Raw genomic sequence first — 72,089 nt, forward strand, 5'->3', positions numbered from 1 at the left:
AGTAAGTTTAAGAGAAGTGAAGCTTGTCTCAGTCTTCCACACTTATCTCCAAGTTTGTGACAAGTTTTGTAATTTCTCTCATATTCTAGCTCCGAATAATCTAATCAGCCATTCAATGAAGAAGAGAGTTGAATAATGCAGTAGGTAAATAAGATATTATAAAGGCAATGAGAGTTATGGTTCATGGACCTAACTCTGCTTGTTGTTCATGTGGAAACAATGGGATTTCAATAGGTAAAGGGAGATGTGAGTTGGGCTTCTCTCTCTCATAAAATAAAAATTAAAGGAAAAGTGTGCAATTAAAGCAAGTGATGTAAATTAATTGTGTCACAGTTTTAGGGTTTCCAAATGCAAATTACACTGCACCCTTTTAACTATTGTTTTTTTTTTTTATGATGAATAACAATTCTTGCTGGTGGTATGTAAATTAGAATTATTCTTTTGGAAAGTAACTTTGTAATATGTAGTAAAAGTCTTTTAAAATTTAATGTTTTCTGACTTCAATTTCCATATAATCTCACCTATAAAGAAAATGGGGAGTAGAGGTTTGCACAGAGATGCTCACTGTAGTCTTGTACATAAAACCAGAAAAAATGGTAATAGACTAAGGAGCTAAAAATGAAGAGTGTCTTAGGCTGGGTTCTCTAGAGAAGCAAAACCAGTAAGGTGTATAAATATATATAGAAAGGGAGATTTATAGCAAGGGAATGGCTCTTGCAGTTGTAGAGGCTGGAATGTCCCAAGTCTGTGAGTCACGATAGAGGTTTCTCTAATTCATGTAGCCACAGGGGCTGGAAAACCCAAGATCAGCAGGTCAGGGAGCAGGGCTCTTCCTCATAGGCTGTGAAGGTTGAGGAATCCCAAGATGGGCAGGCAAGATTGCAGGTAAGCTGCTAGCTCAAGTCCCAAGAACTGGAGGTCAAATGAACAGGAGACAGCTGCAGAGTCCAGCCATGAGCAAAAAGCCCCCAAGCCTTGCCAGGCTATCCACTTATATTCAATGCAGACCCCACTCCCAAGGAAGCTCCCTTTTAACTGGTTGACTACTCACAGCAGATCCCATCATAGGGTTGATCACATATCAAATCTCAACAGGAAAGTGATCATAATAGTATATGACTGCCAAAACCCTGAGAATCATGACCCAGCCAAGTTGACACACAATCTGAACCATCGCAAAAGGTAAATACAGTCTGTTACATATATTAAATGGGAGATTATATAATATTAAAACTAAAATAATTGTATTTATACCACTGAAGATAGTTATAAAACAACTGATAAATTTTACTAAACAACAAACACATTTAAAATGATCAAGATTAAAATGAGAGATCAGCAACAATATTTGGGGCATATATGAAAATAAAAAATTGCACCCATAAAAAACATATCTAGTTTGATATCTGAACATCAATCAATAAAATTCACTGTATTATAAGCAGACTAATGAAGAAAAACCATAGAATCTTTTCAATAATTGCACAAAAATAATTTCATGAAATAATTTGAACATTCATTCATGAAAAACAAAACTCTCAGAAAAGTAAGCACAGAAAGAAACTTCCCAAATTGACAAAAGCCATCTGTACAAAAACCTACAGCTAATATCGTACTTAATTGTAAAAAAGACTAAGCATCTTCCTACTAATATTAAGGGTAGGGCAAGGATGTCTGATTTCATCACCTCTGTTCAGCATAGTGCTGAAAGTACAACAGTTGAGAAAAGAAAATAAAAGGATTGGGATTGGGAGAAAAGAATTGACAATGTTCTTATTAGCAGGTACAATATAGAGAATATCATGGAATCTACTAAAAATACTACCAGAATTATTGAGTAATAATACAGTTCCATGATACAAGATCAATATACAAAAATATATTGCATTTTTATATACTAGCAATTAGCAATTTGAAATTAATCATAAAATGGCACCATCAACCATAGCAATAAACACACGAGTAGGTTAAATATCAGTCAGTAGGAAAGTGCAAGTTAAAGCCAAAATAATGTATCATTACTAACTTACTAGGATAGGAAAAAGAACAAACAATAACAAAAATAAACCTGAAAATGCCAAGTGCTAAAGTAGAAAGACTATATATACATGGAGCCTTAATGGTGCAGTGGTAAATAGCTTGGCTGCTAACCAAAAGTTCAGCAGTTCAAATCAACCAGCTGCTTCTTGGAAACCGTATAGGGCAGTTCTACTCTGTCCTATAGGGTCACTATGAGTTGTAATCAACTCCTCCATGGCAACATTTTATATATTATATATAGATATGCATACATATACATATTGTCATGGATTGAATAGTGTGTACCAAAAATATGTGTATCAATTTGGCTAGGCAATAATTCCCAGTATTGTGTGATTGTCCACCATTTTGTCATCTGATGTGATTTTCCTATGTGTTGTATATCCTATCTCTATGATGTTAATGAGGCAGAATTAGTGGCAGTTATGTTAATGAGGCAGAACTCAATCTACAAGATTAGATTGTGTTTTACACCAATCTCTTTTGAGATATAAGAGAGAGAAGCAAGCAGAGAGACATGGGGATCTCATACCACCAAGAAAACAGTGCTGGGAGCAGAGCGCATCCTTTAGACCTGAGGTTCCTTCAAGGAGAAGCTCCTGGTCCAGGGGAAAACTGATGAGAAGGCCCTTGCTCCAGAGCCAACAGAGACAGAAAGCCTTCCCTTAGAGCTGGCACTCTGAATTTGGACTTCTAGCTTCCCAGACTGTGAAAGAATAAATTTCTCTTTGTTAAAGCCATTCACTTGTGGTATTTCTGTTATAGCAGCACTAGATAACTAAGACACATATACATATACTTCATATACATATACATATACTACATATACATATACATCTACTAATATACATCTACTGCATATACATCTACATATACGTGTTGTGTGTTTATATTGCTATATGCAAATATATAAACATATATTAATTCATATATTCATATTTTATGTATCCCTTTATATTCCAAAGAAACCCTGGTGGCACAGTGGTTAAGAGCTATGGCTGCTAAACAAAAGGTCAGCAGTTTTAATCCACGAGATGCTCCTTGGAAACCCTGTGAGGCAGTTCTACTCAGTCCTATAAGGACGCTAAGAGTTGGAATCGACTCAACGGCAACAGGTGGTGTATTATATTCCAAAACCTCAATAATGAAATATGTGACCAATTTCCTTAGCAGATGATGATAATCATTTTCTTATTTGAGCTAGAGGATATATTAGAAACATAAAATTTAATTTATAAATCATAGCTCTGAAGGTGATAAAGAAGGTAGTGATGCTTAGTGATGGTAGTAGCAGTGATCTTTTTAGTAATAGTGGTGTTTCAGTTGTAGTATCTATTATACGATGGAGAAGGAAGAGAAGGCACAAGTATCCTTTGTTGATGAAGGGGAGAGGGAGCATTGGGAATCAACTGTGACCTGCTAAAAGAATAGATCGTTAGGGTTTCTGATTCAACGGCTTGGAAAAATATTAGACTTTTTTTTTTAATGTTTGTAGGTGTGAAAAAAAATTATACAGTGCGATTTTGCACTTGCAAGTATATGTGAGATTCCTTTGTGCTGCTAAGTAAAAATAGCATTTAGTTCTTAGGAAAAAAAGAAAAAGAAAGAAAAATATTTAATACAGTAATACAATATCATCATTCTCATTCAGAACTAGTCAATTTTAAGAACAAATCTTTCTCAAGAGTTGAATAGTTCTATACTTTGTTCTTGTTCTGCCAAATCAAAATCCAGAATTCTGAATATTTTTAAAAGCTCCCCAAGTTGTTTTTAAGGAGTAAAGTTTTAAAACCATGGAAAGCGTAGAGATAGACATAGAATGTGTAAGTCAAGTATTTTAAGGTGGGATTGGTGAAAGAACAAGGTGTTCAACATGTTGAGTGAAGTGTTGTGATAGAGATACGATCAGAGTGACCCTGGCTCACCTAGAAAAAATTGGGTTCATAGAGGCCCTGGGCACCACAAAGAGTTAAGCGCTCAGCTATTAACCTAGAGATAGGAGGTTTGAATCAACCCAGATGTACCTCAGAGGAATGGCCTGGAGATGTACTTTTGAAAGATAACAGACATTGGAAACCCTATGGAGTGCAGTTCCATTTTGAAACACATGGGACAGCCATGAGTCAGAATCAGCTTGACAGCAACTTTTTTTTTTTTTTTTTTAATGGTCCTCCTCTTCCTGAGGAGGAAGAGAAGATGGTATCTGCATTGACATCTGATGGATAAGTAGCAGTTAGCTTGATGGAGAAATGTCAAGAGACTTCCAGGGATGCAAAAAGGCTCTTTCAGAGGCACAGAAACTAAAAAAGAACTTGGAGTATTGGTGATAAAATAAAAAAAAAAAAAATTGGTGATAAGGGAGCATTAATTAACTGGAACACAGGATGGGAACTGAGATTTTCGAAAGATGACCCTAGAGAGAGAGGTAATAATGAGATCCTAAAGTGCCTCATGGAGCTGTGGGGTTGAGGATATAACAAAGGAATTGAGGCATTGTCTTTATTCATTCAAAACATAGGCATCACAAGCTTACTATGTGGTCAGATTAGATCATGTCACGGGGCAAGATATCACCCCTGTCCTCATGGAAAGACAGTCTTGTTAAGGGAAACAAAACACAAATAAGACACAAATATTTACAATTCTATGAATGAAACAAACACAGTTAAGGATAGAAAATATAAAGAATCATACATATGCCAGGCTGAGAGAAAAAGTCAGTTCAAAGGGCTATGTATGGAATGATAACCTCTGATATGTTCAGGCCCACATGAAGGAGGCCAAGCATGGAGCATGTGAGAGAGGGCAGGAGAGGCACACAGCAGCATCTAAGAGATAGAAGGAAATAGACCATACAAGTCCTTGTTGTTTTAGGTTATATTCTGGCCAAATCTCATCATGCAACATAATTCAAAAAAAAAAAAAAAGCACTTTATAAAATCAGAAAATCATCTGCATGAGCAAAGGCACCCTAAGGAAGCATTTGTTCCCTTTCTGTATGGTGTCAGGGTTGTTGGGAAGATACTCTTGAGAAATGTCAAACCTCAATTTTCCATATGGGAAAAAGCTTCATAAAAATAAATTGCTGTTTGTTTTAAGAGACTTCTCCCACATTTTTCTCTTTGTATCTCTGATGCACAATATGTACCATGTCTTGCAGGGTTTGCTATGGCAAATACACATTTTTCATTGAATACAAGTGAAAAGTGATGCTTCTAGCAATGTTATATTATTGGGGTGGGTGGGTTGTTGTTTTGTCTTTTTTTTTTTTTTACCTTGGTTCTTACAAAGCCAGTTATTGTTGTCCCCAGGCTTGTGCTTCCTTTTTTTTTTTTTTTCTCTTTCCACCTGTACACATCAGCCTTTAGAACTGGTTCCTTTTCCTCTGTATTTGAAATAAGAAGTTCTTTAGGTGAAATCTTTGTAATTAAGTAATATCTAAGAGTAATCAAGATTTGATGGTTAGGTAGGGGGGCTTTGTTAGAAAAAACTTACTAAATGTAAACAGAAGGTTTTTGTTTGTTTGTTTATTCATTATCAGTAATAAGCATGTCCAGCCATGAAATGTAAGTACAAAATTTTTAGTAATATCTCATTGTGCATATTTTGGAAAGTTGGAAATAAACAAAAAAAAAGTTGTACGGTCAGAGGCTCCCCATCTGATTGAGATATACCATATTTGGTTACTTAGTTTTCCATTTAATGGTATGCTGCAAAAGACTTTCGGGAGCTCTGGGGTGGTGCAGATGGTTAACGCTTGACTACTAACCAAAAGGTTGATGGTTTGAACCCACCAGAGGGGCCTCAGAAGAAAGGCCTGGTCATCTGCTTCCAAAGGTTACAGCACTAAAAACCCTATGAAGCAGTTCTACTCTGCACACATGAGATTGCCATGAGCTGGAATTGACTCAATGACAACTTTTTTTTAAATGACTTCCAAGCCAATTGCTGTGTACAGAAGAGTCTACATTCATACCACTGTGTAGGCACTTAGGGTGATACGAGCATGAATTAGTTTCTGTCCTTGAAATTGTCCCTTTCTTTCCTCCCTCCTTTTTTCTCTCCTTCCTTCCTTCTCTTTCTTCCTCCCTTCCTCCCTCTCTCCTTCTCTCCTTTTTTCCCTCCCTTCTTTTCCTTTCTTCCTTCCCTTCTTTTTTTCTTTCTTTCTAATAGTGGAGGAAATACCTGAATATAATTTTTAAAAAATGAAAAGGGGCTAAGGACAAATTTACTATAAGATACGTATGATAATACAAACTACGAAGAAGAGCTTGGAGCTTTGCGGAAAGAGTCAGGGCTTTGCTAATTGTGACATTTGTGATAAGCCTTTAATAAAAATAAAGAAAAAGCATTCCAAGTACAGGAAGAGATAGGGCGTGGTGTAGTGGCTAGGAGCACAGGCTTTGGAGTCACAGACTTTTTGGAAGTCTCAGTTCTGCCAGTATCTTAGTAAACTTATGTAAAGTCTGTGTTTCTTTCATATGAAAGTAACAGTAAAAATACAACGATATGTACTACACAGGTATTGTTATACTACTATTACCTGATTAAAACTTATTTACCATGAGCCCTCAGCTTAAAAGCTTGCAAGCGGCCATTTGAGGTACACTTGGACTCTACTCACCTGGAGCAATAGAGGAAGAAGGAGAGTCAGGAATAGAAGGAAGAAATGAAATGTGTGGCTAATTGCCTCCATGACAACCTCCATGACAACTGCCTCCTTTGCCTTAAGGCCACAAGAATTGGATGATGCCTGGCTACCATTGCTGAACATTTTGATCAAAGATTCTATAGCAGAATCCTGATCAAAGGGGAGAGGGGATGCAGAGCAGGATTTCAAATTCTTATGAAATCCAGAATTTCTAGAGCCATTGAGGCTGCCGTGAAATAATTTTTAAACCTTAAACCAAAAAATATCTCCTGAAGCCTTAAGACCCAAATAGTAGCTTATAATTAAGAATGTAGGAAAAGTTGGCTTTGAGCATTGTGCCCTTTTAAAGAACTATTTGTATGGGATCAAATAGACAACAGCAACTTGAAAGGCTAGGTAGGAATCTTAGGGGGCAGTTAGTTTGTGTTCTCTATAAACACCTCAGTCATGAAATTCTGCAGGTCAGCAAATATGTATTTATTGTCTCTTTTCCTGTTTAGACCATGAAGCGCTATCAGGAAAGGTTTGTGTATGCCTTCAACATAGGATGCCCTAGCACAGTGGCTGACACTTGGATCATTTGTTGCTGACTCGTTTCTCTCAGAGAGCATTTGATAGGTACGCCACGTTGTCAGAAGGAAATGATGACGTTCTTTTAGGCAGCGCTGGCCTGACGTGCATGATAAATCAGTCTAAAATATGGCTCTGACTCCTCTAGTAGAAGAGCAATAAAGCAGCATCATATGGAAATTTCCAAGTGACACCAAATGGTAGCAAAAGAGCCAAGTAAAGGATTGCGCAGGAAGGGGGCGGGGGGAAGATCCTCAGCTGCTTCTCTAACAGCTTCCTAGAATTAAAAATAACAAATCAACAGGCAATACTACTTGAAAGAAAACATGTGTCCCCAGATAGATAAATAAATATCTTGCAAATCGTTCTGTCTATTAACTGAATTCCAGCCTACAAGGAACATGGCTAACATACCTCAAAGCAGTAGAGGAAAAAAAAAAAAAAAAAAGGAGAAATATGACTTATATCTTCTTGAGGTACATTCTATGATGTATAACAGACAGGCAGTCATATCGGTCTAAATAAGTCGGAGACTGGAGCCAGGTGACATTTTTCACTTGGAGGTAATTCATCACCACTTCCCTGCAATAGGAAAGTGTTGCGAGGTTGGCATTGGTGGTGTTTTAAAGATTTACGAGATTGATTTATGAGAAGATATTACAGCAATTAAACATGTGCTAAGAAAAAAGCCTAAAAGGAATACCTGTCTAATGACCAAAGTTTACGAATACTAATAAAAGAAATTTTTGAGGCAATGAAGAGGTAGTGATGAAGAGTACTGAGATTAAATTGAGAGATTGGAGATGCTTTTGCCTGTGAATGCTTTTTTTCCCAGCAGCTGTCTTCTTGCCTGTTGAAGGGAAGAGAAGGGAACTGGAATTTACTGAGTATCTACTCAGACCCAAGTCATCTTGCTCGATACAATCTTTACAAAAAATCTGTGACAGTACACAAATAGGAAAACTAGAGCTTTCAGTGAATAACTCAAATCAGCCGCTTTAAGAAATGGAGGAACTGGAATTCAAACCCGGTTTAACCCTGTTCCTGGCATTTTTTCCTGCACTCTGGCATAGTTGTTTTCTCAAATCCCATTGAATACTGTGCAATTTTCCAACTAGATTTCCTATTTTGTTGAAACAAGTTAATAAGAAAATTTTTTTTATTGTTATTAGCCATTGGAAAACATATCTGAGAAGTAGTCATGCTGAAATGTTTTTACTATTTTATTTGGAAATGGATCGCTGGTCCTATTGCAAAGTTTGGAGAGGCTCAAGAAGCCCATGGCATGTGGGTGTTCATCCTGGCCCCAGGGCCCATAACCAAGGTGATGGCCACACTGTCCGCTTCCTTTCTGCTCCAAAGGAGTGAGTGCTGAGTCTCTTATAAGGGTTGCTACCTCAAGCTACATTATTTAATTTGCCTACTCATAAATTCATTGCATGAGTACTGACTGAGTTGTATCTAGGCACTGGTGGTAAAAAAATTAAGAAAAGGAACCATCCCTTTCAAGTGTACATTCTAGTTGGAAATTGAACAATAAGCAATAATAAAATAAAAACATGATGCCTCAGTGATGCCATAGTTCTAGGAAGAATAAATCAGGGAAATACAATAGAAAATGCCTGTGTTCTGATATAATTAGAGCAGTCAGGTAAGGTTACTCTGAAGAAGAGACATTTAACTCAATATGAGAATGATGACAAGGAGTCAGCAATGAAAGGGAAATGTTTCTCAAGAAAAGAAAAACAAGTGCAAAAGCTAGGGGCTGTACGTGTGCAGAGTGGTGGAAGATGAGCCAAAAACAACCCTCACCATGTTTCTTTTGATTATTTTTCTTTGTGTTTGTATTCTAGATACTTGGCTCTGGTAGTATTGTAAAAGGGAGACCGGTGGCACCATCTTTAATAAGAATAGGAGTGAGTTAGGTGCCACTGAAATAGTCGTGGTAGGATGTATGAACGTAGAGGGAGTAGGACCAGATATTTGGGTTGAAAGAAGCAAACCGCTATAACAAGAAAACTGGTCTTGGAGAAACAGGATCTATAGAGGAAGCCGGATTACTAAAGCTACTAAGGGTGGGTCGACATGAGTTACAGAAGGCCATCAATGCTAGACTAATGTTGCTTCTATCTGGAGACTTTCTACCTATTTGGGTCTATCAGCCAAGGCTTACGGTGAATTAGCATAGGACAATGGAAAAAGAGAAGTAAGAAACCTAAAAGAACTCTAGTGACGACTTTACCAACCATGGAAAATTGGGACATGTCATCTTGGATGGCAGAGGTCAAATTTTCTACCTTTCTTCTCAGAGATGATAATTATATGTCATAATGCATATTATAATTCTGGAAGTGCCAGGCCGGATGACCTAGTAGATATTTTCAATTCGTAATTTCTTTGCTGCAAAATTAAGTATTAATCAAACTAAAAGCCTGCTAGGCTGGTTAAAGGTTGACTCTGCACTGAATAGCCGGAGGTAATAGGGCTGCCTCTCTCTCCCATTTATTGATGTCCTCTGCCAAGTTACTCAAAGAGCTCCTGGGAGACCTCTGTCAGTTCAGCCAATCCACATTCTATTCCTCTTCTGTGGTGCTGGGTGGGGGTAGGGGGGAGGCTTCTAACAGGGATGTGGCATTTTGAGTGAGTACAATCAGAATTAATACAAGAGGACGCTTGAAGGTAAAGGTTTTTTATCAAAATAAAAAAACACAGAGAGAATATACAACTCTCAGTTTGGCAGACTCACTGCTCATTTTTATACCATGTGAAATGTAAAGAAAACATATCTCGAAACTCTTGAAAATGGCTGATGTAATAACTAAACCACATTACTATGAAATAACACAGTTATGCATATTATTCTCATTCTGTATATATTTTATTATTCCAGAATAGGCTATCACATATCCCCGCCATGTATAGAGAGACGAGGTATCTTTTTTCCTTAATGATATAAAATACTTTTCAATTTTTTTCATAGATAAGTATATAAGCTGGCTTTTTACAATCTCTAAAATGTATTGCTTGGTTTGTCATATCCAACAAGTTGAGATTGATTTGTTATATCAATTGATTTTGAAAGCCCAGTAATAAACTTACAATTAGGAAACAGGATGTCCATTTAAAAGCAGAACAACATCCATTTATTCATAAAATTCTCAGATATTAATTATATATGTTTGGAGGCTCACAGAGAAGCTAAACACCTATCTAAGTAAGAAAATTCTTTAAAATAACAGACACCATGTTTATACTATATTCTAGGGACTGTCACAAGTACCATGTCTATAAGATTTTATTAAAAATATTATTTTGCAAATGAAGAAACAGGTTTATGACTACTGGTGTTATTATCAACAACAATCACTGTTACTATTAATATTTTATTAATCATGGTAGATAATCTCAAAATGTTGTAGCTATCAGTCTTTCCCTCCCCATATGTACATTTGCTCCTCAGATCAGAATAGTCTAATTGCCCTTCCTTTGCATATGGGCTGGCTTTGGCTCTAAAGACTTGCTTGTCCAATAAACCAAAAACCAAATTTATGTTGCCATCGAGTCGATTCCAACTTATTGCAAATTTATAGAACAGAATAGAACTTCCCTATCATAAGGGTTCCCAGGCTGTAGTCTTTACTGAAGCAGACTGCTACATCTTTTTCCTACAGAGTGGCTGGTGGGTTCAAATCGCTGATCTCTCAGTTAGCAGCTGAGTTCTTAACCACTGAGCCACCAGGGCTCATTTGCTTAACCACTGCACCACAAGGGCTCATTCCAATAGAATGCAGCAAATGTGATGTTTTGGGAAATCTGAGACCAGGTATTAAAAGAAAAGTGTGCTTTCTGTTTGGGTCAATATTGGGTGCTCCCTTGTGGAACCCAGATGCCATACTCTGTGAAGCTCAAGTCACATAGAAAGGCCACACATAGACACTCTTTTTGATGCATGAGCTGATCTCCTAGCTGACTACCAGCATATGTTACCTAGCATATAGGAAAAGAACCCTCTTGCATGTAGAACTCAGTCAAGCCATTAGAAAATTCCATCCACAGCTGCCACCCAACAGCAGAAGAAACCCCTAAGAAGCATTCTTAACTGAGTTCAAAGATTCTTCTCAGCTGGTAGAAATAATAATAAATTGTTGCATTAAACCACTAAGTTTTGGGGTTGTCTGTTATGAGTAATAGATAACCATGTCAATAACCTGCATTTATTGTGGCATAGGGCTAAGACATTTACATGAATTATCTGATCTAATTCTTATAATAGTACTAGTCCACAGATATACAGATGAGACAAATTAGGCTTACAAAAATTAAGAATTGTCTAAAAGTCACAGGGAGAGTAAGTAAGTGATTCAAATCTTCACCGTCTGACTCTAAGCAATGCTCTTGGTGGCTATGAAAAAACCATTTTACTTATAAAGCTGAGATTCTCTTCACTCCCATATGTAGTTGTCACCCATCTGTCCTAGTTCTGACCTTGAGAAGAGCTTTTCTCCATTTTCAAGAATCATTGCAATTTTTCTTCACTGAGTGGTCTGTGACTCGCAACTTGTGAGGTTTTCTGGCATGAGGAATGTGGGGCTCAGGTGATCCAGGGAGCCAGCGTGGCTGAAAATGGAACGGGAAGCTAAACTCAGTGAGCTAGATAATATAATAAGGCTTATTTTACTGAATTGAGTGTCAAGATACAAAAATAATAATTTTTAAAGTCCAGCTATAGACCTAGAACACTTAAGCACTGGGATGTGAAAACAGAATACTTCCAAGTAAGTGAGTTACTGGTAAGTGGATTTGGGTCAACCTTCAAAAACAAGACTTTCTGTTTTGTCCCAACCTGAAAGGCTGGGAGTTTGAACCCACCCAGAGGCTCTGTGTGAAAAAGACCTAGTGATCTGCTCCTGTTGGAGCCAAGAAAACCCTATGGGGCAGTTCTACTCTGTCACATGGAGTCGCTATGAGTCAAAAATCAACTAGATGGCACCCCAAAACAGCAAAACAAGGTGCGAAGTTATATTTAAAGGATCAGAAAATATATCAATCCTTCACATATTTTTAACAGAGTATCATTTCCTCCTCCTCCAAGAAAAACCTTCCTCTTCTTAAATTTAAATAAATTCAGTTCACTCTCAAGAACGTATTTGCTCTCTTTCACTTTGCTTCTCTTATCTGTGCACACACAATGTAAAAACAAACTCTTATTTGCACAAAGATGATCAGTTTCTTTTAAACCAGAAGAAGCTCTGTTTTTGTTAATTTCCTGCAGCCTCCCAGGATAAACTTAGATAAGCTTTTACTTCCTCCTGGTATACTTCATCAAGAACTCCCTGTGGCCCTCTCAACTGGTCGCATAAACAGATTTCTAAGTATATCCTCCACCAAGAGGCTCAGCAAGAATCCCCTCCCAAACTCATTACACCATTCTAAGGGAAGAACAACATGTAATAAAAATAAACTGGCAAAAGTTAATTTGTTCAAAAACAGAAGAAGAGTATACAACTGACCCCCCATTTTTTTCTCCGCTTTGCCTGGGAGAACATATATTTATCTTTGTGTTTCATGAATCGGGTTAGGAGCTCACAAGTAGTCCCCAACTTGTGATGGGGTTCCATTCTGATGACTCCGTCACGAGTTGGTTCTGACATAAGTCAAATACCTTTTTTTTTTTTAGTTTTCATTATTATTGCCTTTTATTGTCAGTATCTTTATAAATACAGCCTTTATTTGTCTTTGAGGGTTGGCATGAGAATGATAACATCTGCAAATTATGCACCGAACCACTGTATGTAGTACATATTACTAACTATAGGATGCACAAAAATGAGAGAAAAAAAAAAGACAGTGGTAAGTGTGGTAACTCCAATAAATCGGAGACTACCTGTAATAGCTTGGTGCTCAATGCTCACAGTCATGGATACCAGTGATCACTTCTCCCCAGTCAGCATTAATCCCTCTCTCTCTTCAACAAGTATTAGTTAAGCTCTGCATGTAATCCCTCCCACCCCCCTACCCCACCAGCAATTGCTGTGGCTGCTGCCTATGAGTTTTTTCGAAAATAAAATTATTTTAAGTCAAATCGAGAAATATACTGGTGAGTTTTCTGTATGAGAAAGAGTCTGGTTCTGTTTTTGTGCTCAAGTACTAAGAGCATGGTAAAAGCAGATTTCCCTTAACCCCACATAAATCATGCCTATTCATCAAAGATCCTGAGATAAATGTGTTTTATACTCCACTCCAGGGTACAGCCCAAAGTGACCAGAGACAAATACTGATAGCTGAGCACGCAGAATGTTCGTATTGTGATAGGCAATACTTTCTTAAGAAATGTTTTAAAAAAAAAAAAACCCAAATTCTATTATTTGTTTTGCATTCTTAAATCACATGTATTCCTTCTTTGTAGATTCATAAGTACCTCCTTCTGCCCACACACGTCTGTGGTTATCTCATTCATCAATTCTTTATTAAAGGTATGCAATTAAGAATACTTTCTCTGCTTCACAATTTTAAAGAAGCAGTTGACCATTTAGTCAATAAGTGGTATCTTTCTTCCTAAGAATAGCACTTTCTACCAAGGTTGATCTTTCATCAAATATTATTAGAAACTTGAGTTAAAGAGTTGCATCTATGAGCTATATTGTTATGTAACTAAAATGAGAAAGAGGGAGAAGGAAAAATGAGAGAGGGAGGGGGAGAGAAAGAAGGAGGGAGAGAGAGAAGCTTAGTTCACCATTTCAGGTAAGATATTATCTTTGAAATCATTTGCCATGCAAAGCTGGGTTTTCATTTCTCATAACCTAGGAACCATCTGGAAACAGAGCACTCACCCATACACTGAAGGAAAGAGGGGTTTTTTATAGGTGGTTGTTGGATAAGCAGAGAAATAATATAGAAGAATGGTGAGACCCCTGCCAGCAACCGCACAATGACATTGATATTCAAATATATTATCATAATGTAGGTCAAATGCTGCTAAAATATATGCCCTTGCAACAATATCTCATTCTATCCAAATATCTGCAAACCCTGTCTGATAGAGTGCTGGTTCCCAGAAACTCATAATGTTTCAAAATTCCTTAACATGACAATGGCATAATCAGTTCTTCCAGTGTACGCTACTGAATGGAATTTAAAAAACTGAAAAGTACACAGCATCTTTTCAATATGTGGGACTTAAATGAAGAGCCAAATCAAGAAGTCAATGAGAGAAGAAGGAAAATAATAATTTATTTGTCTGTGTGAGAAACCACCAGTCTTTCCAACTCAGACCAAAACTGAACTAGAAAAATAATTTGATTTTGCTCCTGTACCTGAAATCCCTGATTTCTTTTTTTCTACCATGTATGTTTCCAGTGTAATCATCCCTAGTTTTATACCTTTGATTCCCAAAATACACTCCATAAAAATTTACATACCCACATTGTGCTTCTAGGAAATCAGTCCAGAGTTTTCATCAGATTTTCAAAGGGATCTTTTTCAATGAAGGCTAGGAATCTTTGCAAGAGAAGATCATCAGGACCCCTTGGAGTAGAGGCTGTTTAGGATAGTGAAGTGTGTGGCCTGTGGTTGCAGGCTTCATTGATTCATATCCCACTTTTGGTATTCATAAAACAAAGGGGGAAATGCAGAAGAGAATTTCAAATTCTCATGGAACACAGGTTTTCTGGACCCATGGAGGCTGAATGAACCCCTGAATCTATTACCTTAAGATAATCTTTAAATGAAAAATATCACCTGAAGTCTTAAAACCAAACAGTAGTTTAGCGTTAACTAGTAAAGAATGTCTGTCTTGAGCATTGTGCTCTTTTAGGATCTATCTATATGGGATCAAATTGACAACAGCAACTCGAAAGATTAGATAGGAAACTTAGGGAGCAATGAATTTATGTTAATGGAGGAGGAACAACTCAGAAAAGGAGGTTGAGAATGGTTGTACAACTAGAAGAATGTCATCAATGTCTCTGAATCGTACATGTAAAAACTGTTGAATTTGTATATGTTTTGCTGTGGATATTCTTAACAATGACAACAATAAAATAAAAAAACATGACCTTGGGCAACTGCCTTGTTTTTTTAACCTCTCGTTTCTTATCTAACCGGTGAAGTCAAAAATAGTACTTACCTTCCAGGGTAGCTTGAGGAAAAAGTGTGTTAAAGTAGGCAAAGATGTTACAGCCATGGCTAATACATATACTGATCAGCAGGTAGGCGTTAACCAATGTCATATTTTTATCTTGTATTCCCCTCAAAGAAATCCAAGCATTTTTTCCCCCAAGAATTAAAGAACTATTTAACTGTTCTTCAGAAGCTGATTTAATTGACCACTCAGTGAAAGTATAGAAGTGACATTATTTGTTAATGTAAAAAAAATTGAGATTTAAGATTAGACATGTTGGAATTCTTCTCAAAACAGACCAGGAAGATGGACTAGAGAGTAAGTATTGGTCTGAAAATATTTCTTCCCCTAGATGTAGAAAACTTGGATTCTAGTACTAGTTCTGCAACTACCTGTGACTTTGAATGAGTACAAGTATCATTTTATGTCATTCCCAAACTCTGTCTCCTTCTTCTAAGAGACAGGAAAGTTTCAGTTATCACTTTGGAGAATAGAACAAAAAATTTAAAAGACCTATTTAGAGGGCTGTGAAGAGTTAAATTATGTTCCCCCAAAATACCTGTTGTAAATCCTAACCTCTATGCCTGCGGTTAAAATCTCATTTGGGAATGGGCTGTCTTTGTTATTGCAGAATTAGTGTAGGGTGTATCTTGAGGCAATCTCTTTTGAGATATAAAAGAGATTTAACAAGCCAGCAAAGCAGAGATGGGGGAAGATTGATACCAAGCCACATGGAAATCTCCAAGGAACTAGGAAACAAGCTGAAGAGACAAGGACCTTCCCTCAGAGCTAACAGAGAAAACCTTTCCCAGAGCTGGCACCCTGAATTCAGACAACCAGCCTCCTCAGTTATGAGAAAATAGATTCCTGTTTGTTAAAGCCATTGGCTTATGATATTTCTGTTAATGGCAGCGCTAGATAACTAAGAGGCCATTTGGCAATTAAAAAAAAAATTAAAAATGTTTTTGTTGCCACAGACCATAGTATGTCAAACAAGCTCTGATTTGAATTTTCAATTAGTTTTATATGGCTATGTGGCCTAAATGAGTAACTTAACCTGAATAAGCTTTAGTTTTCTCATCTGTAAACAATACTCTTAGCTACATGAGCAAGTTACTGACACTACACTGATTTTCCATAAATATTTATTAATTCAAACATAATTGTTGAGCTTCTGTTATGCACCGGACAATGCTGGGTGCCATGAACACTAACCCTTACAATCCCTCAAGTGAGGGAACTTTTCTCCTAATATCCTAGCTGTATTAATTTTCGCTTGCTGCTATAACAAATTATTACAAACTCAGTCACTAAAACCAAAACAAATTTATTATCTTACAGTTCTGAACATCAGCATTTCAGCACAGAGCCTCCCTGATTTGAGGTCAGGGTGTCAACAGGGCTGCACTCCTTCTAGACGTTCCAGGGAAGAATCTAATCTTTGCCTCTTTCAGCTTCTAGAGACCACTCGCATTCCTTGACTCCTAGCCCCCTCCCTTCTTCTTCAAAGTTAGTGGCATTATTTCTCTCTACCATCCTTCTTTCATCATGTTTCCCCCTGACCACAGCCTTTAAGGACCCTGTAATTACATCCAGCCCACCTAGATAATCCAAGAGAATCTCCCCATCTCAAGGTCCAAAGCCTTAATCACCTCTGCATAGCACCTTTGGCCATGTAAAGTAGCATATTCACATGTTCCAGCATTTAGGGTGTAGACATCTTTGGGGGGAGGGTCATTATTCTCCCCTGACACTATCCTGGCTGAAGCTGAAGTATTTCTGTAAATGCATTTTGTTCAGAGTTTGGGAGGCCAGAAAAGCAGGAAGTTCTCAGTCACCAACATGTAAAGCACCTTCATTAAATCTGCCTAAATGTTGTATAGAGACATCGGCACCACCAGGCAAGGGATAATTTTTTGTTCCAGCTCCTCCTTCACCCCCACTGTGAAAAAATTATCTCTACTGTTGACGTACTTAATTACCCAAGTTAAAGGGCATTAGGCAATGATACTCTGTAATGCTTGCCATAAGGAAGGCTATCCTTTATCATTAGCAAACTGCTTAGTGGTGGAGCTCACACTTGTACATCTTACCTAGCAGATATTAGTAGCCCACTTATCAGTTTTTCTAATGAGATGAATCATGAGGTAGGGATGGGGCTGGGAGGAGGGAACTGGGCTAATGTTCCAAGGGGACTAATTAGAATCAGGTGAGAGCTAGAGAAGGCAACCAAGGTGATTTCAGACAGAGCCCACATGAAAAGTGCTAATTAAGAGGAGTGATGGACTTTGCTTTAAGAACTCTGGAGGATACGTGTTGCTCAATTTAACTTTCCTGACCTGGTGGCCAGATAATGTCAAGTCTCAATGTACTATTTTTTAAGTGACGGTAGAAAAATGCTCTCTTTGTGGTGCATTAACCACAAAACTATGTAAAAACCAAGAATCTTAAAAAGATAGACTAAGCAGAGAGGCAAGTCAAGGACAAAAAGGTAGTTATATGCAAGTTATTGATTTCATTTGAATAGAAGATCACACCCAGTGAGCCTAACAAAGATGGCGCTAGAACATGAGGCTCAAGGAGGCGGAGGAGGATTTTAATGTCTCTGCCTCTCAATATACAACCCATTTTGGGATTAATTTAGCTGACTTGCCATCCTAAAACCACATAAGCTTTAAATTTATCACTTCAGCAAAGTTATTGTTCCTTCAAAAAGGTATACAAGGTGTTTTAGCTGCAGGGTGCATAACTAGAGAAAGTGTTTCCTGCAGCGATTCTCTGCCTTTCTACTAAATTAACTGCACAAAAACCGGCGATGTTACCATATGACATTTAGTTTTTCTAATCTGTTTGATGCTGTGGTTTGCACATGATATATTCTGATGTGCTTTTATGTTTCAGATACTAAAAAAGCACATTATAAGTGCAGTAGGGATTCTTTTACAGACAATATAACTTGTTACAAATTGCATTTTCAGAAAAATTATACCGAAAAATCCAATCTTATCTTATGATTTTCCCCCCTTAAAATTACATTTTACCTCCTGCAAGTCTTCTGTCTCTTGTGTCTAAGCATCTCCACTTTGAGAGCCCCCTGATTCATTCTCCTTTCCTCTGTGCCCTGTGGTAAATGAATTCAAATCTATTTTTAAGGTAGAAATCGACAGCACTTGGAGATGCAGTCAGCATTTATGTGAGGCTAAGACATGCAGGGATGCCATGGGAGAACTTTTGAACACGTTTTTTACTCCAGTATAGATTTCAACTCTGTAATCTGTTTTTGTTCCTTGCAAAATTGGACTCTGTCATTTAACTTTCTGCACTCAGCATGTATTTATAAAATGTCAAATTAGCAAAAAAAAAAACCTCCACATCCATTCTTTTACATATTCAATATGTATGATAACAAAATGATAATAAAATTAAACCTCCTCAAGAAGCTTTGCTATCCAAGCTATATGATCCAATGCGTGTGTGTTTTACAAGCATATCATTTGGAACTAAAACGCATATTTTACAACTTTACAGTGCCATATTTTCACAAATAATAAGCCCATGTAAACAATCTCCCACACATGTATCGTGGGGCATAGCACACTTATGAAATTAGTACGAGGGGGGGTTGCATGGTTGGCAAAAATAAATGTATAATGCGCACATTATCTGTGTGAAAATACGGTGTATATGCATACACACAAATAGAGAAATGCAGACTACTTACACCTGTTTTTGTGCACTGGTTCTACTCTCTAGCAAATAATATTTAGATTAAAAGCCTCATATTTTCAAGGGAGGAATTGGTTTTGGATTTTAATAATAGGCTTTTCACTTTTAATTCTGTAGATTTGTTTTGTTTTGTACTTACCTTTTTTCTTACTTCCTTTCCTCTTTGTTCCAATTATCTTCTAAGTTCTAAGAAGTAGTAATGTTCTGCTATCACTTTCAAGAATTTGGAGGAATACAGAAATACTACAAATATACAAATTAAAAGATTTGTATAGGTGGCCATTTGACAGTCTAAACTTCAGGGGCCTTAATTGATGTGACTAGACTTTAAAAAAAAAAAATAACACCCTGTACATCACTGAATTGGAGATAACCCTGTTCAGTTAGAGATATTTCTTGGCTAATTCTTTTTTTTTAAATCAAAGTTCTGCTTTCAGTTGGAATGATATTACACTATTATTGAATTACTATTATTTGTGCAAAAATACAGAGGGACCCTCCTCCCCCATCTGGATAGCAGCAACTGCAAGGATGGCACAGAACCAAGCAGTATTTCATTCTGTTATACATGGGGTCACTCTGTGTCAGAACTGACTTGGCAGCACCTAACACCAACAGCAACATCTGCAACCTTAGGAAGATATTAGACTATGTCCACACCTATGTCTAGAGTTCAGACTCTTGCCAGCGGCTTAATAAAAGTAGTTGAGTCCGTTTCTTAAAATGATGAAATAAGTAAATTTTGTATTGGCCATATGTCCAATGACTCTGCTGACTTGAAAAAGTGCATCTGCCATAACTGGCCAGTGGGGGAGGACAGAAAGAAACACATTTGATTTGGTGGACCAGGAGCTCAGCTTTTCATTAAATTAATAGACATCAGGGCTACCCTCCAATTTCTGCTGCTGTTTTAAAACTTTTTAAATCCATGTTTAAGAATTAGATAGTATACATTTTTGAAATATGAATTATGGTGCACAAACAAAATACAAAAATTAGCCAAGACCAAGAGAAACTTTTTTTTTAATTTAAATGGTAGAAGAGAAACCTAATAACAGAGCAGTGCTCACAGTATATTCAAGACAAATTCAAGATTGTATCTTATAAAATTATAATTAGTCCACATTTTAAATCTGTGAAATTACTGGGAAGGAATTTTAATGTCTACAGCTGTCAAACCACTCCACCCTACTTTTCATAGAACATGGGAACAAGTGGTTAGACATGTCCATAATCTGGTAAAGACAATGGTTTTTGAACCTAGAGAGTGCTAGGTTTTCAGAATCAAGTTCCTTTCCAAGGTAGGATTGATTTGAAAGTCAGCCAGAGATAAAGATTATTATAAACTATTCTTGAAATAAGAAGGGTGTGTCAATAAATGGAGATAGAACTGATACCTCTTGGAAGTAGATTTGGGAAAGAATAACTATCGATGCTTGTTTTTATACTGTAAGTGGTTGCCATGAGTATCATTTTGCCAACTTCCATTGAGAGGCAGAAACAACAAGAGTCAATATCCTGGGGGTTTCACAATGCCAGAAATGATATCTGTCTTACTCATACTACAACAACTAGACTAGCACTAGTTTTATTAGATAAAGAAAGACTTCAGCAGTAACTTATGGGAATTGTAAATATTTCAAAGAACAAAGGAAAACAAACAAACAAACAAACAAAGGGCCTTCTACCTTGTAACACTAAATTGACTTTTGTGTATGATCTTATATGGATTTTGTCAGCTCAGCTTCTAGAAAGTGAATTAATTCTGCTTGATGTTTATCCTGTTTAGAGATGATGTGAATACTTGCAGTGATTGCCACAAAGAGGGTTGTGAAGGTTACAAATTAATTTCAAGTGTGACATTCAATTAGCCATGTGACAAGAATGCTTAAGTTTTGTCTCCAATGCCCATTGCTTTATTGTCAAGCAGTTTCATTAAGGTTGAAACTCAATAAATAGCAAGGATACAATTTTTAACTCAACATCAAATTCAAAGGATGTACGTGACACAGGCATCGCATTGCTTGTGATTACTTACTCTGGGGAGATACTAATGCTGTAGAATGACAACGTTTCTTCCTCTGTGCTGCAAGTAGAAATCTTGAAATGCTAATTGTTCTTTGTGGAATTACTTTGAAATGAAAGGAAGTATAGTTTGCTGATCAAGGCTCCCTGGTTCCCAGATGTTGGGGCTGGTGAGACAATTTCCCTGCTTGGATAAACTATTTCCCCAAGTTGAAAACATTTTAAAGGAAAATGCCTCAATTGAAAGTTGTCATGTGGGGACAAAGCACTAATCCCAGGAGAGGTTTCCTGGAAGAAGAATGCATATGAAGTTGAAAGTTGTTTAGGAAATACTTTAAAATTGTGAAGGTATTTGGAAATCATGAAGAATTAAACTTCCTGCTAGCCTAAACATCTTACTTACCGCCCATCCGTGAAAGACTATGAGTGAGTTTTTAGAACATAAATTATTACAGAGAGGAATAATTATTTCCTAACGGCACCGTCAAAAACAGTGATTCGAAATAATCAGAATTAGTTAAAAACAAACAAAAAAAAATTACCTCCAGTATCAGGACCTTGTCTCTTTTGTTTATTATTTGTGTCACCTTGAGTAAGTCAATCCCTCTGAAATGCTTCTCACTTATAGATTAAATGGAGATAATTATGTTAAAATTGATAATATGTATTTCATAAAATTATTATGAATACTAAAGGAAATAATGACTCTGAAGCCCTTTATCTGAGAAGCACGTAATTGCACAGGCTGCAGTGTGAGGTGACTGGGGTTTGAGTCTTGTTTTTTCTCTAATTACTACTTGTGTAACTTGTGCAAATTAATGATCTATGTCCTTTAGTTCCCTCCTCTGTAAAATGGGTTTAATGCAGCTACCTTTCTTATAAGGATGCTATGAGGATAATATCAGATAATATATAAATTACTCTTAAAACTAAACCTTGTATCGATAAAGTTTAGCAAATTTTATCATCTCAAGTATGGTTTGTTCTCAATAAATTTCTACTTCCATCTTTTTTGGCTCACATTTAACACCTTTAACTCTTAGTGAATTTTATGCATTCAGTGTTAGCAACATAGCTTTACTACATTACTTCCAGCCTTGCCAAAGGCATTTTAATTTATAATTTTAAGTAGTGTCCTGGTCACATATTTTCTCATTTAAGGCAAGATGACTTTTGCCTCTGGCTTCCCAACAGGCATTTTCCTAGCCATTGTGCAGATATCTGTTGAAATAGCTAATGATGAAAACATTGATAATCAGAGAAGATAGCTAGTAGATTTGTATTGGCAGAGAAAGTTTCTACCCATCATGTCCATGAAGACAGAAAGCATTGCAAGTGAAAAATTAGTTACTGAGTAGGAAGTGATCATTGATGTTTGAGCAGGGCTACAAGAATAAGAAAATCTCCATCAAATTGTGATTATTTGTTTTGTTTTGTTTTTTCCTCAATTTAAATTAAAAACAATTTAAAACTGCCATTTGTCTGTCAATTTGTCATACTGTGGTGGCTTATGTGTTGCTGTGATGCTGGAAGCTATGCCACCAGTATTTCAAATGCCAGCAGGGTCACCCAGGATGGACAGGATTCAGTGGAGCTTTCTGACTAAGACAGATTGGGAAAAAGGACATACCTATCTACTTCTGAAAAAACTGGCCGCTGAGACCTTATGGATAACAGTAGAACATTGTCTGATATAGTGCAGGAAAAAGATCCCCTTAGGTTTGAAGACAGTCAAACTACTACTGGGGAGGAGCTGCCTCCTCAAAGTAGAGTTGACCTTAATGACATGGATGAAGTAATACATTTGGGATCTTCATTTGCTGATATGGTGTAACTCAAAATGAGAATAAACAGCTGAAAACATCCATTAATAATCAGAACATGGAATGTATGAACTATGAATCTAGGAAAATTGGAAGTTTTCAAAGATGAAATGGAGTGATTGAGATAGATATCCTAGGGCATTAGTGAGCTGAAAGGGACTGGTATTGGCCATTTTGAATCAGACTATCACTGTTCTACTAAGCCAGAAATGATAAATTGAACAGGAACAGTGTTATATTCATTGTTAAAAAGAACATTTCAAGATCTATCCTGAAGTATAATGCTGTCAGTGATAGGATAATACCCATACATCTACAAGAAAGACTATTATTCAAATTTATGCACCAACCACTAATGACAAAGATGAAGAAATTGAAGATTTTTACCAACGTCTGCAGCCTGAAATTGATCAAACATGCACTCAAGATGCATTGATAAATACTGGTGATTCAAATCCTAAAGTTGAAACAAGGAAGAAGGATCAGTAGTTGGAAAATGTGGCCTGTGTGACAGAAATGACACCAGAGATGGTATGATACAATTTTGCAAGACCAACAACCTACTCATTAGAAATACATTTTTTTCAAAAACCTAAATGGTGTCTATACACATGTTGACATCATCAGATAGAATACACAGGAATCAAATGAACTACATCTATGGAAAGAGACAATGGAGAAGCTCAATATCATTAATCAGAACAAGGTCAGGGCTGAATGTGAAACAGGCTATCAATTGCTCATATGCAAGTTTAAGCTGAAGATGGAGAAAATTAAAACAAGCACACAAGAGCCAAAGTACAACCTTGAGTATATTCCACCTGAATTTAGAATAGATTTGACGCATTGAACAGTGACGACCAAAGATAAGAGGATGACATCAAGGATGTCATGCATGAAGAAAGCAAAAAGGTAAACATACAGCTTCCATACGGAGAGAAAGACATGGTGATACAAAGAAATAAAAGTTAGGTTTAAATTTAGAAAAATAGGGGTAAATAATAAGGTAACCACAAAGGAGACGAACTATCCTACCCATCAAAATAAAAGACAAGAAAAAAATAGAGATTCAGCAGAAACAAAATCAACAACAACAAATATGAAGACAGGACAATATATAAAGATAATCTACTCAGCACATAAAATTAAGTGGGAAAAAGAAAATGTCAACAACACACAAAAAAAGACATCAAAATGATAGCACCAAATTCACCTATCCATAATCACCCTGAATGTAAATGGACTAAATGCACCAATAAAGAGACAGAGAGTGGCAGAATGGATTAAAAAACAAGATCCATCTATATGCTGCCTACAAGAGACACACCTCAGAGACACAAACAAACTAAAACTCAAAGGGTGGAAAAAAATATATCAAGCAAACAACAATCAAAAAAGAGCAGGAGTGGCAATATTAATTTCTGACAAAATAGACTTTAAAGTTAAATCCATCAGAAAGGATAAGGAAGGACACTATATAATGATTAAAGGGACAATACACCAAGAAGATATAACCATATTAAATATTTATGCACCCAATGACAGGGCTGCAAGATACATAAAACAAACTCTATCAGCATTGAAAAGTGAGATAGACAGCTCCACAATAATAGTACGAGACTTCAACACACCACTTTCGATGAAGGACGGGACATCCAGAAAGAAGCTCAATAAAGACACGGAAGATCTAAATGCCACAATCAACCAACTTGACCTCGTAGATGTATTCAGAACACTCCACCCAACAGCAACCAAGTATACTTTCTTTTCTAGTGCACATGGAACATTCTCTAGAATAGACCACATATTAGGTCATAAAGCAAGCCTTAGCAGAATCCAAAACATTGAAATATTACAAAGCATCTTCTCTGACCATAAGGCCATAAAAGTGGAAATCAATAGCAGGGAAAAGAAATCAAACACTGGGAAACTAATCAATATCCTGCTCAAAAAAGACTGGATTATAGAAGACATTAAGGATGGAATAAAGAAATTCAGAGAATCCAATGAGAATGAAAACACGTCCTATCAGAACCTTTGGAACACAGCAAAAGTGGTGCTCAGAGGCCAATTTGTATCAATAAATGCACACATCCAAAAAGAAGAAAGTGCCAAAATCAAAGAATTATCCCTACAGCTTAAACAAATAGAAAGAGAGCAACAAAAGAAACCCACAGGCACCGGAATAAAACAAATAAGAAAAATTAGAGCTGAATTAAATGAAATAGAAAACAGAAAAACAATTGAAAGAATTAACAAGACCAAAAGCTGTTTTTTTGAAAAAAAACAACAAAATTGATAAACCACTGGCCAAACTGACAAAAGAAAAACAGGAGAGGAAACAAATAACCCAAATAAGAAATGAGATGGGCGATATTACAACAGACCCAGCTGGAATTAAAAGAATCATATCAGATTACTATGAAAAATTATATTCTAACAAATTTGAAAACCTAGAGGAAATAGATGAATTCCTAAAATCACATTACCTATCTAAACGAACACAAACAGAGGTAGAACAACTAAATAGACCCATAACAAAAAAAGAGATAGAAAAGGTAATCAAAAAACTCCCAACAACAACTACAAAAAAAACCCCGTCCAGACTGCTTCACTGCAGAGTTCTACCAAACTTTCAGAGAAGAGTTAACACCACTACTACTAAAGGTATTTCAGAGCATAGTAAAGGACGGAATACTACCAAATTCATTCTATGAAGCCACCATATCCCTGATAACAAAACTAGGTAAAGACACCACAAGAAAAGAAAATTATAGGCCTATATCCCTCATGAACGTGGATGCAAAAATCCTCAACAAAATTCTAGCCAATAGAATTCAACAACATATCAAAAAAGATAATTCACCATGACCAAGTGGGATTCATACCAGGTATGCAGGGATGGTTCAAAATTAGAAAAACAATTAATGTAATCCACCACATAAATAAAACAAAAGATAAGAATCACATGATTTTATCAATTGATGCAGAAAAGGCATTTGAAAAAAAAAAGAAAGCAAAAGGTTGTTAAAAAGACAGGAAAGACTCTGAGAATATGGCCCCCAAATACCCTTGTAGCTCAGGAATGAAGTCACTCCTGGGGTTCACCTTCATCCAAAGATTAGGCAGGCCCATAAAAGAAAATGAGACTAAAGGGGCACACCAGCCCAGGAGCAAGGATTAGAAGGCAGGAGGGGGCAGGAAAGTTGATAATAGGGAACCCAAGGTTGAGAAAAGAGAGTGTTGACATGTCGTGGGGTTGGTAACCAATGTCACAAAACAATATGTGTACTAATTGTTTAATGAGAAGCTAGTTTGTTCTGTAAACCTTCATCTAAAGTACAATAATAAAATAAATAATAAAAAATATTTCCCGTTGTAAAAAAAAAGACAGAAAAGAAACAAAAGACCAAAATGGATATCAGAAGAGATTCTGAAACTTGATCTTGAATATAGTGTAGCTAATGGAAGAAATGAAGTAAAATAGCTGAAGAGAAAATTTAAAAGGGCAGATCGTGAAGAAAAAGTAACGTATTATAATGAAATGTGCAAACACCTGGAGCTAGAAAACCAAAAGTGAAGAATAACTCTGTGTTTCTCAAGCTGAAAGAATTGAAGAAAAAATTCAAGCCTTGAGTTGCAATTCAAGAAGGATTCTATGGGCAAAATATTGAAGGACACAGGAAGCATTAAAAGAAGATGGAAGGAACACACAGAGTCACTGTACCAAAAAGAATTTGCTGATACTTAACAATTTCAGGAGGTGAAATATGATCAAGAATCAATGATACTGAAGGAAGAAGAAGTTCAAGTGGCATGGAAGGGAATGGTGAAAACCAAGGTTCCAGGAATTGACAGAATACCAATTGAGATGATTCAACAAGCAGATGAAATGCTGGAAGTGCTCACTCGTCTATGCCAAGAAATTTGGAAAGCAGCTACTTGGCCAACCAACTAGAAGAGATCCATACACATGCCCAATCCAGAACAAAAAAAAAAGATGATCTAATAGAATGCAGGAATTATCAAACACTATAAAAAAAAATAAATAATTTTTTTTTTATCATTAATATCACACACAAGTAAAATTTTGCTGAAGATAATTCAAAAATGTTTGTAGCAGTACATCAACAAGAAACTGCCAGAAATTCAAGCTGGATTCAGCAGAGGATATGGAACTAGGGATATCATTGCTGATGTTATATGGATCTTGGCTGCAAGCAGAGAATACCAGAAAGATGTTTCTCTGTGTTTTATGCAAAGGCATTGGACTGTGTGGATCATAACAAATTATGGATAACATTGAGGAGAATGGGAATTCCAGAACACTTAACTGTGCTCGTGAGGAACCTATACATAGACCAAGAGTTGGTCATTTGAACAGAACAATGAGATACTGCGTGGTTTAAAATTAGGATAGGTGTGCATCAGGGTTGTGTTCATTTATCATAATTATTATGTTATGCTAAGCAAATAATCCAAGAAAGTGGACTATATGAAGAAGAACATGGTTTCAGGATTGGAGGAAGACTCACTAACAACCTTTAGGATGCAGGTGACACAAACTTGCTTGCTGAAAGTGCAGAGGACTTGAAGTACTTACTGATGACGATGGGAGACTACCTCCTTCAGTATGGATTACACAGTAATGTAAAGAAAACAAAAACCTTCACAACTGGAGCAATAAGCAATATCATAATAAACAAAGAAAATACTGAAGTTGCAAAGGATTTCATTTTACTTGGGTCCACAATCAACTGCCATGGAAATAAAAAAAAAAAAAAATTTTTTTTTTTTTTTTTTTGCAGTCAAGAAATCAAAGGACACATTCCATTGGGCAAATCTTCCATAAAAGACCACTTTAAAGTGTTAAAAAGCAAAGATGTCACTTTGAGGACAAAGGTGAACCAACCCAAGCCATGGTATTTTCAATCACCACACATGCATGCAAAAACTGGACAATGAATAAGTACAACCAAAGAAGAATTGTTGACTTTGAATTATGGTGTTGGTGAAGAATATTGAATACACTGTGGACTGCCAGGGGAATGAACAGATTGTTTTGCAAGAAATACAGCCAGAAGGTTCCTTAGAAGTAAGTATGGCGAGACTTCATCTCACGTACTTTGGACATATTTTCAGGAGGATGTAGGCCCTGGAGAAGGACATCATGCTTCGTAAATTAGAGGGTCAGCAAAACAGAGGAAGACCATCAACAAGATAGATTGACACAGTGGCTGCAACCATGGGCTCAAAAGTAACAACGATTGTGAGAATGGTGCAGGACTGGGCAGTGTTTCATTTTGTTACACGTAGGGTTGCTAGGGGTCGAAACCCACTGGATACACCTAACAACAACAACAACAATTAAATCATATCTACTATTGAAAACATTGAAGTATTTGGAGAACAACAGTCATTTTGTATTTGCATTTATTACAATGGCCAGGAAATTCTAACAGAATGTTTTTCTTGGACATATTCTTTGATGTGTAAGAAACAATCAATGCAGTATCTCTCAGAAAATCATCCCGTAACAAGGTCTGTACGATGTTCGAAACAAGTTCCTTTATCAGTACAGTATTCTGATTTTCTGATAGGAATTGGCAATTAAAGACTGTGACACTTTTTAATATCCTTAATTTGCTACCGTTGTGTAGTATGACTTCAACAAGCTCAATTTCCTCTTCTGAAAAATGGGGAAAATCATGGTACTGAGCTTAGAAAATTCCGTTTTGAGGGTTGATAAGGTAAGAGGATGATAGGAAGATGGCAGAAATTCATCTTTTGTTCCTGTTTGGTGCCATTTGGTAGATCCTGACTCATAGCAACACCAGATGACAGAATAGAACTTCCCCACAGGGTTTTCTAGGCTGTAATCTTTACTGGAGCAGGTTATCAGGTCTTTCTCCCACAAAGCCACTGCATGGGTTTGAAGAGCCAACCATCCTGTTAGCAGCCAAGCCCTTAGCTGTTGCATTGCCAGGGCTCCTAGAAATTCATCCACTATCATTAATATTATTATCCTACATTCTATACAATGTAAAATTTACACATAATTTTTTTCTCTAGAAAAAAAATCACAGGAGATAAATATCATGAAGTATCGCTAGCAATCAATAGATCAAGAGAAAAACATCTAGTGTATTACTCTAATACTGTAAACAGCTATACTTTCTTATATGCAAAATTTTTATATTTCCAAATACCTCTGCCATGCCTTAATTTTCTCTTCTTCCTTTATTATTGCTGGATTAAAACCCCAGTTTTTGCTCAGTGTAACTTGTTATAGCCAATAGACAAGAGGCCAAGGTGGGAGATCAGAAAGACGCTTTTATTTCATTGTACAAGGAAAGAAGCAATAGGGGCTGTTGCCTCCAAGACTGCTCGCAGGCAGCTTGACGAGGTGAGCTTTTACAGACAGCAGACAAGGAAATGTAAATTCATCATAAATATTCAGGATTGACCTTCACACAGGCACTCAACTTTGGGATGACTATGCATTTTCTTTAGGCAAGAGTTTGATTTTTTTTCATTAGGAGGTTAAGTCTCCACCCAGTCAGGTTGAACCTATCTATGGCCTGTTCTGTGGTTATCTTGTCAAGAACAATTTTAGAAGAATGTGCAGCTTATTCTGCTCAGTGTAGGAGGATAAGCCAGAGCAGATGTCCCTCAGAAGGGTTGGGCTCTGAGGCTGCCTGCCTCACTATGAGGCAGGAAGCAGCATGTATTACTAGTCCAGCCCTTTACAGAGGGAAAACTGAGTTGCCTTAGATTTCAATATATTATCCAAGACACAAAAAATTGGCAACATATTTGAAACTTTAGATTAGATTTGCTGTACGTACTCCTGAGTCATTCACTATCTCATCTCCCTGATTGCCTTCCTAGAGTTGTTGTCAAGGTTATATTCTTAAGAAAAGAAGGAAGGACTTAGAAAAGGAAGGAAGGTAGATAGGAATGAAAGAGGGAATAAAAGATTGCAGACATTTATGTAACCCTGATAAATCTCAATCTCCATATGGCTCAGACTTTTAAGAAATTCTTATTTAAAGGAAACACATATGGGAGTTCCAAGGCACAGAAAATTAAAGTCAATATTAGTTGTAGTTATAGTTTTCCTGAGAGACACCCAAAAGTTTTGTAGACATAGCCCTCAGAAAATCTCTGGACATCTTCACTAGTCATTGTTTTTGCTTTCCAAGAATTCTACACACTCACGGCAGCTGGTAAAAATTGTTCACACTCTTTTATGAACACATATCACTCACTGCTACATTGCTTTTCCTGTCCCCCCCCCCCACCCTTAACATCCCTGAGAATCATACCATGACCTGAAATGGCAGCTTGAAGAGTCCAGTTCATATGGTCATCTTACATGGTCGAGAAGCCAGGAGTAAAAGTCCATGACTTTTGAACATATGTGGAGGGAAGTGTTCAGAGTCTGCTGGGAAGCATACCTTTTTTTTTGATTTGCTTCTTTCACTAGTACATCATTTTTCAAAATGAATGCTCTTCTCTAATTCATCGCTCTTACTTCCAAGGGCAGTAGGAGTAAAAACCCCTTGCTCTCAAGTTGATTCCAACTCACAGAGACCTATAGGTTGGAGTAGAACTGACCTATAGTGTTTCCAAGGCTTTAATCTTTACTAAGAAGACTGCCACATCTTTCTCCCATAGACAGCTGGTGAGTTCGAAGCGCCAACCTTTTGGTTACTAGCTAAGTGACTAACCACTGTTTGCCACTAGGGCTCCTTGCAGGAGTAGAGAAAGGATAATACCATGACCTTTGTACACATCAAGCCTCCAGGCCAAAGTTAGTGTTGGAAGGGGTTTCAGAATGACCCTACATTCACCCTAAAGCCCCAAGTGATTTTATATTCAGATCAAATTGGATTATTTTGTCTTCCCACACACCCTACATGCATGTTCATCTCTATTCCTTTGCTCTTCTTTGGTCCTCAAATTAGACTATTCAGAACTCAGTAAAAGTTCAATGTATCCTCCAGAGCCTTTATTAACTCTTTCCATGAGCCCACCAACGTGCAACAATGTTGTAGATGAGGAAAGGAGGAAGGGAAGAAAGAAGAAGAGAGTTGGAAGGTATAAAGGAATGGAAGGAAGAAAATTATTTATAAGAGGTTCTGGAACTGGAATCTTTTATTTGAAATGCAAAGCAAGTCAATAGAGTCAGCATTTAAATCTGTTTTGCTACTTATTAACCATGCAAACTTGAATAAATTTTGTATCACCCTGGACATCATTTTTTTTTTAATCTGTAGAAAGAAAAAAAGTATACCATAATAAGAATGCACTATAATATAAAGCTCTTACCACAATTGTGGGTATAACATTGGTGCTCGATAAATTGTAGTTATTTTTATCATTATTATTAATAATAAATAAGGGTAAAAAATACCTTTTGCAGTACTTGAGATTCTCTCTGCATGCCATGGTCTATTTTATACCATCAGCACAGAAATTCTCCTTAGCTCATCGGGAAATTAAGAAAAAAAAAGAAAAAGAAACAAGGCTAAACCACGTAATAAGAGAATCAGGGGAACATAAGTGCTTGCACACATGCACTTTAAAAAAAAAAAAAAAAAGTGCCAAAATATTCAGTAGTTATTCTAGCTTCTCTAGGTGCTTCAGTCTTACTTCTGGGAATAAAATGTTGGGTGCCTAAGGCTCTAACTGCACATTTTACATGCACTTGGTGCAAATCTCAACCAAGGAGCATAAAATGCATATACTGATAATGATTCAATAATGGTTGTGCTATTTTTTATGATTATATTAGTGCCACCTAAATGTCAAAGCACCATAGAAGAGAGAGATAATCATTCTCGCCATGTGTCTTTTTAAAATTCTCTCATGCGTCTTTTTAAAATTCTCTCATGCATTCAGAATCTAATAGAATCCAGGAGGGGCTCTTTATAACAGTATATTTGCGTGTTTATGCATGTATGTGCGTGCATTTACACATATTCTTTCAACCATATGGCTTTTGATGGGTGGTGGATAAATTACAAAAAAAAAAAAAAACAGATTAAGTCATTGTTCCTGTTGGCTACCCACAGCCAGGAAAAGGAAAGAAATATTAAACAAACAAACAAAAAATGACAATTTTAAAGATAGGTGCTTATGAAAGCGTGAATTATAAAGTAGCACAAATAGAGACTACTAGGCATTTCCTGGCTCATCATTTGTAACAGAGACACAGGCAATTATAATAACAATAATACATAGCATTCACCAACCATTTACCATGCACCAGATGCTGTGATAAGTATTTTATCTTCTTATTGAACAATGTTATACGTGGAAGAAAAGTGAATATATTCGGCTTGACGAGTTTTTACCAACTGGACATATCCTCGTAACCAGCGTCCAGTAGCTGGTATTTGCCTAATCCAGTTCATAAAGGCTTTCTATATTTTTCTCTAAAAGCTTTACTATTTTATCTTTCCTATTTAGATATGCAAGCCATGTATGTCAAGAGGTAAGGGTCAAAATATGTTTCTTCTCAGATGGATAGCCAGTTGATCCAACACCCTTTATTGAAAATATCAATTAAGATATGTCCAGAAACTTCCAAGGATTAAAAAAAAAAATACTGTGACATGTATATGCACAAAAGATTAATTGTGAATGGTTAATTGTTGGAAAAACTCAAGTTAGGTCAATCATTTTAGACTTATAACCTCGTATAACTGGAAAAGGTGAAAGCAGTTTGAAGTAAGACAAAATTAGATTCAGAATTCAAATGCATTTATAATCACAATTTCTCTCTCTTTTTTTTTTTTCTGTCATTCACTGCATCTCCCTCCCTCCCTCTCTTTCTCCCTATTCCTGGGTATTGGCCATATTCTACCTTATTTTAAAAATTTGCATTATGTTCAGAACTTACATATTAAAATTTCTATTAAATATTTTTAATCACTCATTTTGTATTCATGTATACATTGCTCAGTCTGGAGTATTCTAAGTGGGACTACTCTATTAGTAAAGAAATGGGAATGAAGTAATCCAGTAAAATTCTGTAACCAGAGCTCCATGTTTTTTAGTGTGATGTAATTTACATAACAACAAATTGCTCCCATGTAAATTGTACAGACAGTGAGTTTTGGCAGATGTAATTAGATGGTGGAACCTCTACCACAATCATGACACAGAACATCTGCATCGCCCCTCAAAGTTTCTGTGTACCCCTTTACAGCCCATCATTTCCCCGCACTTTCTGTCACTGTGTACGACTTTGCATGTACTATGATATGCACTTTTTTTGTATCTCACTTTTCTCACTCAACATAATGCTTTAGAGATGCATCCATGTTGTCGTGTGTATTAGTGGTTTTTCACTTTTCTTTCTTTCTCCCTTCATCCTCCCTCCCTCTCTCCTTTCTTCCCTTCCTTCCTTCCTTCTTTCTTGCTATTCTTCGGAGAAAACAAATCACATGTGCTTTGTCCATTCACCTTGGGAGAGATTTGGTTTGTTTAATTTCAGGCTATTGAGGATAAAGCTGCTGTCAACATCTGTGTACTCATCTTTGTGGACACACATTTTCATTTCTTGAGTAAATATGGGCCATATGATGACTGAAAACTGCAAAACGGTTTTCAGAAGGAATAGCACAATTTTACATTTCTACTCACATTTATGAGAGCTCTTGTCGATATCCTTGCCACCACTTGGTACTGTCAGTCTTTTTATTGTAGCCTTTCTAATGTGCCCTGATGGTACAGCGGTTAAGCCACAAGGTCGGCAGTTTGAATCCACAAGCTGCTCCTTGAAAACCCTGTGGAACATTTCTACTCTGTCCTATAGGGTCACTATGAGTTGGAATTGACTCAAAGGCAAAGGGTTTAATAGGCATGTAGTGGTATATCTCTGTGGATTTGATTTATATTTCCTGATGCCTAATCATGTTGAACATTTTTTCATGTGCTTATTTGTCAATCATTTATTTTCATTTGTGAAATGTCAATTCAAATCCTTTGCCCACTATTAAAAAAAAATTGGATTTTGGTTCTATTCTGGATACGTCATATGTCAGAAATGTTCTGCAAATATTTTTTCCTATTCTGTAACTTTCTTTTTGGTTCTTTTAGTGGCATCTTTTGAGGAGAAAGCATTTTTAAACTTTTATTAGTTCCAAATTACCACTTAGTGTGTGTGTTCTGCCTAAAAAAAAGGAGGGGGGGCAAATATACACCCAGTTTGTTTTTCTGGGACAAATCTTGTTTTATCAAGGTACCCAAAAACCCAACCCCAAGGTACATTATCATCTTAATATATTGTTGGATTTGGTTTGCTATTATTTTCCTAAATATTTTTGCACATATGCTCTCGAGGGGTATAAGTCTGTAATTTTCTTTTTAAGAAATATTTCTTGTCAAGTGTTGGATACTAGAGTTATGCTTGCCTCAGAAAAATAAACTTGGAAGTCCCTTCTTCTCTATATTATGAATGGTTATAATGTGTAAGATTGGTGTTATTTATTCCTTGAATGTTTCATAGAATTCACCAGTGAAATCCTCTGAGATTTTTTTGTAATAACAAATTTAATTTTTTAATACACATAGAAGTATTCAGATTTTCATGTCACTTTTATCAGTTCTGTAATTTTTTTTTAAGGGATACCCATTTCATTTAAGTTGTAAAATTTGTTGACATAAATTTATTTAAAATATTCTTTATTTTTTTTTTGTACTTTATATGAAGGTTTACAGAACAAACTATCTTCTCATTAAACAGTTAGTATACATATTGTTTTATGACATTGGTTAACAACCCCACAACACATCAACACCCTCCCTTCTAGACGCTGGGTTCCCTATTACCAGCTTTCCTGTCCCCTCCTGCCTTCTAGTCCTTGTCCCTGGGCTTGTGTGCCCCTTTAGTCTCATTTTGTTTTATGGGCCTATCTAATCTTTGGATGAAGGGTAAACCTTGGGAGTGATTTCATTACTGAGCTAAAAGGGTGTCTGGGGGCCATACTCTTGGGGTTTCTCCAGTCTCCATCAGGCTAAGTCTGGTCTTTTTTTGTGAGTCAGAATTTTGTTCTACATTTCTTTCCAGCTTTGTCTGGGACACTCTATTGTGATCACTGCCAGAATGGTCAATGGCGATAGCTGGGCACCACCTAGTTATACTGGACTCAGCCTGATGGCGGCTGTGGTGTTTGTGGTCCATTAGCCCTTTGGGCTAATCTTTCCCTTGTATCTTTAGTTTTCTTCACTCTCCTTAGTTCCCAAAGGGGTGAAGCCAGTGGAGTATCTTAGATGGCTGCTCACAGACTTTTAAGACCTCAGACACTACTCACCAAAGTAGAACATAGAACATTTTCTTTATAAACTATGGTATGCCAGTTGAGCTAGATGTTCCCCCAGACTATGGTCCCCACATAAAAATATTCTCTAATTTTTGAGAAATCTGTAGTTACAACCTCCCCTCTGTTTGATAGGCTAAGGTGCCCTGGTGGTACAGTGGTTAAAAGTGCTCACCTGCTAACTGAAAGGTCAGTGGTTTGAATCCACAAGCTGCTCTGCAGAAGAAAGATATGGCAGTCTGCTTCCATAAAGATTAGAGACTTGGAAACCCTGTGGGGTGGATCTACTCTGTTCTATACAGTTGCTATGAGTTGGAATCAATTTGATGACAATGGGTTTTTTTGTTTGTTTGTTTTGTTTATGGAGGAGTATTTTAATTTGATTGGCTTTTTTCAAAGAATCAGCATATAGTTCAAAGGTCTAGAAGGCTAGGGCAGAGTTTATACACAGAACCTGGGGCCCACCTTCTTTACTCCTTTCCTTTCTGGGATTTCCTTCTCAACTTTCCAGTGACTATGACTATACCCCCACTTCCTCATTCCGAAAATATATATATATATACTTTCTACCAGAGCTTCTCTGTACCACAATGCAACTGTGGCCCACTGTCAATCCAAACCTGCAAAAACAGAGAACTCTTCCTGTGCTGGACCCTTCTTCCAAGTACCGGCTCACTCACAAATCTGCTTACATTTACTCAGTCTGCAGAGCCTAGAGGTAGTTTATATTTTTGTATTTTGTCCAGAGATATGCTTGTTGCCTGTAGGGGGTTTTTCACCTGGGAACTTACTCTGCTATACAGGAAATAAAATTCACAAAGGAAGCTTTTGAAATCTGTGGATAAGAGAGAAATTAAGCTAGTAATTATTGAGCATCTATTATGCATAAGCCTAGGATTTTTACAGATTATGCTGTGTAATCAGTACAATGTTGCTGCTTTTACCATTGTTGTTTTATTAATTGGGAAAACGAGGCTCAGTGTTATGACATAATAACCCAAGTTTTCAACTTAAGTTAAATAGTAAGGCTTGGCATTGTCACAGAATCATCAGACTATAAATTCCATCCACTTTACAGTGAAACATATGGCTTTTCCTAGGTTGTAACTCCAGGAATAAAGTTTCCTAGCAAGAGAGTTGAGCCACATGTGTAAATAGAAGTAATTCACCTAAAATTTCCTAAAGTCCATAAAACCAGTATAGATAATGCTTCATATTAATTAGGAGAAATAAAATATTACCTTTCAATATAGAGATTGAAGAAGGATTTCTGGTGTTTTCCCACTCAGTGTATATCATGATTCTTAATTGACCTTTTACCGAATGACTGACTGATTCAATGGAACAATGGTAAATTAAAAAATAAATAATGAAAAATATCTATTAAAATAATTCATTGATCATCTATTATGTATCACACCCTATCATAACTTCTGGGATTACGAGGGAGAGAACACAGAAGCAGTCATTGTGCTGATAGAACTTACTGATTCATGGGTATGTCAGACAATTTTTAAAAATCCACAAAAATACATATGCAATTGTAAAATTCAAGGCATTCCCTGAAGGAACTGTGCAGAGTATCATGAGATTATGTAATGGGGGTAGCTGGTTTAGGAAGGGGAGTCAGGGGTGTAGCCATCTCTACCCTCAACATATTTTGTGTCTCCAACGTGTTGACTCACCAAAAAATTCAATGATGTCTTCCTGTTCCCTTTGTTTCTCTGCATTTCCTATTTGGGGTTCAAATCAGTCAACCTCTATGATCAATGCATGACTGAACACACACTGTTTACTGATACAGGAGATGTTCAGATTCATAGAATCCTCTTTTCTGTCATTCTTTTCAAGAAGCGGCAGTGTTGGCAGACGTGGGGTGTCTGGGGTCAGGTAGTAGCTGAAGAGACTTAGAAAACTTTGCGTGCTAAATAAAAGCAGATCCACTCAGTTCATCAAAAGGCATTGATGTAAACATAACAGAGAAAAGGCATGGAAATTACATAACATATTGGTGTGTTTGTTTTTTGTCCTTCTTGTGTAATGAACTGTAATGTGCATGGGTATCTTCAGAGAACATCATCATCATGTTCATTGATGTCAACCTGTCTATTAGGAAAACAATCTGCTTCTAGGAAATACAATGAATGTTTCAAGGTATCTGGATGACCATTAACTTTTTGTTGTGGAATTAATCCAGAAAAACGACAAATCTCGTCAAAGAGTAGGATCTTGAGAGAAGAATAGTGCTTCTGCAGCAGGTATGGATCCCAATTCACAAATTCATTTTTTTTAAAGTTCTTTATACACTAAATCGAGGCGATTTCTATTGTAAACTAGCATGATTCCACCGTGGTAGCATAAATTTAACTTTGATTTATATGCAACATTTTATTTTTGTAAGCAAGGATACTGAATATCTGTTTCTTCGTTCTAGAGGTTGGTTGGATATAGTTCTGAGGGTTTAGTGTTGGAAAGGTATACAGCCCTTGTCCTCCAGTTTCTGCACCTAGATCCTCATTGAGATGGGCCAGAATCTTTAATGTCTCACTTTTCAGTTCTGAACTCTTTCTTCCCATCAGTCAGCCACTTGGAGGCACTAGAATACTACATTGCTTCTGTGCCCTTCTGGGACACAGGCATTTCCATCTGGGTAACTGTGCCCCAATTTGCCTAACCTCCTGGAGCAAGCACTGCCTCTCTACTGTCTCACAGGTGTCTCAAGATTTGGTCCTGGAAACAAGAAAGAGGCTTGTGTGTGTGTGTGTTTTCATGCAGGATTCTTTTGATAACTGCTCTGATCTGTTTCTCCCTACTGCTTCAACACAGAGAAATATTGTTTTCCACATCCACACAAGGGTGAGAGTGAGGAGAAGCTTGCTGATCATCTTTTTGTTTGTTTATTTATGCATTTTTTCCAATCACTTTGTCTATGCCATTATGTTCATAGTTCTGAGAGCTGTGGATTTTGGAATACAAAATCTAGGAACTGCCTTTACTTTTCTCTTTTTTCCTTCCATATTCCCTTTTAAGACCCTGGGTAGGGGCAACAAAGGGCTTGAAAGAAGACAAAGAGAGGAAAGGACATTCTTACACCAGGTGCAAAGAAAAAGGACATAGGTTACTTTTGAACTGTGACTGTCTTGCCATATTTGAGAGCTGTTTGAATCATACGTTGGACCAAGCATAGCCAAGAAAGGCATTCATCTACTATTCTTACAAGAGTAGATTATCATCTTTGGTCACTTTCGGTGCATAAATATTGCCTGTAGCCATTTGAAGACAGTAATGGATAAACAAGTGAGCACGTGGTAACACATAGATGAAACAAGAAATATTGCATTGAGTGTGCCAGACTGGGTAAACACGTAAGATGAAAAATCTAAGATTCAGTTCATCCAGGTTCTGGACCATCTTTGCCATTAGCTAAGATGTGTGACCTTGGATAACTCATTCTATTTGCCTTGGTCTCGTACGTTGTACCTATGAAATGATGACTTGGTAAAATGATGGTAAGGTTTTGCCAATGCTACAATTTTATGAAAACCTCCAACGTCCTTGCCAACATTTAACAAGCCTCTCAATTCCATAAACCAAAATGAAGACTTGAAGCAATCATCCAGTCACATTAAAGACACATCACTTTTACTGTAGAAAAAGGAAACATCTTTAATGTCTAAACCATCAGATTGAATGGAGTGCATCATTGCTTGCTCAGTTCTATAAGCTCATTCCATATTGTAGTTGATATTGTTTCCAATACCACTGTTTGATTTTAAGTTTCCAGAAGGGAGAGTCACTATCAGGATAACTTCAAATGTAGCACTGTGAAACAAAATGCTGTATATGGATGACTAAAAGAATATTGTTTGATGCAAACTTTGGATACTATCTTTCATTTTGGTCTTCAGTACCAATTTCTATTTTATCCTTCCTATAAAATGGAAACCCTGGTGGCATAGTGGTTGAGTGCTACAGCTGCTAACCAAAGGGTCAGCAGTTCGCATCTGCCAGGTGCTCCTCGGAAACTCTGTGGGCAGTTCTATTCTGTCCTATAGGGTCACTATGAGTCAGAATCGACTCAATGGCCCTGGGTTTGGTTGTTTTGGTTTGGTATACCTAAGAACAGTAAACCAGAGATTACTTACCTACATGTTTTTGTATTAGGATTAATGGGGACAGACTTGCATTTGCTGGCACCCTTCCCCCTCCACTTCCCAACCAAGTTCTTCATGAGCCTCTACTTCTGCCCTTAGTCTGTAAGAAAGATGTTGGTAATGGGATTGGTCAGAGCCCATAATACAGATCGGGCCACGGTTATTAATAGGTGGAGTCGTTATGTTTCAAAAGGCCAAAATCCCAAACACCTCATTCATCTTTCATGTATTTCCTTCATTTTTCATCCTTTTGATAAGCAATCATCTTAGAGCTTGGGGCAACAGAATGCACTGACCAATTTCTCTTTTCTAGAGTCTTGCAGTGGGTTTGGTTTAGAGTCTAAATGGCTGAGAAAGTGTTTGAGCTGATGTATATTCTAGGGTGAACCAGCCTCTCTCTCCCTCCTCCTGCTACTCCTGTTTCTTATTTTCCTCCATGTATATGTAAGCATACTACTCTCAATTATTTAGACTGAGGGAAAAGATTCTAATTAGGCTTTGTTTCTAACTGGGATTTCCACTCAGCCTTTTTAATTGGGCTCTGAATTGGAGTATGGGGTACGCAGACATCTATGAAAAAGAGGACCCGAGATTTCCATTCTGCTATTGTTCCCTGTGTATTTTGCTTTTTTTCTAAGAAAGAATTGAATTTCACCACAGAATTCAGGTGTTCTAATCCTTGCAATGATAACATCATGAAAACAAAAACAACTCAAAAGCTGTGACATTGTGAATAAAGTAGTTTAAAAGTCACCCACATCTAGGTTCAATTATTTCTTCTGACGTTATGCATACACACACACACACACACACACACACACACACATTAATGTTATATAAAAAGAACTGTTATTAGTCACAAATGGTAGATACCGAGGTAAAGTAAGGAATAAAAATCTGACATTATGGAGTTTACATTTTATCAGGAGATACATATCAATTTGATCATTAATTCCCTGGTAATAATAAATTCTGTGAAAAAAAAAGTGCTTAGCACCTGTGTTAACTTAAACAAGTCACTTAACTTCTTTGAGTTTCAGTTTTTTCATTTGTTAAAAAACAAATAATGATTTAAAATGATACTTGGTTTTGCCTTTCTTCTAAGTTAGCATTGGCAGAAAACTAGTTGGTAGGCATAAAATGTTCCTTGATAACTGTAATATAGTGTTCTGATGGGGAAAGAAAAACATACCTATCCTCTCTTTGCTGCCATAAACACTGTAATTGTCCAGGAACGCCACATTGCTTGTTTTTAACCATCTGTTCCAGCTCCATCATTTTAGACTCCCCTTTGAATAGGTAGCTTGTAACAAATCCCAACAAATGCTCACACAGATTTTTAATAATTTTGGCAATTCATTTGGAAAACCTTTGTGTTGCAAGCTCAGACCTCAGCAAATCTGGGATAACAGAATGGATGAGTTGAAAATAGGCAGACGATGGGCATATTGGTCAGAATCAAGCCCCAGACCAGGCCACTGGACCATGCTTGACCAAGTGGGAGCTTCTGGCATATACTTAGGGACTTGTCATACTCCACAGGCTTCGTGACTTTTGGTCCTATATCAAGAAAGATGTTTGAAAATCTAAAAGTTGATGATACCTTAAGTAGTGCTTTCATTTCCTAAATGCATTCTTCTAAAAATTCTTGCATATTTAAAATGTGAAATTATCCCAAAACAAAATCTCCCATAGGTTTCCACAGACATGGCTAAGGAAAGCAAACAAACAAACAAACAGAAAAACTCTAGTCCTGCTTTTCTAAAACAGTAATCTTAATTATCATCTAAATGCAGCTGTCCAAGTCTTCAGATGATGCTGTCAATGAACTACATGCTTGGGAACAGCTTTTAGGACATTTCTTTCTCAGATCATCATTGGTGTTATTGGGTGTCCTTGGGTTGATTCCAGCTTGTAGTGACCTCCTGTGACAGAGTAGAATTGCCCCATAGGATTTTCTTGGCTATAGTCTTTATAGAAGCAGATCATCAGGTCTTTCCCACCTGGATCCACTGGGTGGGATTGAAATGCCAACCTTTTTATTAGCAGCTGAGTGCTTATCCATTACACCAGCAGGGCTCCTTTCTCAGATCATAAAAATCTATAAAAATTTGGAATCCTTCTGAAGCTGTATGTTTTTATTGTTATTAGTAATAATAGCTACAAATATTAAATGTCTAATATATATCAGGAATTAAAATTATTACTGTATGCATATAATTCCAGAGCTTCAAGATGTATCTTCAAGGTAACTTTGATAACTTATTCAGCAACTTAACCAATGTAGACTGAAACAAGACATGGATTTATTTTTCTCTCACATAACTAAAAGCACAGAGATAGACTGTCCAAATCTGATAAAGCTGGCCTCATTGTTGTTGGAACTAGCCTTTAACCCTACTATCCCTAAGATGTGACCCTATCCTCATGCTGAAATATGGCTCCTGGAACACCGGTCATTACATTAATGTTTAAGACATGAAGAAGGATGGGCAAAAGAGGTCCGCCAGTTGAGCTCCCTTTAAAGAGGTTTTCTTGAAGTCCTACTCAACGACTCCCTATTATGCCTCATTGGCTGTGCCAATCAGCAAGCAACAGGCAAATCAAGATAGTTTTATTTTACCCATTGCCACCTGTAACAATGTAAGTGTTCTTTAAGTATTCATGGAAAGAACAAAGGATACTTGATAGACAATTAGCAGTCTCTGCTATGGCACATTTATCCATGTATCCCTATAAAGGTATCTATATAAAAAAAAAATACTCTGTGTTAATTATTTCTCTCATCAGGAAGATAGCATGTATTTTCATAAGTCCAGATCACTGATCATGACATTTCTCCAATATTCCAAGAATAAACATTTTCTTATACTCCGTATTGACAGATATTATTCATTCTTTAACCCAAAAAGATGTCCTCAAATATTCATTCTGTTAAGTGTGCAGTAATTCCCCACGCCATAATCAATCAATCACATCTTCAGATATTATAAAATCATTTAAAATTTATCCTAGTGCTTAAAAAAACAAGCTTGTTGCTGTTGGGTCAATTTTGACTCATAGTGACCCTATTAGAATGGGGTAGAAATGCCCCATAGGGTTTCCAAGGAGCAGCTGATGGATTTGATCTGCTGACCTTTTAGTTAGCAGCCAAGCTCTTAAACACTGTGCCATGAGTGGTCCACCTAGTGCTTACCCTATGTTTTGTAATTACTGGGTAGACGTTCTTTTTTTTCTGCTTCACATAGTGAAGCTCTTCAAAGTCCAAGCCGTCTCTTAGACAGCATGGTACCTCTGCCTGAGTCTAGTACCCCCCATTGATCATTGAGTAATGTTTATTTTCCTATTGCTATTGAATGTCAAACAAATTTATAAGCCATATAAGCAAATCCAGTTTCCTACAGAGAAGTATATGATAACAACGAAATAAAGGAGTATCAGCCAGTATGTTGACGCTCATAATTCTAAATCTAATTTTTTTTCAGTGGTTTCCAACATTTACTTCACTTCTGAAGGGCAAATATTTGACTGCAGTCAGTATAGTCCCTAGGCAGTAAACACAGGAGTTGGGCCATACTTGTCTTTGTTTTGAAAGCATTATGTAGTGAGCATCTATATTACCTAAGAACTCTTCTAAATTCTAAGGAAACAGTTTATCATTTTATTTATTTATTTTTTGTTTAGCTCTCTGGCATGGGCATTGGCAAATCTGATGTCCAGCTTAACTACTTTTCCCAGAATGACTTTATTGGTCTTGGAGGAAATGATGTGAGCAATTTTGCCTAGCAAGAAATATTTTATGTCAGCCGCATTACTTTTTTTATTTTTGGTACCAGCAAATGCCAGAAGCTCATGGACACATGTTCTTTGTCATCCTTTTGCTTTCAGGATCAACACTGGACTCCAAAATTTTGCCCTAGCTCCCCCCAGCCTGCATCCTGTTATTAATGCTCAATTTTGACCTATTGTTTGGAAAAACGCCAGATGTACTTTTTATATTAGATTTCAGAAGAGGTTTCTATCTATGTTTTTAGGTAAGAGTCATTGCCTCCAAGGGTAGTGCAAAGAAATATAAGTCACTGTTTTTAAATGACTAAATAAACTTGTTCATTTACCATCATAAATTCAAGGTGTGAGTTCCTAATATTAAATTACTTGGAGCAACAATTTCCTTGAGGTAAGTCCAGGATGCTTCCAGGGTACATCTCTGAAGATATTTCCACATTCCCTTGTATTTGCTAAACATTTAATTTCATTATCTTGTAGCCATTCCCTATAGATTCAAGGATAGTCACATTTTGGGAAAATTGGCCTTCTCTTTTTCATGGCTGGGTTTGGCCCTGTGTACAATTCAAAGATATTTATGACATAACTCTAATAAACAAATATGTACACCCTTGCTATATACATATGAGAATCAATAACTGCGAAAGCAGCAAGGCTTCTAATAGCATCTTGATACTATGCCCAAGGCACCTTTGCTAAAACTATTAGGCTTCTTAAAAAAGTTGCTGTGCATACTCTATGTTAATATGGTCAGCAAGACGCTGGTCTCCTCGTAGTATTTAAGCTCTAAAGACTCCCAGTAGTTAATGTAAACAAGAAAACCCAAGCAAGGGAAACTGCATGTAGGAGAAGATATCTACTGAGACCTGTCAAACTAGGATCTATTAACCATTAGTGTTTTTGCAATTTTTTGCTTTATCTTCAGTTTACAAACTTGATTCTGAAACTTTATCTTCCCTTGGATATTTAAATCACTAATTTGCCTTGGCCAGACAACTTTATCATCTTGCTCATCTACAAATGAATTTAAAAAAAAAAACAACAACACGATGCCTCTCTCTCTTAGTTCCTAGTGCTGCTGTAACATAAATACCACAAATAGGTAGCTTTGAAAAACATAAATTTATTTTCTCAGAGTTCTGGAAGCTAAAAGTCCAAAGCCTTGGCCTAGATGGTTCTTTCCCTGTAGGTAGTCTTGGTATTCCTTGGCTCCTTGGCTTGTAGATGAGCCTCAGATGCCATCTGCCATCCACTGGCACCCTTGCATACGTATCTCTGTGTCTAACTTGCTCTTTTATCTCTCAAAGGTGATTGGATTTAGAACAAACCCTATTCTGGTATAATCTAATTATTATAACAAAAAAAAAAAAAAAACGCTATTTCCAAACAGGAGTATATCCACAGGTATAAAGGTTAGGATTCCAACACATGTTTGGTTGGGGGGTGGGGAGGAGGAAGCATACAATTTAATCCATAACATTCTCTAATGTCTGTTCTGTTTGCAAACTAGTCTACCAGTATGTTTCTTTGTTTTTATTTTTGTTCAGTTTTACCATTGTGTATTTTTTGTTTGGTTGGTTCTTTTTAGTTTTGTTTTTTAACTGAAAACTGGACTGAAATTGATTTTTTCTTCTTCTGCTTTAGCTGCCATGTTCATGAACTTGAGACTTGCTCCAGATCTCTTCCAACTGGGAACCTTCCTCTTCTACCTTACTAAATTCTCAAACACATCATTTTGCCCTCTTTTATCCTTCAGTTTTTCAATTGTAAATTGTATATTCTGATTCTATTTGCCTTGTGGAATATCATGAGAGGTAGATATGATAATGTATGTCAAGTGCTTAGAGCCATGTCGGTCCATGGTCAGCTCTCCGTGAATATTAATTTTAGTCATATGTGCGTATTAGTGTCTCTGGCTGTGTTTGTGTAAATGGGCTTGTGTATGTATGAGTAGGGATTCCCAAGGGAAAGCTATATAGCAATATAGATGTGGAGAAGACCTGGCTTCCCTTACATAGCTCTGTATTTAGCTGCATGATTTCATTCTCCCTTTTAATAATTAACTACATTATCGATAAGAGAGTAAGATAGATTATACTGGATATTTCACATTAGCTAATAAGTAATACAGTATGAAATAAATTAACTGTAATCAAGAAGGTATAGAAGGGACACCTTCCTTCAGCCATTACTTTCTTAGGAAAAGATGAAGTAGGTTGTAAGATGGACATAAGCATAGTCACTTAGGACATTAATATGTTTCGAAACCATTTAGATGTTTAGTCAAATTCATTTTTCTCAAGTACTTCCTATTCCTACTTTTAATAAGAAATATTTTATTGTTTCATATTACTTTAAAAAAAAGTTGCTGTCAAGTCAATTCTGACTCATAGTAACCCTATAGGACAAAGTAGAACTGCCCCATAGATTTTCCAAGGAGCAGCTGGTAGATTCAAACTGTCAACATTTTGGTTAGCAGCCGAGCTCTTAATCACTGAGCCACCAGGGCTCCAGTGATATTCTCATCCAACAGTAATATTCAGACTTTTTTCTATTGATTCATATTTGATGTTTCTCTGTTGGGGTATTTTAGATGTGTTTTAATTCTCACAAAAACAGTATACTAAACCATAATGGGAAAGTATGAATTCCAGTCCATTTCTGCCACTAAGTGGCTGTGCAGGCCTGGACAATGACTTAAATGGTCAAATCCCATTATGTTCTACTGCTGGCCAGTCCAGAGGCTTGGCATATTTGGTTTTTTAAAAAAATTATACCTAGTGATATTCTACCACGCCCTTTAAAATCCCATGGTTCTTGCTAGCTACAGGGTGATTCTTAGATGGCGCTATTTCCTTGCATTGTTCATTCTCCCTAAAAAGTCTCTTTCTCTACTTTATTTCCAAGTTACTTCCTATGCTTGCTTCAGATTTCAGCTTAAGCCTTACTTTCTAGGCAGCTTTCTCCACATTTGCTGGCTTTCTTGACCATATAAATCTTTTCCATAGCACTTATCTAGCTGAAATTTTTTATGTTCTCTGTATGTTTCTATGTTAATTTTTGCTGTAATAGAATATAAGTTCCCTGAAGTGAAGGACCTTGTCTATTTTTGTTTACCACTGTATACCCAGAGCCATATATATAGGACTCAGTGGATAATATCGAACAAGCGAATGCATTCATAGATCTTTAAGTTTCATGGTAATTTTGTAAACTAACCGACTTGTAATTTCAATAAATCTTTCTGTGCTAATATTAAAAAATAAATGAGGAGAAGCAAATATGCTTATCATAGAACAAAGACTAATCACTGAAAAGAGTCTTTGCACAAACACTGCTGCACAGATAGAGGTGGATTCTTAAAAGGGAGTCTAAAAGGCCAGCAAGGATTAAAATCTCAAAGACCTGGCGGTAGCGTGCTGACACCAGTTCATATTGGCTTATGAGAGCCGTTGTGAAATTGTCAAGTATTCTGTGAGTTGATTGTTAAACCAATGGTAGCTTTGATTTGGGCACGCTGGGAGTATTTATACCACCTGTTGCCGTTGAGTCAATTCCAACTCACGGTGACCCTGTAGGACAGAGTAGAACTGCCCCATAGAGTTTCCAAGGAGCGACTGGTGGATTCAAAATGCCGACCTTTTGGTTAGCATCTGTAGCGCTTAACTACTAAGCCACCAGGGTTTCTAGACCTTGAAGAGTGGTATGAAATTTGATCCCCACCAAGCCATCTATGCCTAATCTCCATTGCATTTTACTTTAGATCATTTGTAAATATGAAGTGGGAGCCCAGGAGGCTCAGTGGTTAACCGCTCGGCCACTAACTGAAAAGCAGGCATTTTGAACCCACTGGCCACTCCACTGGAGAAAGATGTGGCAGTCTGCTTCCATAAAGATTTACAGCCTTGAGAACCCTATCGAGCAGTTTTACTCTGTCCTACAGGGTCGTTGTAAGTCAGAATTGACTCAACAATAGCGAGTTTGGTTTTCTGTTTTTTGTTTTTTAATACAAATTAAGCTCTCTTGATATGAGTAAGCTACATTGTGTCTTCTTAAAGTTTTTACTATTGAGAGGGAAAAAAATGAGTTCTACTGGGATTCTACCTCAATAGGGGCTACTTAGTACTTTGGTGAGGAGCCCTGGCAGTGTAATGTTTAAGTGCTTGGCTGCTAAGTGAAAGGTCAGTGGTTCAGATTTACCCAGTGGCTCCACAGGAGAAAGATCTAGCAATCTGCTCCCATAAAGATTACAGCCTAGAAAACCCTCTGAGGCAGTTCTACTCTGTCACATAGGGTCTCTGAGTCAACAGTTGACACAAGGGCACCTAACAACAAGAACAACAACAATACTTAAGAACATTTTTACCCTAAATGGATGAAAGATGAGAAAAAGTCTGCCTAAACAAAATTTAAGCAAATAAAAATGAAATAATGATAGCATCCATCAGGAAGTATCCTGGAAACAAGTTTTCCTTATTTTTCCTGTTATTCCTCATGCCAGACTTTCCTTAAAATTTGGATTACAGTCCTAAGGAAACATGACAAATGTCATCATTGCAAAACAAAAAAGTGGAAACATCAATTCATTTATCTCAGAAAATTGTATAAACAAGTAATCTTAATAGTATTTTTCTTCAACCTACTATCAACAAACTGTGAGCTGAAATGAAAATAGATTACAGTATCTCCAAAATTAAAAATGGATTTGTACACATATTTCCCAAGACAGTTCCCTGTCATAGAGTATCTAATCATTGCTTACTCATCTTTTATTAGTATTGATGCAAGAGAAAATTATCTCAAAACAACTGATCAATATTATCATAAACTCCTAAAATTTTCTCTCTGGCTACTGGCATTTGAAAACACATCTTTGGTCACCAGGTTTCATAATTGCTTTTTCTTTTTCAATTTATTCATCCCTTGGAAGATTTATGATACATTTCGGGAAAAGATTCCATAAATATAACCATTCTCTGTAAACCAATGTTGTTTCATGTTAATATACCAAACTGGCAATACAATTGGAATATTCCAGTAACTTTTTTTTCAGTCTCTCCATGTTTACTTGAATTCAGATAATCAACACCATCCTTAATAGTTGTTTTAACATATAGATTCCATCTCTGTAGATATAATTGCAGGCACGACATCATAGGTCTGTCTGAGGGAGAATTTTAAACCTATCCCATTTATCTTATAGGTACAAATCGATTTAGCCTGTGACAGAGAAAGGATCATTTGAGAACAACTTAGTGGTGGACAAATGATCATAACTGTTATAAATGCTGCATTTGATCCAAAGAGGGTATATTTCCATACCTATGTCATTTCAGAAATAGCTTTCTAAACTCTATGGATTAAGGTCCCTGGCTGGTGCAAATGCATTTATTTAATCATTGGCCTCCACATGAATTTAAAAAAAAACCAAACCCAGTGCCATCGAGTTGATTCTGACTCATAGCGACCCTATAGGACTGAGTAGAACTGCCCCATAGATTTTCCATGGAGCGCCTGGTGGATTCGAACTGACAACCCTTTAGTTAGCAGACATAGCACTTAATAAAAAGGACAGAAATATACTTTTATTATCCAATAAACAGTACCAGTGCCTTGATACATAAACATACAATGTTTGTATATATGGGGAAAATGAAGAAAAAAAGAAAGTCTTACAAATCATAATTAAAAAATATATTTTTTTTATTTAGCATGCATATATTGAACACCTCTTATTGTCAGACACAGTGTTAATCACTTCCCAGCTAGCAGATTTTTTAATATCCTCTAGAACCTTGGAAGTAGATAATTTTTCCAAATTGGAAAATAGAGTAGCTCCGAGCTTTCCAGCGGTCCATTTCTTAGGTTATCATTCTGAAAATAAAATTAGGTAATATATGTAAAGAACTAGTCATAACTCCTATATGCTACCACTTGATCATATATTAGCTTGCTCCTATTCTGCTGCATGTTTACCTATGAAATTAATTCCTTGCCAATTGTTCTGGTCCTTAAATGTGATTTTGAATTGTACTTCATATAAATAATTTTCTGTTTCTTTGTTTATGACAGAAACTAGGTTAACCTGTTGCAAAAATATGTTTTATTTTCTTTATAAAATAGGTTTCAGTTTCCATAAATGTGTTTCTATTGATCTATTTCCCTCATTGGTTTTTATTATAAAACCAGAGCAACATTTCCATGCTTGCCATGGATGTGTGTATGTGTATGTAGGCAGAGAGGGGGTGATGAGTATTGATGGTATGACACTCCTTTTAGGTTGAGAACATCTAGAAAAAGATAAAACTAGTATTATTTATTAGTGAGCAGATTCATATCTGCTCAGTTTTGAGAAGCCATATAACTAAAGAATTGAAGCTGTACTTTGACGGAAGCCAACCTCCTAACTATATTTAAAAATATCTCAGGCCAACTTCAGACTTATTTCTCATACAACTATGGAAAATAGAAGTAAAAACAGTGTTTAAAATACTGAAAACCAGGTGTTTGTGTTTAACGTGCTGGAGAGTGACTAAGAGGGGAAAAGAAAAAAAATTGATCCAAGACAGATGTGATATATAAAATACATGGATACACACACATACACATTTCACTTCCGTTTATATACTACATTTTCAGTTCCATCATCAGCAAGGACTCTTAAACTTTCTTTTACTATTTACTTACCACTGTTTTTTTTATTTACTAAAATTTCAGAAGCAATATATTCATTAACTACCATATCATTTTCTTGCCATATTGCACCATTGATCAGCTTTCACATTTGAGGAAGAAATATTTTTAAAAAGTTAAAATAGTCTTTTAAATGATCGATCCTTGATTCATTTTGTAAGCTACTTAATTTGTGACTCTTTTCCCTCAAAATGTGTCTTAGTTGTATCATATTTGCTATGAAAAATATCTTATTCTAAATGCAACAGAAACACTATTTTCAACAAAATTAATTATTGTTTTTACTTTCAAGTATACAATATTTTCTAAGTTATTTTTTCTCTTATTAGCAGAAGCCATCATTTGGACTTGTTTTATTTTATTTTGCTTTAAGTTTTCCATTGCATACAATGTACTCTGCTGGCCAGAGTCTCCCATGCCACACCCAACAGAGCTGCATCTGTGATCACAAATAAATTGATAGGCACTGAAATATCTCAATATGCTAGTCCCAAACGGTGGAGCACCAAATCACACACTCAGAATAAGGAACGGTGTTTAGATAGGAAGGAAAAAAGAAAGAGCTAATCTTCTCTGATTGTATGAAGAGGTTTTTATTTTTATTTTTTTAATTAAATAGAAAGAACATAGCAAAACCAGATGGCCAGTAACTGCCCTCCAGATCACAACTCGTACATAATTGATCTACTACTACTAGAATTGAAAACAACCAAGCAAACGGATTTTCTCGTTCTCCTTTTTTTTTTTTTCATTGTATTTGATAAACTGGAAACTTATGGACAAACCAGGGGAAAATAACTGATGCACGTTCTATAGTCCAAGTGTTTATTAAGGTTCAATAATTTTTACACCAGTGCTAAGTAAGCGTGGTCCTCAGCTAGGCAGCATCACCTGGGAGCTAGTTAGAAATGAAAGTTATCAGGCCCTACTACAGACCTACTATATCAAAATTTCTTGAGGTAGGGCCCTAGAATCTCCTGTTTTTATAAAACCTCCCGGTGAGGCCTTGGGCATGCTTAAGTTTGGGAATCGTTAATGTAGAGTAGTGGTTCTCAGTTATTCCTTTTCTAGTAGCATTGCCTGCACCTGGGAACTTGTTAGAAATGCCAATTACTAGGCCCCTGAATCAAAACTCTGGGGCAGGGCTAGCAATCTGTATTTTAACAAGTCCTCCATGTAATTTTGGTGCATGGTAACGTTTGAGAACCACTGATGTAGGCGAGTGTTTCACATTCTTTGGTGTATTTCAGAATCACCAGGGAAGCCAATTGCAAGTGCAAATCTCTGGACATTTCACCAGGGATTCTGATTCATTATTTCTAAGGATGTGGCTGGGGAATCTGAATTTTAATTAGCTTTCTGATGTACGTTGTCCTTGAACTACAGTTCTGAGATATGTTGGTATTTACCTGTAGGTTAGGCTGAATCTGCATTGTCCATCTTACCGAGCAGACTAAACTTCTCTAAGAGAAAAGAAAAAGTTGGCTTATTTAGGTTGTGTTTTGTTTTTAAAAGTTTCCAGGTGTCTGAATTAGATTAATTATCCTACATTCTTCTCATTTTCTGAAATTCAATCCTTCCAGCCCAGAAGAGATAACCCCCTGCTAGTGCATTAGTATTCTGGATGCCAGGAATAGTGCTAAAGATACAGTTTTTAACCTCGTTGATGACACCAGGAATACAATCATAGCGTTATAAGTACACTAGTTTCAGTGCCTCCAGGAGAAAATACAATTTCTGCCTCATCAAGTTTTATTGATAAAACACAGATGTAGTTATATTATTCATATGACTTTCTGAATTTGTTTTTTGTCTTTTCCAACATTTTTAAACATAATCTTTGTGCTCTTATGGGATAAGTAATCATTTGAGATACATTTAAATGAACCAAGATTTGATTTTTAAGATTTATTTTCAGCATGTAATGGAAAAATAGAAAATATCAACAACCAAAACACTCTGGAGCTCTCTCTGACAGTTGCTTGAAGAAGACTTGTTTTCCTTTCAACAGAGTGATGGAAGGATGATCCATCGACCCATTCCATATTACACATCTGGGTAAGGCTTTTAAAACCGGGGCTTCAAACTGGACTTATTCTGCATTTCCATCCTAGATCTCCTGAATCAGAATCTACATTTTAACAAGATTCCCAGGTGAGTCTTACGTCTAATAAATTTAGAGAACCGCTACTCTGCTAGTGGTTCTCAGAACCGGTCCCTAACCGGCACCACTAGCATCACTTGGAAACTTGTTAGAAATTTAAATTCTCAACAGGGGTTTGAACCTGAATGAACTAGTTCAAAGCCCTGTTTAAAACACCAAAACCCAAAACCAAACCCAGTGCCATCGAGTCGATTCCGACTCATAGCGACCCTATAGGGCAGAGTAGAATTGCCCTGCAGAGTTTCGGAGGAGCACCTGGCGGATTCGAACTGCTGACCCTTGGGTTAGCAGCTGTAGCACTTAACCATTACACCACCAGGGTTTCCGTTTAAAACACAGTCTCTGCAAAATGGCTTCAACATCAACCTTAGGAGCCCTGTTCACACTAATAGAACAGGAGTGTCTGCCCAATAATTAAAGAATTATAAGCCACTAAAAATCAAATAAAAACAAGTTAGGCACAAGTAGATTTTTATGTATTTTGGAAATATGAGTCCAATGCAAATGCCTTCTTTCTTTTTTTGTTGATAAATTCTGAACCAAAACTGTCCAAGTTTTCTCAAAAAGTGTTAACTTCATGAACCTAAATCCCAACCTTATATTTAATGACACTGTATTAATTAAATGCATGTTCACCAATTATATAACATTTCCAAGTTCATGGGCACATTTCTCCATTGATTTTCAAACTTCTCCCTGATCACAGTAATGAGGAGGAAAACTACATGTCAGAAATGCTAGAACTGAGGCTTCTATACTGTGTGGTTAGATTGAATCAATCAATTCATTCATTCATAAACAGTCATGGAACATCTCTTGTGACAGACATCTTGCTTAGTCATGACAATAATCCATTGACATCAAGTTGATTCCTACTCATAACGACCCTATAGATCAGAGTAGAACTGCCCCATCAGGTTTCCAAGGTTGTAAATCTTTATGGAAGAGGAATGCCACATCTTTATCCTGTGAAGCAGCTGGTGGGTTCAAACCACCTACTTTCCAGTTAGCAGCTGAGTGCTTTAATCCCTTTGCCACCAGGGTTCCTCTAGTAGTGGCAATTTGTTGTTGTTGTTGTTAGGTGCCGTGGAGTCGGTTCCGACTCATAGGGACCCTAGGTACAATAGAACAAAACACATGCTTGTGAAAATTTTGTCCATAATGTGTTCATAGTTGAGATAGATTACTGACTTTTTTAAGATCCCTTTCAACTGTTTTTTTTTTTTTCTTCTTCTTCTTTTTCTTTTTTTGATCTAAAGCAATTCTCTGGCAGCAACCTTTATAAACTTTGATGTGCATATGATCTTCACAAGACCAAATTCTTTTATAGCTTCTAAACTCACTTGCCAAATTATCAGTTAACACTACTGGCTCCTTTAAGCTGGTAGAGGCCTTAGAGATAATCTAGTCAATGGCCATCGCTTAGAATACATACTCATTTTACAGAATTCCAGAAAAATCAAGTTATTCATTTACGTCAAGAATCCGTTATCCAAAGTGGAACAAGCTGGTCATACTGATTTCCAAACCAATGAATTTTTTCACATTATCAATTTTTTTTCTGGTTTCTTATAAAAGCTTTATAAATACCTTTTTTCAAGTCACTTTGCCATGAGTCACAAATCATCATATTTGTCTTGTTGCTAGGTATTTACTAAATTGACTTTGCTCTAAATGACCTAAAAAAGACCTAAAATATTAATATTTGAGAAGAATTTATGTCAATATCAACTACATTTAGATATTTAAAAAAGAAGAAAGTGTTCCAGTGAGATCAAACATAGTTCAGCTGGATACTCAATTGTACCCTACTGATTATTCAAAACCATCCCACTGTGTCCTTCAGAAAATCAATTGCAACACATACATTTGACTTAAGTTTAACTACAAAGGAAAACACACTTGGACAGTTCAAAAAATCCGCCAGCTTGTTTATTTTTCCTGATATTCATTTCTTCACTCCAGTATATGATAATATTATGTGTCAGACACTCTTCTATTCTCGAGGAATATAGAAACGAATAAAAAAATACACAAATCTCTCCCATTATGGAGCTCATATTAGAGTGAGAACAGTGAAGACAATTTAAAAAAGAAAAAAAAAAAACCAAACCTGCTGCCTTCGAGTGGATTCCAACTCATAGCAACCCTATAGGACAGAGTAGAGCTGCCCCATAGAGTTTTTAAGGAGCACCTGGTGGATATGAACTGCTGACATTTTGGTTAGCAGCCATAGCTCTCAACCACTACACCACCAGGGTTGTCAAAGACAATAAGAAAATAAGTAAAATGTAAAGACTGATAGTGATAAGTGTATGGAGAAAATGAGATGAGGAAAGAGGCTGGTTAAATGGATATGGAAGGGATAGGGCATTGCAATTTTAACTGAGGGGAAGCCTCATTAGAATGTGAGGTATGTACAAAAACCTACAGTAGATGAGGGAGTAAAACATGAAATTATGTGGTGGAAGAGGTTTTCAGATAAGGAAGAAGTACAAAGGCCTAAAGTAGAACTATACCTGGCCTCTATAAGAATCTGCCAGAGGGCTGTTGTAATCGTAATGTAATACAACTTTTCAATTTCTTCCTTTATGATTACTACATTTTTTGTGACAGTTTAAGAAATCTTTGCTAACTCCAATCATAACTGCATCGCCTGGGTTATCTTTTAGAAGTTTTCTTGTTTTAACTTTCACATTTGATTTGTGATCTACCTGGAATTACTGATTTAGCATCATTTATTGAAAAGACCTCTCTGTCATACTATCCTGGCCATAATTCAAGTGGCTCTATGTGGGTGAGTGAGTCTGTAATTTCTAACATATTTTATTTGTCTTCTTGTCTATCTTTGTACCTAAACTATACTTACCTAATTGTTATAGTACTGTAAATACTCTAAATACCACCATATCTTTATTCACTGTGTTCAATATTCAGGAGTTTAAATCCTTCAAATTTGTTCTATTCTTTGCCCTGGGACATGTGATTGATAGATGATAGATAGATAGTGTCTTAGTTATCTAGTGCTGCCATAACAGAAATACCACAAGTGGGTGACTTTAACAAATACAAATTTTCCTCTCACAGTTTAGGAGGCTAGAAGTCTGAATTCAGGGTGCCAGCTCCAGGGGAAGGCTTTCTCTCTCTCTCATCTCTGGGGGAATGTCCTTGTCACCAGTCTTTCCCTGGTCTAGGAGCTTCTCAGGCACAGGCACCCTGGGTCCAAAAGGAGGAACTCTGTGTCTAATGCTGCTTTCTTGGTGGTATAAGGTCCCCATGTCTCTCTTTTAAATTTCAAAAGAGGTTGACTTAAAACACAACCTAATCTTGCAGATTGAGCCTTGCCTCATTAACATAACTGCCTGGAATCCCACTTCGTTAACATCACAGAGGTAGGATTTACAACACATAGGAAAATCACATCAGAGGACAAAATGGTACACAAACACACAATGCTTGGGAATCGTGTCCTAGCCAAGTTAACACACATTTTGGGGAGACATAATTCAATCCATAACAGATAGATAGGTGAGTAGGTAGGTAAGATTGTATTCAATTTTATATATATATATCTTAGAATCGCTGGTTAAAACATTTGTTTAAATTTGATTGAGTTTCTATGGAGATTATAATTTTGAGACTATTGGATTTTTACAAGACGAAGACTTACAATGAAGGACAAGGTATATCTCTCCATTTATTTAGTCATTAAAACTTTTTTTTCAAGAATGTTTTACCATATTTTACATAGAGTTCTTGCTGGCTTTCCTTAAGTATGTTCTCAAGTAGTTCATGTTTTAAAGTGATTTTAAGTTCTATTTTTAAATTTTATTTTCCAATTGATTGTTGTGGTAGAGATTTTTTTTTTAATTTAGTTTGAACTTTTATCTATTTTCTAGCAATGTTGTTAAGTTCACTTATTGATGCATAAAATTTAATTGTAGTTTTTTTAATTTTTTACACATACAATCATGTTTTCTGAAAACAATGAACGTTTTATTATGTTATATCCAAATTTTAATTCCTTTAATTTTACCACCAGTTAAAAAGATAAAAAAAAAAAAAAAAGACAGCACTAAATGTTACCAACAACGGGGAGGATCTGAAACGCTCATATAATGATAGAATGTAAATGGCTATGTCCATGCCAGCAAACTGTTTGACAGTATCTACTAGAGTGGGACTATAACCAAGCAATTACACTCCTATCTATATTTCCAATAGAAATGAATATAAATTTTTTTTTTCTGAAAGGAATACATAAGAACTTTATATATAAAAAGGCATATACAAACAAGATTCATAAATACCCAAGTTTTCAGTAACTCAACTGTTCATCAGCAGCAGAGTAGATATATCAATTAAAGTATACTCATACAATATAACAAGAATAAATGAACTTCAACTGTACACAACAACAAGGCTCAATCTCATACATGTAATGTTAAGCAAAATAAGTCACTGACATTCACATACAAGCATATTGTGTGGTTTTATTGGTGTAAGGTTCAAAACCCAGCAGAAGTAATTGATGTTTTTAGTAGCAATAGCAGTTGGATGCTAGCAACTATCAGAGTGGACATTTGGGTGGGAGGGATTTGGTAGCTCTAGGAATGTTCAGTTTCTTGATTCAGTAGGTTGCACGAGTGTACAGATTTTACAAAAATATTCTGAGTGGTGTACTTTTTATTTGTAACCCTTGATGGCAATTTTTTTTTTCTGTTTTATATAAAACAGAAAATGTTAGAAATAAAAGAATGATATCAGTGACAGTTGTCTTTAGTTTCAACTCACCGCAACCCTGTGTGTGTCAGAGTAGAGCTATGTTCCATAGGGTTTTCAATAGCTTATCTTTTGGAAGTAGGTTGCCAGGCCTTTATTCCAAAGTACCTTTGGGCAGATTTGAACCTCCAAACTTTCAGTTAGCAACTGAGCATGTTAACTGTTTCCACCACCTAGGGACATAAAAGAGAGATAAACCCATTGCTATCAAGTGGATTCTGACTCATAGCGACCCTACAGGACAGAGTAGAACTACACCATAGAGTCTCTGAGAAGTAGCTGGTGAATTCAAACTGCCAATCTCTTTTGGTTAGCAGCCGTAGCTCCTAACCACTGCACCATCAGGGCTCCAAAAGAGAGATAATGGATATCAAATCAGTTAATTTTCTGTTCTACTTACACTACTATCCTCTTTATACTATACCACATCATAGGCCCAACTTTATAGGTAAAACTTGGAAGCATGATCTAATTCACAAGAACCTAAATTGCTTAGTTCTTAGGGTAACTTACAGGGAACTGGGAGAGAAAGCTGTCCCTCTCAGTCAAAAGATCCCTGTGGTTTGCTGCCAACAACTGATGACAATGAGCAGAGCCGGTGGATGGACAGTTCTTGAAATTTCCTAAAATGACTTGACAAGAATCCTCAAAAGAGCAAACAATTTGTAGTGCACATCAGCTCCAATTATCTCTTAATACTTAACACAAACTATTTTCCTTGTGACCTCAACTCCTGACTGCTAAAGTAGCTTCCTAGATCCTTCCAGGATCGCCACCCACTGTCGACCAAACTAGAATGTACTGGCCCTGCTCTGATGAGGTTTACTTCGTTTGAGTTCTTTTTTCTCATTGTAATGGAGTCTTATAGGATGTGTGACTGGGGGTTGCTTAAGCAGTCGCATAGCTGCCTGTATCAAAGCCCAAGTTCCGCTGGTGGGAAAGTAAAATGGTACAACCACTTTTGAAATTGATTTGGCGCTTCCTTCAAAAGCTAGAAATAGAACTACCATACGATCCAGCAATCCCACTCCTTGGAATATATCCTAGAGAAATAAGAGCCTTTACATGAACAGATATATGCACACCCATGTTTATTGCAGCACTGTTTGCAACAGCAAAAAGCTGGAAGCAACCAAGGTGTCCATCAACAGATGAATGGATAAATAAATTATGGTATATTCACACAATGGAATACTACACATCGATAAAGAACAGTGAGGAATCTGTGAAACATTTCATGACATGGAGGAACCTGGAAGGCATTATGCTGAGTGAAATTAGTCAGTTGCAAAAGGGCAAATATTGTATAAGACCGCTATTATAAGAACTTGAGAAATAGTTTAAACTGAGAAGAAAACATTCTTTTGTGGTTACGAGAGTGGGGAGGGAGGCGGGGTGGGAGAGGGGCATTCACTAACTAGATAGTAAATAAGAACTACTTTAGGTGAAGGGAAAGACAGCACACAATACAGAGGAGGTCAGCACAATTGGACTAAACCAAAAGCAAAGAAGTTTCCTGAATAAACTGAATGCTTCAAAGGCCAGCGTAGCAGGGGCAGGGATCTGGGGACCATGGTTTCAGGGGACATCTAAGTCAATTGGCATAATTAAATCTATTAAGAGAACATTCTGCATCCCACTTTGAAGAGTGGTGTCTGGGGTCTTAAACTGTAGCAAGCAGCCATCTAAGATGCATCAGTTGGTCTCAACCCACCTGGATCAAAGGAGAATGAAGAACACCAAGGACACAAGGCAATTACGAGCCCAAGAGACAGAAAGGGCCACATGAACCAGTGACTACATCATCCTGAGACCAGAAGAGCTAGATGGTGCCCGGCTACAACCGGTGACTGCCCTGTCAGGGAACACAACAGAGAACCCCTGAGGAAGCAGCAGAGCAGTGGGATGCAGACCCCAAATTCTCAGAAGACTAGACTTAATGGTCTGACTGAGAGTAGAAGGGCCCTGGTGGTCCTGGCCCCCAGACCTTCTGTTGGCCCAGGACAGGAACCATTCCCAAAGCCAACTCTTCAGACATGGATTGGACTGGACAATGGGTTGGAGAGGGATGCTGGTGAGGAGTGAGCTTCTTGAATCAGGTGGACACTTAAGACTATGTTAGCATCTCCTGCCTAGAGGGGAGATGAGAGGGTGGAGGGGGTTAGAAGCTGGCGAAATGGACATGAAAAGAGAGAGTGGAGGGAGAGAGCAGGCTGTCTCATTAGGGGGAGAGTAATTGGGCGTGTGTAGCAAGGTGTAAATGGGTTTTTGTGTGAGAGACTGACTTGATTTGTAAACTTTCACTTAAAGCACAATAAAAATTATTAAAAAAAAGAAAACCTAAGTGCCACCTGATGTGCCTTCTTCTGTGTTTTTGGCCCCCTTCCATTTTTGGCTGTGCAGTGGTTAAAGCACTCAGTTGTTAACTGAAAGGTAGACAGATCAAGCCCACCAACCATTCCATGGGAGAAAGACGTAGCAGTCTGCTTCTGTGAAGATTTACAGCCTTGGAAACCATATGGAGTAGTTCTGCTCTGTCCTATAGCATCACTATGAGTCAGAATTGACTGAACAGCAATGGGTTTTTCCTTTTTTGGTAACATGAATGTAAATATACTAAAGCTTCTGCTTATCTTTGTTCTTATTTTGTGTCGTTCTCTTTTCCCTAAATCTCTGCCTGACTTACAGAATCTCTGTTGTTTTTTCACTAACTGAACTCCTTTCTTCAAATATGTAACCATGATGTCTTCTTGATAAGAAAGTGGATCTATTCAGGAAGTGGGTCTTCTGAATTGCAATAGATTCTTTTTAGTAAATCATAAAATATTTGCTATTGTAATTTTTTAGAAGAAGGAGGACAACAATATATATTCTAAAAGAGGAAGGTCTGGGGAGGTAAACAGCAATAAAACAAATATTTTGTTTAAAATAATGAGTTAAAGCAGAGTATTGATCTGAGGTTAAAAATCAATGCAGGAGACAGTAAGAAAGTGTTTGTAAAACAAAGGCCACTTTCAAACCAACGCCAATTCATACCCTGCCAAAAAGATCATTATCTGTTTTTTCTCTTGTCTTCTTCCCTTTTGGGTATAATTTATAGTAACTCTTGTGACTAGGAGTTGACATATTTGTTAGGGTGTAGAAAAATGATGATAAAGTTAAAGAGCAAGGAAGGCCATTAGCCATCATCTTTCTTTTACTTCATTTAAAATTTGTGAAAAATGATGTCAAAATTAGTGAAGTGAATTAATCTAAGTCAGAAAGCTCAAAGCAGCAAGGCCAAAGTCAGACTTTACCTCCCTCCAAGTTAGTAATTTTCTGGTAACATTACCTGTAAAAAAAAACGCCGTCGCCATCGAGTCGATCCCAACTTATAGTGACCCTATACAACAGAGCAGAACTGCCCTATATATTTTCCAAAGGGCATGTGGTGGTTTTGAACTGCTGACATTTTGGTTAGCAGCTGTAGCACTATCTTTTATATCCTAAGCAGGGAGTCTTTATCTTGAGCAAGACCTGGCACTTAAAAAAAAAAAAATTCTCATTATGATTATTATCATTATCACAATTTTCCCTTTGCAAAATCTATTATGAGCGTTTTACTTATATTGTCTCATGGACTGTTTACAAATCTATGAGGTAGTTACTATTATAATCCTTACTTTACAGATGAGGATGCAGAGTCACAGGTAAGTGACACAACTTAAGAAAATTAATAAGGTCACACAGCTAGTAAGCAGCTGAGCTGGAATTTGAACCAAAGCAGTATGCCAGTGTTAAGCAAAATGCATTCAATTTTTTACTCATGATATGATAGCAAGAAACTGAGAACTAAGGCACTGAGAATAAATAATGTCAAAATATTAACGATCATTGAATTTTCACAGTGGAGTTATGAGCGTGTTTGTTTTACTCATTGCCAATTTTCTCTACACTGTCAACTGTATTTAATAAGCCTGCGCTAATTTTATTATAAAAAGGGAACATGTTTCTTTTTAAATGATGCATATGCAAAACAAAACTCTCATCCGCAGTACAACTGAGAAGGTGGACATCTAGTTACAGCCATCCTGGGACTGTTGACTACAGACAAACATGTTCAAATATGGGTCAGCCACATGTCTATTACTGAAGAGAAAGCTGATCAGTTTTCAGGGGGATAAAATTAGGGCAGGAAGAAAACATGAAAAAAAAATACTATCAGAGTTATTTATATATTTTCCTTGATTGTAAGGGAAAAAGAGGAGTGCTAAGAAGAAGGTAACAGTGTTTTATAACACCTGCACTCAGGAACTGACTCAGTATACCAAATAGTGTCCTTCATATCCAGCTAAATTATAGACCTTGAATATCCCCAGCTAGAAATATCCATGATAATTCAGCACTGAAACTTCCAAAGGAGAACTAAATTGAAAACTTAAATTGAGGAAAATCTGCTAAGGACATCTGGTTCCTAAAAGCCGGGATTTTATAATCAGAATATTCATGGGCATTGTCAGAGTCCAATGCAGGTGCCTCTGCCAAGGAGGATGTCGATGTATACAGGAAGTATATGGAGATCTGCATACGCACAGACACACTTTTAGATATTTCATTTGCATGACTGCTTTTTCAGGATTCAGAATTAGAGTTTCCTTCATCCGATTTGGGAGCCCTGTTGGTACAGTGGTTAAGTGTTGGGCTGCTAATCAAAAGGTCGGCAGTTCGAATCCACCAGCCGCTTCTTGGAAACCCTGTAGGGCAGTTCTACTCTGTCCTATAGGGTTGCTATGAGTCAGAATTGATTCAACGGCAATGGTTTTTTTTGTTTGTTTGTTTTTTAATCCAATTTTAGTCTTCTGTTTTTCTGAGAGGAAATCTCCTAGGGGTCAGTTTCCTTTTTCTTTGTCTATTAGGCTTATTTTATTTATTGCTCATTCACTCCGTAACCATTATTGAGTACCTGCATTATATCAGGAAACCCTGGCGGCGTAGTGGTTAAGAGCTATGGCTGCTAACCAAAAGGTTGGCAGTTCGAATCCACCAGGCGCTCCTTAGAAACCCTATGGGACAGTTCTACTCTGCCCTATAGGGTCTCTGTGAGTCAGAATTGACTCGAATGCAATGGGTTTAGTTTTTTGGCTTCATACCAAGGGTGGAACAAGTGGTTAAGCACTTGGCTACCAGCTGCAAGGTTGGTGGTTTGAATACACCCAGGGGTGCCTTGGAAGAGAGGCCTAGCAATCTGCTTCTGAAAGGTCAGGCTTGAAACCTGTATGGAGCAGTTCTACTCACATGGGGTAGCCACGAGTCAAAATCAACTCGACAGCAACTAATAACAACAGCAGTAATCAGGGGAAACACTGTGAGACAAATAAGCAGAGTGACATCATTAGAGCAGGGGTGGTGTTCTGACGGAATGAAGCGCTGGGAGCTATACAAACACAAGGTAGACTGTATCACGCAGATTCTGGGAAGATCTAGGGATGTTATCGGAGAGAATGGCAAAGTGGCAAGAAGCCCTGGTGGCGCAGAATTTAAGCCCTTGGCTGTCAACTGAAAGGTCGGCAGTTCAAACTCACCAGCTGTTCCTGGGGAGAAAGATGTGGCAGTCTGCTTCCATAAAGATGATATCCTTGAAAACGCTATGGGGCAGTTCTACTCTGTCCTATAGGGTTGCTATGAGTTGGAATCAACTTGACAGCAATGGGGGATCAAGGTGGCATCCGTGATGGGATGTCACCTGAATTGAGGTTGCTGGAGGGGTAAAAATCAACCAGCTGAAAGCAGGGAGGGAAATGTGTTGCAAAGTTGACCAGACAGAGCTGGCAACATGTCTATTTCTAAACAATAGAGTTCCAAAGTGGAAGGGACAGGATTCCTGATGTTTGCTAAGTGTTATAATAACCCACTGAAACATGCTATTTTCCATCCCTGGGAAAGAAAAAACATCGGGGTAAGATTTACAATTGGAGCTGTCAGTTTATCAGGCTGGAGCAGGTGTCAGGAGCAGCAAGAAATCAAGTCCAGAAGGAATAAAATCAGAAATAGAGAGATGAGTAAAAGTGGTTAGTAATGGCCATGGCAAAAGGCCACCCGAGACTGCACAATGAAACTCCAGCATGAAAATGAAATCCAGACCTCACCTTTGGGGAAGGGTTGTAAATAACTCAAGAGCAATTAAAGATCCTTGCAGGTTAGACACTGCTTCTGTATTGCTATAAAATAGCAATTGGTTTTCAAAAACAGACAGCAATCTCTGGTACTAAGTGTAAAATCTATACGTTGTAGTGAATAATCTTTAATATGGTAAAAATCAACCAAGATAAAATATTATTTATCTTATACATGATCATGACAAGGACGAGAGATAACAAATCTTTTTGGACATCTAGTTTTGGAAGAATCATCATGAATTTTTTATCTAAATCATGTTCAATAGTAGGGATAGTTTAAGCCTCCATTACTTGAACTTTCATCAGTCTGTAATGGAGTGGTTTCTCTCTGCTTTTCTCACTCTGTATTCTCTGAAAGGCCTTCATGGAGAAAAAGGAAATTTATTTTCATGTGTTCATTTTCAGTGTGACTAGTCAGTGTCTTTAAAATGCTTATTTTTCTTATTATAACACTTATACATGTCCATTGTAGAAAATACAAAAAAATGCATATTAAAATTAATATCAACCATCATCTTATCAGCCAATTACAATCACTGTTAATAGCATGTACCCCTTCAGTATGTCTTTTACACAATCAAAATGACATATACAGTGTAATTGAAACTATATAAAGTTTATATTTTGCTTTTCTCACGTCAATATAGCATAAATGTTTTCCTCAAGACATTAAAATAATGTTCATAAATGTAAGTTAAAAGGTCTGCATGATGGTTAATCTTGTAATTTTACCATAAATTACTTAATTCCCATTATATTGTATATAAATTTCAGTGAAAGACATGGATACAACCAAAATACATTTACAAATGATATTTTCCTGTAAAAATTTATGTATGACTCTCTGATATTTGATTTAGAATCAATTCTTAAATCAGGAATTACTGGATTAAGAGTTATAAATATTTTAAACTGGAAAGTAAGCAGCATTTGCCTAAACAAAGCACATGACCTACTGAATTTTACCATTATACAAGCCAGAGAGAAAAAACTTTGAAAGATTAAAAAAAAAAAAAAACACCTATTGTCATCAAGTCTATTCCGGCTCCTAGCAACCCTATAGGACAGAGTAGAACGATCCCATAGAGTTTCCAAGGAGCACCTGGTGGATACAAACTGCCAACCTTTGATTAGCAGTTATAGTGGTTAACCACTACGTCACCAGGGTTTTCTGAAAGATAAAATACCAAACCAAAACCACAGCCATCGAGTTGATTCCGGCTCATAGCTACCCGATAGGACAGAGTAGAACTGTCCTGTAGAGTTTCCAAGGTACGCCTGGCAAATTTGAGCCACCAGCCTCTTAGTTAGTAGCCATGGCACTTACCCACTATGCCACCAGGGTTTCCTGAAAGATAAAAGGAAGGTACTAAAGAACCTTAACAAAATTAATTAATTATATTTGGAAGGAGATCTGAGGAATTATCAAGTTCCAGTTTTATTCTTACCTGGGAGTTTTAGAGGAGACATGAAGTAAATTTGAAATATCTCAGAGGTTTATGCTTATGTATTTTGAGTTTATATGTTTTAACTTTACAATACAAGGCAGAAATAATAGCCTCAAACCTCAGGTAAGAGGACAAGCTGGCCCAAGACCTTACTGCCGCTGGAATGACTTTCAAACTCCAAGCTTCCCTATGTCTCTCTCTCTTTCTTTTTAATTGTGTTTTAGGTGAAAGTTTACAGAGCAAATTAGCTTCCCATTCCATAGTCTATACGTTAAGTATTTCATGACCTTGGTTTCATTCTCCACAATGTGTCAGCACCTTCCCCATTTTTGCCCTGGTTTCCTCATTTTCTTTTGTCCTGGTTTTCCATCCCTTCTGGCCTTCTCATCTTTACTTTTGGGCAGATAATGTCCTTTTGATCTTATATAATTGATTATCCAAAGAAGTACATTCCTCTTCGCCGTTACTGTTTATCTTATGCACTTGTCTATTGTTTGGGTGGGAGGTAGTCTCTGGGAACAGCTTCCTTTCCAGGCCACCGTATGTCTCTTGCTCAAGATTCGAAGTCCTAAAATAAATCACCAATGTGCTGAGAATGGACATGTGTCCCCCCACCCTGGATGCACATATGTAGTTTCAGGGAGAGCATGGCATCTTGGGATTTTTTTAAGTGGGTGGTGGAAAATACATCCTACCAAGATTAGAGTCTATAATTTGGTTCCCCAGAGAGAGACTAAGGTATTATTAAACCAGTAACCAGTTGCCAATGAGTAGATTCCATCTCATGGCAACCCCATGTGTGTCAGAGTATGGTGCTCCATGTGGTTACCAGTGGCTGATTTTTAGAAAGTAGTTCACCAAGGCTTTCTTCTAAGGCTCCTCTAGCTGAACTCAAACCTCCAACCTTCTGGTTAGCAGCCAAGCACTTTAACCATTTGCACCACCCAGAACTCCAGGGTACTATTACAAAGGGTAAATTAGAACCTAGAAGTCCAATAAAACCTCAAATGTCCAAGAATTTGCTCTGTCCCACTTCTGCAGGTTTGACTCCTTAATCATTCACAAAGTCGTATTGTTTTAGAGTAAAAACTCTGAATTCTTGCCTTGGTTCCTCTGGTGACACTGTGAGTGTCATAGGTCTGACAGAAGGGATGAAAAAGAAAGAATTAGTATTCGAGACTTAGGACTGAAGCTCTTGGCGCCTAGACTTAAATTCTGTTACAAATAATCCCCATGCATCCATGCATGCTGACAGATATGGCACAATACTTTAATCGCCATTGGCTGTGGGCCTAATAAAAGGGGGGTAATAAAATCAAATTCTGCTGGGATCTATTTTTACAGGCAATATCAAGCCCTGTGAACTTTAATGCCCACTGTCTATTTAGATAGTCATGGCTCAGAGCTGGTATTAAAAGTAGCTAGAAATACTTGTTCTGAAGTGTTGAAATATAATGCAAATTACACTCCAGTATAGGCTTAGTCCAAACTAATCCTATATTGCACTGACCTTTGCAAAATCAGTTCTGTTTTCCTTGGCAGCTTCATTTCTACTCCTTCCCTTTGTCTATTCCCCCAAAGTTCCATCTTTATTTTATTTGGGTGTCAGAATCGGTATAAAGTGGCTGCTAGGCTTTAGGTGTGTTTGGGTGAATGTATGTGATAGGTTTTGCTTCTGGGTGACCACAACAAATGTATTTCTCATTCCATTTCCTTTGCAGCCTCATTTTCATTCCAGTGCACTCTATTCCTCAGACACCATCAAATACTTTTCCTTCGTAAAAACAATGAATGTATTATTCTGCGCTGTGCTTTTCCTAGGACTGAAAAGAGAGCTTGGGGTTTTCTTGTTCCCCTACACATCAAAAAGAAAATACTATATCCTAGCCACCCACACTTTTGTGTCAAGTAACATAAAACCCAACAGCAAAACTAATCATAGGAGGGGGATTAAAGTTACGTCAGGTACATGTTCACGGGGGCCTTGTTTCCAAATTTTTAAGCAGGAAGGATAATTTCTGAATGAAATAATAATGTGTGAAGAAACCACAGTCGGAAAGAATATGGAGAATTGCTGGAGATAGTTACATTCAATGAAACAGAGAAGTGTGTTTTGATCTTTAGAATTTAGCCAAAAGCTTGAATAACCTCACTTCTGCATCTTTGTGTGCAGAAAATACACTAATCTCAGCTCTACTTTAATAAAATTTTATCTAATACATTGTGTGTAATTTTACTAGGGCATCATCCAGTCTGCCGACATCCAGATGTGGCCTGGGGCGTGGTCAGACACCCACTTGGCTTCCCACTGTAATGTTCAAGTTCAAATGGGAATATGTTTTCCCAACCACCATGGAATATATGCACACTGAATCTCAGATTTAAACCAATATGAACAGACATTAGAGAATTTTGGCCGAGTCGCCACTTTCCTAGGGGAACTTGATCAATTTTCGACTTCCTAATATGATTTTCTATCTACTGTTGCGATTCAAATACTTTCATGTGTTTAATAATCATCCCAGCAGCTAGAAAAATGTATATCCCCAGAAAATATTTCCTATCTTCTGAAGCAGATTGTGGTGCGATGGCACCAGGAATCTGCATTTTTTTTTTTTTTTTCCAGAACACACTGAATGATTCTGAATTAGGTTGTTCTTGGACTGTGCTTTGCGAAACACTATTTGTGGAAACGATTTTATACTATGTTATGGCTCTTTGTATCTGTAATCTGTGTAGGTTTCCAGACTTCTTTTTTGCAGTGTTTTTTAAACTGTCCAATTAATCATTTCTTTTTGGGCATATATTTTTATCTCTTTAAAACTTTACCCATTAAATAAAATAGAAGTTTGTCTTGTGTGCTTAAGATTTTGGTAGAGAAGGTTTTTTCACTCATGCTGTTGCAATAAAGATCACCTGGGTACTTGGGGGTTAACCCTACCGATTGTCATGCTGGGTAGCCAGGATTTCATGTTTCGTGCAATCTTTGTGCCTCTGGAATAATTGCTTGTCGTATCTCATCAACATCAATGGAGTAAGGGAGAGATGCATAACACCTATACTGCGGGATTTTTTTTTTCTTTTTCATTTCATTCTTTGTCTTCCTTTTAATGAGAAGGACACAGAAATAGAGGGAGAGGAGAACTCAGGAAAAAGTTTAACAGGATATGACAAGAAGAGGCTGTTTCCCTATAGCCATTGAATACAATCAGATCAGATAGATTTGATCCCAAATACCAATCTCAGTTGCCTTGAGCAAGTACCATTATCTCCCTGACATTAAATATTGTTATTACTAAAATTGGCACAGAACATACCTAGTGGTCAGGGGTTTTACAGTAAAACATTTATGGGAAAGATCTGTTTTTGTTTGTTTGTTTGTTTTGTTTTGTTTTTTAATTTAGTAGCCATTTTTTCTTCCCTCCATTGTAAGACTATGTCCACAAGAATGACGTTAGTATATTTTCACACTCAGTAATTAACATAAACATTGACGAGCACTTTGGTTCCCAATTGTTTTTTCGTAAGTGTTAATAACTAACTTGAAGCACTTACTGATGAAGATCAAAATCTACAGCCTTCAATATAGATTACACCTCAACATAAAGAAAACAAAAATGTTCACAACTTGACCAATAAGCAGCATCATAATAAATGGAGAAAAGATTGAAGTTGTCAAAGATTTCATTTTACTTGGATCTACATTCAATGCCCACGGAAGCAGCAGTTAAGAAATCAAACGATGTATTGCATTGAGCAAATCTGCCATAAAAGACCTTTTTAACGTGTTAAAAAAGCAAAGATGTCACTGTGAAGACTAAGGTGCATCTGACCCAAGTCATGGAGTTTTCAATCGCTTCATATGAATGCAAAAACTGGACAACAAATAAGGAAGGCTAATGCAGAATCGATGTTTTTGAATTATGTTATTGGTGAAGAACATTGGATAAGCCACAGACTGCCAGAAGCATGAACAAATGTAGTACAGCCAGAATGCTCCTTAGAATTAAGGATGGTGAGACTTCATCTCAAGCACTTTGGACATATTATCAGGAAGGACTAGACCCTGGGGGGCATCATGCTTGGTAAAGTAGAGGGTCAGTGAAAAAGAGGAAGATTCCCAATGAGATGGGTTGATACAGTGGCTACAATGATAGACTCAAGCATAGCAACAATTGTGAGGATGGTGCAGGACCAGGCAGTGTTACATTCTATTGTACATAGGGTCGCTATGAGTAGAAACCGACCTGATGACACCTAACGACAACGATAACTGACTTTCCTAGTTTGATTTTCAAATGGTAGCCTAACCTGATACATTGAATAATCATAGCAACATGTACTTCCAATTACACCAGGACAAATGTAGTTTGGTGAGTGTATCATTTCTCCTGGTTCTCGCTTATTTGAGTAGCCCAAAATAGTAGTATAAAGAAATATTCATGGTGAACTCCCTCCTGATGGTCTGGCTCAGTTTGTCTGCCTCTTCAGGTTAAATCAATGAGATTAATTAACAGATCTATATTTAAAGATATGCTAGGTATAAAAAAAAAAAATTTTTTTTTTTTTTTTTTTTTTTAGGTATACCAAGATAAAATACAGTTACTATCCCCCATTACACTGCCCTGCAGATAAACCTATCTTTGTTCATTCACATAAATGGAGCCAAAGTCAGCATTCTAAATGATAACTTTTAGCCCCTTTCACTCTCTTCCGTGTTGTTAATTCCTAAGAAATATATAACTCTGATTAATAGAGAAAGGGCCACTAGGTCACAGTTTGTAATTATAGCATTATGAAGTCCCAAACATTGTCTACTTTAGACTCAGTTCACATGTCATTGTCCTTTGGGATGCTCCTCTGACATTCCTTCTTTCCTTACTGCCCAAGCCAAGACACCAGGCAGAATTGATGGCTTCCATTTTTGAGCACTCATGACATTCTTTCAAAACATGTGTCTGATCAGGTATCATTGTAGTTAGGCACCAAGTAATAAACAAGACGCTCTGGATCTAAAGGTGATTAAGACATGGCCTCTGACCTTCATATGCTCATCTTGTAGGGGAGACTGATTGTTAATTGCCTATCACATGTAATAATGGCTCAATGATAATGAATGAATGAACTAATCAAGTAACCTAGTAAAAAAACCTAGTAGAAGGTCAAAAATCAAATAATTTTCACTGTATTCCTCAATAATGGAAAGCTAATGTGTATTTACACTTTCTTGTTATTGATCAGAAACCCAGGTGGTATAGTGGTTAATAGTTCGGCCGCTAACCAAAAGGTCGGTGGTTCAAATCCACCAGACGCTCCTTGGAAACCCTATGGAGCAGATGTACTGTTTCCTATGGGGTCATAATGAGTTGGAACCAACTCGACAGCAATGGGTTTGGTTTTTTTGTTATCAATCGTAGTACTTAACCATTTACAGAACATTTTCTCACTTAATACTTTCAACAAGAGTAAGTAAGCAAAATAATGGTTCATACATCAGACTCTGGAGAAAACCAAGACTCAAGTAATGCAGCTTTTCCATAGTCACAACAGTGGGATTTAAGCCCAGATCTGTGTCACGATGGAGATTAAGCTCTTAAACAAGACATGAACTCAAATGGAGTATGCTAGATAATCTACCTAGGTTTGAACAATAGTACATTTTGTGGGTATACATAAGAAAATCAAGAAATACATTGGCATTATTTGTTGTCAGTATAGAAATGAGCTATGTAGTCTGTTCAGGAGTTCATTTCCTGAAGATTAACCTCATTCCATCTGTTTTTACAATAAATCAAAACCTATAAGTCAACCAGAAAATATGATCAAAGTTAGAGAAGACATACATGTCAATGTACATTCTTACCATCTACTCATTTGTCGTATAAAATGGTACATCAACAAATCTACTTAAAAGAGTAGAAAGAAGAAAAATAAAACCAAAGGTTTGTTATCTTTTTATAGATCTCCTTAACATTTACGCACAGACAGAATAAACAGAAAATTGTATGATGTAACTAAGATTTTTTTTCAATAGGAGTTGTCAAGTCATATATAATACATTTTTCCTGTAATAACCTGTTTTTCTACAGTTTTCTAGATCAGAACAAATCAGCATCTAGCTCTTGCTGTGTACTGGTCTTTGCACTGAGAATTATACAAGATCAAGAAAGCAGTTTATCTTTTGTTCTTAATGAGGTCTTCTTTGTAAATCTACAGCAGCTCAGTCCTAGCCATTGCAGTTTTATAACAGTCAGCATGTCACATTGCCATCTTATTATAAAAATCCCACGTGGTTTCAGAAAAAAAACAGAAAGTTCTGATATTTTGAAAAGGTTGAGAACAATTACTTTTCTACATGGGAAAAAGAAAGATATAGTGAAAGAAGGGAGGAAAGAAGGAAGGGAAAATAGAAGAAAGAAATTAATGCTAGATTCAATTAATGCTGAGCAAAAGCCAACATTCGGATTTGAGATTGTATTAGATTTTATTACTGTATAGTAGGTAATCCCCAAACACAGTAGCTGAAAATAACATATATATGTATATAAAAAAATACATGTATATACGTGTGTATAAAAAATATATATATATTTTATACACATATATATTTATATATATAAATATATATATGTATGTATAAAAATGTTTGTACATATACACATATATATACATAAATGTATGTGTGTGTGTCTGTGTAGTTTCTGAAAGTTTGGATTCTCGAAGTAGATTAACTGGGAAATTCTGGCTAAGGGTATCTCATGAAGTTACAGTCAAGAAGTCAACTGAGGCTGTAGTCATCTGAAAGCCTGAGCACGACTGAAGGATTCCCTTCCATAATGCCTTACTCACATGGCTGTTGGCCGGAAGCTTCAGTTCTTTACAAATGGAATTCTCCTCACACCATGAGCAAGTGATTTCAAGAGAGATCACAAAGCATCAGGAGCAGTGCCTTTTATGACACAGGCTCCTAAGTAGAAAACTGTCAATTCTACATTATTCTTACCATTAGAAGTAAGTCCCTAAGTCCAACTAACACTCAAAGATAGGAGAATTGGGCTCTACCACTTGAACAAAGACATTCCAAAATATTTGTAAACATATTTTACAACCGCGGTCTGCCCTTTGGCTCCACCTTAAAATCTACATTTTGCCCACATACGAATACACTCATCAACTCCCAAGACAGCTCTAATAGCCTCATAGCATGAGCTCAAAGTCCAGACTCCTATATAAATTGCAGTCTGTGGTAGCTTAAATAGACAGTTACGTAAATTTAATAACAACTTAATATTTCACTAATTCTGTGAACCCAGAATATTTATTTATTTTCTTGAAACCTTAGATATTGTGAATATTGCGACTTAATAGGCTGGGAAATTTACTCTTAAAAATGTGAGCATTAGGTGAAATAACGCATATAAAGCAATTAGCCTAATGTCTGAGACATAGCAAGCTTACAGTGAATGTTAAAAACCAAAACCAAACCCGTTGCCATAGAGTCAATTCTGACTTATAGCAACCCTATAGGACAGAGTAGAACTGCTCCATAGGGTATCCAAGCAGCGGCTGGTGGATTCAAACTGCCAACCTTTTGATTAGCAGCCAAACTCTTAACCACTGA

This window comes from Loxodonta africana, chromosome 21 (genome assembly GCF_030014295.1).
Source record: "Loxodonta africana isolate mLoxAfr1 chromosome 21, mLoxAfr1.hap2, whole genome shotgun sequence".
NCBI lineage: Eukaryota > Metazoa > Chordata > Mammalia > Proboscidea > Elephantidae > Loxodonta > Loxodonta africana.